General features: G+C 40.8%; 1 protein-coding gene across 3 annotated transcripts; it reads right to left on the bottom strand.

Annotated features, from left to right (window-relative positions):
• Window positions 1-14890: 14890 nt before the first annotated feature.
• On the bottom strand, window positions 14891-49668 carry WARS2 (tryptophanyl tRNA synthetase 2, mitochondrial). 3 transcript variants are annotated; one of them, XM_042452176.1, is made up of 7 exons: window positions 33854-33988; window positions 30084-30220; window positions 21587-21762; window positions 19054-19134; window positions 17361-17446; window positions 16942-17060; window positions 14891-15817 (listed from the first exon to the last, which is right to left on the bottom strand). In XM_042452176.1, exons 2-7 carry the CDS (start codon window positions 30100-30102, stop codon window positions 15369-15371), a joined length of 930 nt encoding a protein of 309 aa, XP_042308110.1. In that variant the 5' UTR covers window positions 30103-30220; window positions 33854-33988; the 3' UTR covers window positions 14891-15368. The 3 variants fall into 3 exon arrangements, with proteins under 3 accessions (XP_042308110.1, XP_042308108.1, XP_042308109.1); XM_042452174.1 differs by lacking the exons at window positions 21587-21762; window positions 30084-30220 and adding an exon at window positions 49613-49668 and having other exon boundaries at window positions 33854-34111; XM_042452175.1 differs by lacking the exons at window positions 30084-30220; window positions 33854-33988 and adding an exon at window positions 29469-30074.
• Window positions 49669-65887: the final 16219 nt, after the last annotated feature.

Raw genomic sequence — 65887 nt, 5'->3', positions numbered from 1 at the left:
CCTTGAAGGGGCATTTGAGAGTATTGTCATAAAAGTGCACAACATTTCTTTATGAGAAGCCTCACCTGCACCGACAGCCTTTTTATTGCAAAGGGATCTTGCCAGAGTGACCGGATGTCCTCCTCACTGCAAAGGAGGACTAGGCACTGCACAGTGGAGGACCTTCAAGAAAAATAGAGGACATGACCAAATAAAAGCTAAAACACCTCCCACTCCTATAAATGTAAATGCATGCTTTGCAGTCATGCTCAAAATGGAGGGCATTTTGGAATTACTCCTGGAGAGAAGGGTGAAATGTGGAACGTATCCTAGAAAAAAGAAGGACGTGTCTGGTCACCCTGAATGGAGGACATTATGGAAGACTGAAATGTAGGACAGGTCATGGAAAAGGAGGACATGTCTGGCCACCCTGGATGACCAACTGTGTGAAAGAAGTTGTAGCCTGAGCTTTTGTGAACTTCTCCTACTTCTTCAGACACATCTCCTTGCCTTCTTAGTTTTTTGTGGGGTTTTTGGGCTATGTTCCATGAAGAGTTTATTCCTAATGTTTCGCTGGCATCTATGGCTGGCATCTTCAGAGAATGCTGGCATGGAAGAGAGTGGGGTATATATACTGTTGGTTGAGAGGAAGTGATTTACATGTTAATCTGTGTATTGTTCTGTTGTTGAATGGCAAGGCCTACTAAGGGGTCATTCCCACTACCAAAAGCTCTGAATCCTGATTTGAGCTATGTGCCCCTATAGTTCCCACTGGAAATCGATTCTGATCCTCATTGGATCGGTTCCGGTGGGGATAATGCGGAGCAAAGGCCAAAAGCCCGGGTTAATTTGATAGCAGCTGTTTAGAGGTTCTTTGGGGTGGAATTGATTCTGATGTGATTCCTATAACATTTGCCTTCTGATACTCCGGATTAAAACACCATTTTAATTTTCTCCCTCACTTTCAGGAGGAACAAAGAGGACTGAGGAGGCACCTTCACAGGCGGCTTCTAGCTTGGAATTAATTTTCCCATCCCAAAGGGAGTAAGGAATCTAAATACATCAAGCCGGCCTGGCCTGGTTGGAGTGCTGGGTTCAGATTCTGGGAGACCAGAGTTCGAATCCCAGCTCAGCCACGGAAACCTAGCCACTGGGTGATTTGGGGCAAGAAGTCACACTCTTGCAGCCTCGGGGGCAGGCTGCCCATGACAACTGCCTCCTAAGGAACCTGTGACAGGTTTGCCTTAAGTCAGAAGAGAGTTGAGGGCACCCTTCCAACTGCCATGGCTCAGGGCTATGGAATTCTGCGAACTATGAGGTCAGCTCTGGTGCCGCAACAAACTACATTTCCCAGAACCTGTAGCCTTGTCCATGGTAGTGGTGTCAAACCGGATTATTGCTGCAGTGTGGATGCAGCCACAGAGCAGACCCTTTAAATAAACGTGGCTTAAATTAGTTAAACCTCATTGATTTCAGGCCTCCATCCAAACCGCTTTCTTTACTTGGTCCTTTTGGGCAAGAGTGACCAGACCTCCTTTTCCAGGCATGCACTACACTTCAACCTTCTGCCCAGCATGGCCATCTGTCAGGAGTGCTTTGATTGAGAGTTCCTTCATGGCAGAATAAGGTTGGACTGGATGGCCCCTGTGGTCTCCCTCGCATGAGTGTTGATTTTATGTTTTTAACTGTGGTTTTAACTTGTGTGGTAATAATAACATTTTAATTGTATTTTTTAAACTCTGCTGTGATCCCGCCTCGATCCAATTGGGAGAGGCGGGAAGATATAAATCATCATCATCATCATTATTATTGTTGTTGTTGTTTAAGCAGAGGCTGGATGGTAATCTGTTGGTGATGATTTGATTGAGAGTTCCTGCATGGCAGGAGGTTGGACTGGATGGCCCTTGGGGTCTCTTCCAACCCCATGATGCTATGCTTCTTTGACTCTAGATGCATTCCAAAAGACCATCCAGAAGCAGGGATTTACATTTGTATGAGTGTGTTCAACTTTCATTTGGTCATAGCCTACATTTTTCTGGAATGCCCTCCATTTTGCAAGGTGCCTTGTCCTCCATTCAGGGTGACCAGGGGTCCTCCTTTCCCACCTAGAACACATCCTCCATTGTCACCTTCTGTTCGGGAGGAATTCCAAAAAGCCCTCCATTTGGAGCATGGCTAAGAAGCAGGAATTTACAGTATACAAAAAAGTGTCCTTCAATCATAACTTTCTTAAATATCTTGAGAAATAAATAAGGAAAGAGAATTGATAAAGAGGCCTTCCTTTGAAACAAAAACAAAACAGTTTTTCTTCCAAAGGGTGAAGGGTTAATCTGAATTAAACTAGGTTCCTTTCTGCATTTTGGAGGAAAAAGGATGGTTCTCGGGCGCCCCCTGCCGGACTTGGGGGATCCTGCATCCCAAAGTCCCCAAACCTTTCAGGCATCACAAAATGGAGGACCTGCAAGAAAAATGGAGGACGTGATTAAATAAAAGCTAAGGTATCTATGTATCTATCCACTGAGATAAAAGCTAAGGTGTCTGTCTGTCTGTCTGTCTGTCTATCTATCTATCTACCAAGCAATCTATCCATCTATCATCAGCACTAAAACTTAATGTCACAGTGCTTCGTTCCCATACAAGTTTACTCCTGATTATCAGCCCTGCCCCCTTGGCAGTTTTCTTCATTTTAGCAGATGAAAAATATCATGTTGCTGTTGCTATTGTTAAACATGTAAGAGGTGGAAATCCTTTCCAATTCTATGCAGATCTCCTGATCTGTAGTTGATCCCAACCCAAGTCCTCTCTGCTCCCTTCTTAGAAAATTCTGCACTTTAGACTGAACCTCCCCCTGGTGGCCACCAGGAGCAACAGCTCTTCTTCTGCCAAGGTCCCTTGGCAAAACAGATCATGCCAGTGGTACAAAGCAGGCAGAGCAATCTTGCTAAAAGAAAATTCTCCTCTCTGCATCAGAAGGCAGCATTAGATAGATTAGAATGCTCTGCCAAAACTTGATCTGCATTGAAGCTTAATTATTATATAGGAGGCATCCCTTACACCAGGGGTAGGCAACCTACGGCCCGCGGGCCGGATGTGGCCCAGTGAGGCCTTGGGACCGGCCCCAGCCCGGTCCTGCCGCCGATTGCCGCTGGGGCCTTTGGCCTATCAGGAGGAGGGGGGCAAGGGGGGAATTGTCTATAGATGCCTCAGAAACATGCATTTATATTAACATTTTTTAAAAAATTGGCCCCCCAGTTATCTGAGGAACAGCAACCCGGCCCCCAGGTCAAAAAGTTTGCCTACCCCTGCCTTACACTAAGAGGTACCTGGCAAACCATGCCCTCCCTCCATCCACCATCCAGAGGGAGAGAAGGGCAAGCCAGCTCCATCAGGCCTTGCCTGAAAAAAGAAGGCCCTCCCTCCATCCACCATCATTCAGAGGGAGAGAAGGGCAGGCCAGCTCCATTGGGCCTAATGAGTAAAAAGAAGGGCCCTCCCTCCAGTCCATCTGCCATGGTCCAAGCCTCCAAGGGAGAGAAGATCAGCTGGACTTTCCCCCTTCCCCATTGCCATTCCCATTTCCTTTTGTGTCCTGTCTCTTTAGATTGTAAGCCTAAGGGCAGAGGTATAAATTATTATTATTATTATTATTATTATTATTATTATTATTATTATTATATTTTAATACATATTTATAGTGAGATCCCATCTGGTAAGCAGTAGGCGAACATAACTGCACAAAACGTGCAGGCCTTTCATGTCAACACACCAGCACAAAGCAAAGAAGCCCTATTGATCAGGAGCAAAAGGTAAGGAGGATGTTGTGCAAGTTAATTCCATGGAATTCATGGTCTCTGGACTCCCATGAAACTCAGCTATTACAAAAGGAAAGAAAAGAAAAGAAAAAAGAAAAGAGAGAACAACTTTCTCACACTTATGGCCACAGCACAGATACTTTTCACAGTATGTGGCCAGTGGACCAAGCTGAAATTGTAAACAGGTAGCTATATATTTTCAGAGGCTGGTGGCAAACTTTCAGTCTTCCTTTTTCAGTTTTAATGACTAGCAGATTTGTATGCAAAACCAGCTAAAGTTGGAGAAGTTGTACACATTTATATAACTTATACAACTAGAGGGATTATATATACAGTGCGTCCTCGCCTTACGCAGGGGATCCGTTCCGGATCCCTCCGCGTAAGGCGAATTCCGCCTATGCTCGAGCCCCATTGGAAACAATGGGGCTCGTGCGCGGGTGCGCGGGTGCGCGCGCGCCCATTCAATTGAATGGGACGTGCCGCCCCTTCCGCCCCGCGCACGCGCCGCGGCTTGAGCACATATGCTCAAGGCTGCGTATGTCACGCCTGCGTATGGCGCGGGCGCACTGTATATATTTATATATACAGAATCTGAATTTTCTTCAGTTCACTTTTTCTATTTCTATTTTGTATTTATTTTGAAAAACAAGTCAAGGGCAGAAGAGAAGTAAAAGTGAAAGATGATAGAAATAGAACCAGAGCCCTGAATGCAACTGTTCAATGACTTATAAACAGGGATAAGGAAAACTACTATAATAATCAATGCAAAGAAATAGAAGTTGCCAACAAAAAAGGAAGAACAAGAGACCTTTTTAACAAGATCTGAGAACTCAAAGAGAAATTCAAACCTAAAGTGGGGATGATATATGACCAACAAGGGAACAGAATCATGACCTGGAAGAAGTCAAAAGAAGATGGAGACAACATACCAAAGAGAGATATAAAAGAGATGAAAAGGCGACAGAATCATTTGAAGAAGAACCATATAGAACCCCCCTCCCTCCAATTTTAGAAAGTGAAGAAGAGGCAGAAATCAGAGCTGTGGAGAAATAAATCTCCAGGAACAACAACAACAACAACAACAACAACAATCCATCAATAGAGCTACTTCAGTTTACAAAAACAGACTTGCTCAAGTTATTATTGAAATCTGGCAAGAAATATGGAAAACAAACAAACCAATGGCCACAGACTTGAATGGATCAATATTCCAATCCCAAAGAAAGGGGACAAAAGAGATTGTAGCAATCACAGAACTATTACATTAATTTCCCAAGCAAGCAAAGTGATGTTCAAAATTGTATAACAAAGAATTTTATCATACACTCGTCCCTCCACGTTTGCGGCTTTGACTTTTGCTGCTTTGATTATTTGCAGGTTTTATTAATATGTTCTCTCTAGGCATATCTAGGTGCTCCAGTGGAACTCTATGCTCAACTTTAGCCAAAGGTCACACTGAAGGACCTAGAGATTCCTAGGGAGAATAATCCATGAGGCATTTGTAGCTCCTCCGGTGCAGTTCTATGGACAATGTTTGGCAGATGTTGGCCACAAAGTTGCACTGGAGGACCTAAAGATTCCTAGAGAGGTGTTCTGTCAGGTAAAAACATAGTGTTTTTGTTATTTGTGGTTTTTCCACATCCACGGATGTCCTGTGCCCCTAACCTCAGTGAACTTGAAGGGGCAAGTGTATATGGAAATAGAAATGCCAGATGTCCAAGCTGGGACAAGCAAATGAAGAGGAACTAGGGAACATACTGCAAACATATGTTGGATAATGGAATGTAACAAAGAATTTAAAAAGAAAATTAGCCTATGCTTTATAGTCTATAGGAAAGCCTTTGACTGCATAGTTTGTGAAAAGCAATGGATCACTCTTAGAGAAATGAGTGTGCCACAACATTTGACTGTACTGATCCAGTCTCCTTGACGCTAACTGATAGCTTTCAATCTGCTTGGAAACAGGCATCATAATATAAGAAAATCCAAACATGTGGGTTTACACCTAAGGCTCTGATAGCACTTGGCTTTAGGGAAGCCAGCGTTGCCGTTAAACAATGAATAATTGATATAGAACTACAAAACCACCTGAGCATAGCCGCCAAATATCCTGTCATAGGAATTACTATAAAACCTTTCACTTACTCCGATTATCTAACAAACTTAACAACTAGGTATAGGAAGGCTTTTACTCTGGCATGGTTACTGTTCTGCCATCTGGTGTATTGGAAGGGTAGTCCAAGAGAATCCCATACCATGAGAGTAGTTGCCCTTGTGCTAATGAGGCAGTAGACTCACTTCACCATGTTCTCTTTCACTCCCCATTCTATCAAGGCATGCATCTCACTTTCATTACCTCTATTCTCCAAATTATCCCAGGCAGGCCAGAAGCATTTTATCTTTCCTTTTTGCTTGCTGACCAGGATCCACAAACTACAATTAAGGTTGCTAAGTTTCGTGCATCTGCCATTATGACTTACAAGCAGATGACAAACCAGCAGTAAGGAATGAGGATAAAGAATTAGACAGTTAAGTAAATAACAAGGAGAGTGGATTATGTACGTTTCTAAATAATTCACCTAATCTGTATATAGGACTTTGCACTACTATTATAAAGAGGGAATTTTATATAGTTATTATAATTACTGTTTTTATGCTACTTTATTGTATGCATCTCATACATTGTATGATAAAACTGATTTATAAGCTGGTCTATGGCTATAATAAACTATTGAATTAAATTGAATTGATTGTACCGATGTATAACCTGTACAAGAAGCTACTGTCAAGAGAGAAGATGGAGAAACAAAGTAGTTTCCAATTGGCAAAGGGGTCAGGCAAAGCTGCATTTTATCAGCCTGGTTTTTTAGCTTGTATGGTGGTGCAGTGGTTAAATGCCTGCACTGCAGCCATTCACTCAAGACCACAAGGTTGCGAGTTCAAGACCAGCAAAAGGGCCCAAGCTGGACTCAGGCTTGCATCCTTCCGAGGAGGGAGCTAAAATGAGTACCCAGACTGTTGGGGGCAAATTAGCTTACTTGCTGTTCACCGCTATGATCTTTGGAATAGCGGTATATAAATAAAACATATTATTATTATGCCAAAAACATCCTATGTAAAGCAGGTTTATATCTGGGAGAAGGAGGAGCAAAAGCTGGCGAAAGGAACATCAATAATCTAAGATATGCTGATGACTCCATACTACTAACGGAAAACACTAAAAATTTGGAACAATTATTTAAGAAAGTCAAGGAAGAAATGCAAAGGCAGATCTACAGATGAATTTTTTTTAAAAAAAAAGACCACAGAGGGTTTAGATAACTTTAGGTAATGAAGACATCAAAACAACTGAAGATTTTTCAGACTTTGGCTCCATTATTAGTTAGACAAGAGAGAACCAGAAGGTTACGACTTGAAAGAACAGCTATGAACGACTAGATAAGATTCTGAAATGTAAGGATATATATCACTGAATACTAAAAGTAGGATAGTACAAGCCATCATATTTCCTATATCTCTATGTATGGGTATGAAAGCTGGGCCATGAAGAAAGTTGATATGAACAGAATAAACGCACGTGAGATGTTGTGCTGGAGAAAAGTTCTGCAGACACCATGGAGAGAAACAAATGGGTCCTACAGCAAATCAAGCTGGAACTCTCCCTAGAAGCCAAGATGACTAAACTGAGGTTGTCGTATTTGCTTTGCTGTGTTAAGATTTCAAGTCCATCTTGTTTATTTCCCATGGTCTGTGTATTAGTGTGGAGAAATCTAAGACCATGGATCGTTTAACTGATTCTTGTTGTTTTCTGCCCACTGTTGGTCTCTTGTACTATTGGACCAATTCCTCCTGTGTTATTGAGGAATTGTTGTCTCTAGTATTTGATGGAATACTGTTTCTCTCCCTTGTGTGACTCACTTTAAAGCCCTTCTAACCAGACTTGCAAGACTCCTAACAAATACATTTATTCCAACTGCTGTGAGGTGCAATTTGCATCTTGTCAGAAGATGTTCATGACAGTACAGACCATGGTATAAGCAGCAAATCTTTCTTGATTGTACCACCTGCAGAGACACTTGTTTCACTCCTTTCTCTTCTTGGGCCAAGCCCTTCAAGAGGAGTGAGTGATAAAATAGCAACCTGTGCCCCTAGGTCCTTTAGCTTCCTCTCCAGAGCCTTGCAGCCCCCCACAATATGTTGGGTCATATGTTTTCATATTTGTTACAGCATAGCTGGCATTTATCTCTCCCGACTGTGATTTTTCAAGACAGTGAGGGGGTTCATCAGTATGCATTCTTTGCATATGTTTTGGGGGAATTTTCTTATATTCAAATGCATCAAAATTTGTCTTCCACAGCAACCACAGTATCACCAGAGGTGAATGTTTCCTTACCTTTTGAAAAGGCTCCAGGAAGGATACGTTCCTTATGTCCATGAAGTGTATATAAAAGTCTTACTCCAAAGTATTCATAATCTTAAGGGTACCATCACTGGAAGGCATGAAGGATGGGAAGATTCTTAGTTAATGTCAACTTTTGTGAACTTGTTGCTGCTGCAACAATTTGAATGTCCCAGATCTTCACTGTTTTTCTCCAGATGCTCTCCACCTGGCTTCCAGCATTTAAGTCCTGGATCTCTTCACTGGTGTAAACATCCCTGACATATAATGCTATTCCTCCTGCTTTTCTGTTTGGCCTTTTTTGTCTTAAAAAGGTTATAACTCTCTATTACTACATTCCAATCATGAGACTCATCCCACCAGGTATCAGTGATGCCTATTACATTATGGCCCCATACAGACAGGTCACTTTGGAGGTATGCTCTTTAAATGACACACATGTCCTAAGGGGCCAGAAGCCATACCAAAGCCACATTCCGGTCCTAAGCACTGGAGCATGGCTTTGGCAGATCCTCTGGACTCTTAGGTCGCTTGCATCATTTAAATAGCATACCTCCAAAGTGACCCAAAGCAGATTTATTTTGGCAGTCTGTATGGGGCCTGTATTTACTTTGTTGTGCTAGGGGTTCAAATTCATCTTATTTCCCATGGTTTGTGCATTAGTGCAGAGATATCTAAGACCGTGAGTCTTCCCCACTTGCTGCCTTTGTAGAGGTTTTTTCCTCCCACTGTTGGGTCTATGCACTATTTGGCTTGTTCCCTCTATAACAGTTTGACCGGTATCACCAGTCTTTGATGTATTCCTGCCTTCCAAACTACTGTCTCCTTCCCCCACATAACTTAGCTTAAAGCCCTCCTGATGAAATTTTTGAGACTATTGCTAAAAATGTTTCTGCCAAATGGTGTGAGGTGCAACCCATCCCTTGCCAGATGTCCCCCACTCATGGAACCGCAGACCATGATCCAAGAATGCAAATAATTCTCAGTAGCACCATCTGCAGAGCCAGTTGTTCACATCTGCTATTTTTCTCCCTTTTTCTGGACAATGCTTCAACTGGAAGAAGAAATGAGTTGACAACCTGTGCATCCATCTTTTTCAGCGTCCTACTCAGAGCCTCATATTCCTTACTAATACTCTGAAGGCTGTGCCTTGCGGTATCATTGGTTCCCATATGGACCAAAAGGAAGGGGTATTAGTCAGTAGGCTTGACAAGTCTTGTCAGCCTCAATGTCACATCATGGATTTTTGTCCCAGGGAGACAACACACCTCTCGAGACATCTTGTGAGACACAGAAACCACTGATTCTTTACCCCTCAGCAAGGAGTCCACTACCACCACCACATGCTTCCTCCAAGGCTTAGCAGCAGCGATTCCCTGAGGTGGTACTCCCAGGGTTCCCTACATTTTCTCTGATGACTGCCCATGCTGGTGTTCCTCATCATTCCAGACAAGGGAGAGAGATTCAAATTAATTCTGTAGCTGCAAGCTTGCAGATGATCCGTGGCTTCCCTACTTTTGTGTGTGACATTCCTCCAACTGTCTACCTCCTGTGAATGTGAAGTGACCTCCACCCCAGAAACTTCCCCTGTGTGTTACCCATTCAGGCCCATCCATTCTGTTCTGTCAAAGAAAACCTCTTGGTCCCCAATATTCTGAAATGTACATACCTGGGCCTCCAGCTGCTGGACCGTCTCTTCCAAGAGGGTTACCAACTTGCACTTGGTGTAGCAGCAGTTACCCACATCAGTAGGCAAGACAAGAATCATAGAATCATAGTCAGAAGAGACCACAAGGGCTATCCAGTCCAATCCTCTGCCATGCAGGAAACCACAATCAAAGGATCCCTGACAAATGGCCATCCAGCCTCTGTTTAAAGACCTTCAAGGAAGGAGACTCCACCACTCTCCGAGGGAATGTGTTCCACTGTCTAACAGCTCTTACTGTGAGAGGTTCCTCCTAATGTTAAGGTGGAATCTCTTTCCTGGAACTTGCATCCATTGCTCCGGGTCCTAGTCTCTGGAGCAGCACAAAACAAGCTTGTTCTCTCCTCAATATGACATCCCTTCAAATATTTAAACAGGGCTATCATATCACCTCTTAACCTTCTCTTCTCCAGGTTAAACATCCCCAGCTCCCTAAGGCGTTGCTCATAGGGCATGGTTTCCAGACCCTTCACCATTTTAGTCGCCCTCCTTTGGACACGCTCCAGTTTCTCAACATTCTTTTTGAATTGTGGTGCCCAGAACTGGGCACAATATTCCAGGTGGGGCCTGACCAAAGCAGAATGGAGTGGCACTATTACTTCCCTTGATCACTATTACTTCTATTGATGCAGCCTAAAATCGCATTGGACTTTTTAGCTGCCGAATCACACTGTTGTCTCATGTTCAACTTGGACTCCTAGATCCCTTTCACATGTAGTCTCATTCAGCCAGGTGTCCCCCATCCTATATCTGTCCGTTTCATTTTTCCGCCTTACATTTCTCCTTGTTGAATTTCATTTTGTTAGCTTTCGTCCAGCTTTCTAGTCTATTAAGGTCATTTTGAATTTTGATCCTGTCCTCTGGGGTATTAGCTATTCCTCCTAATTTGGTGTCATATGCAAGTTTGATAAGTGTGCCCCAATTCTGTCATCTAAGTCATTGGTAAAGATGTTGAATAGCACTGGGTCCAGGACAGAGCCCTGTGGGACCCCACTGGACACTTCTCTCCAGGATGAAAAGGAGCCATTGGTGAACACCCTTTTCCTTTTCTGAGAAGACTGAGGCAAAGAAGGTGTTGAGTAATTCTGCCTTTTCTTTGTCCCCATTAGCATTTTGCCATCTTCTCCACACAGTGGCCCTACCATTTCCTTCTTCCTTTTGCTGCGGACATATCCAGAAAAGCCCTTTTTATTGTCCTTAAAATCTCTAGCAAGCCTGGGTTCGTTCTGCGCTTTAGCTTTTCTAACTTTACCTCTACACATGCTATTTGTTTGAATTCCCCTTTGGTGATTTCCCATTTTTCTATTTCTTATACATGTTCCGTTTCAAACTTAGCTCCGTTTAAAGTTCCTTAGTTATCCATCCTGGTTTCTTGAGACACCTCCCATTTTTCTTTCCCATTGGTATTGTTTGAATTTCTGCCTTCAGTATCTCCCTTTTGAGAAACTCCCATCCGTCTTGAATTCCCTTCTCTTTTAGTATTCCTGATCACCCCCAGTATTTCCCTGAGTTTATTGAAACCAGCTCTCCTAAAGTCTAAAATTTGTGTCTGACTGTGCCTGTCTTCTCCTTTCCACTGTATATGTGGTGGCAATACAAATATGTACAAAAATTTTGGGGGAAAAAGTGATAATAGAAATAGAAAGTATTATGAAGATAAAAATAAGTAGAAGTCATAGTATTACAGTGCACCTGTGTCATACGCGGGTGCGCTATACGCAGCTTTCAGCGTATGCTGAAAGCTGCACTGGAAAGGCTTCTCCCGCACCCCGGAAGAAGTGCGCCGGGTGTGTGCCATGGGAATGAGCCCCATCATTTTTAATGGGGCTTCAGTTTACGCGGTATTTCCCTTACGCAGCAGGGTCAGGAACGGATCCCCCAAGTAAGGGAAGGGCCAACTGTATTATCATTATATAACTCAGAGAAATGGAAAAAAATAAGAAAAAAATATGGTAATAAATTTGATTACAGCAGCAAGACTAATTATAAGCAAGATGTTGGAATACAAAAATAACTATAGAATTGGAGGACTGGTATAAAGAAATATGGAAATTAGTGATTAATGATAAATTGATATGTAAATTGAAAGTAAAAAAGGGAGTATGGAAAGGAAATGATATTGATGGAATTTGGAAAGAATTTATTGAGAAAGTATTGAGAAAAAAAGGTGGAAGATTACCTCCACGACAGGAACTGAGATTTTGGATGGAAAATAAGGGTGAAAATGGCTCTGAGGAAGGGGAGCACTGAGGGATATTAATGATATTTAGACAATTGTAAAATTATGTATTGTATAATAATCAATATTCAATATATGATCTTTACAATAAAAATTTATTCATTTTTTTTAAAAAAAAGACTGAGGCTATAGCTATATAGAGGATCCCTGGCTGCTAGCTCCTTCCCCAGGCATTTCTCTGACGCACTTTGTCTTAGTAAAAGCCTTTACTTGTATGTCATAAAATGTAACCCAAAGAGACTTTACAAATCTTAATCATGCAAGAGGTTTATGGAAAAAATATTTGTTTCTATTATCCTTTTTTACTGGAAGAATATATGCCTAATTCAACTGATGTTGTAACCTTTGGATGCAAGGGGTCATAGAGCTTTCTAATATTTCCCCTGCCCCCTGGAAAACAGCAGCTGTCAGTCTCAAGCACTGTATAATTTTAGGACAATCAATATATGTGTTATTTCTCTACAGAGAAATGTAGAGAAATTCTTGCCTCTCATAGAATCAAAGAGTAGGAAGGGGCCTCATGTTCCATGGAGACCAACCCTCTGGTCATTGCAGAAAGTCCAGCTACAGCAACCCCAGCAGGAAGCCATCCAGCCTGTTTGAAGGCATCCAGAGAAGGAGACCCCACCATGTCTCTAGGCATTTGGTTACACTGCCTAACCGCTCTTAATGTCAAGATGTTCAATAAAAACCTCTCTTGTAATCTCAGACCATTAGTCTTGGTCCTACTCTTTGGGGCAGTATAGGACAGATCTGTCCTCTCCTATCTGTGTCAGCCCTTCAGGTATTTAAAGAGTGCAATCTTGTCACCCTTAAGTCTTTTCTTCACAATGCTAAATATGCCCAGCCTTCAATCTTTCCTCATATATTTTGTTCTCCATATCTTTTATTATTGTTGTCGTTTCTCTGACCTGCTCCAACTTGTCTATATCCTTCTTAAAATGAGACACCTAGAACTGAACACACTACCTTAGATGAGGCTTGACCAACACAGAATATAGCGAGACTAACTATGCTTCTATTCTAGGCGGGAGTAACTATGACTCTCATGGTTACGGGATGATGCCACTAATGCTTACACTGCCTCCATGTGGCCCCAATGGAAAACGAGTGATACTGACAGTACATTTGGCCAAGTGTGTAATCACATCAACCCAAGTAACATCTATATAGGGCAACACATGCTCTATACAAAGCCCATGGTTCCTTGTAGCTACTACTTGGATGCATTCATCTCAGCTGGCGAGCTGGGGTAACATCTTTAAGTTACTGCTAGGGTTCCAAAATGGGCATACCCGAAATGGGTATGATTGTGACAAACCTCCGAAAGCGACTGGACTACCCACTGACGAGAGACAAGTGAGCGGACAAGGCAGAGAGAAGTAACTTACCGATTGTGACTGAGCGGACAAGGTACAGATAGACCCTTTAAAATGGATGTGACAAGCCACAGGATAGACGTCGAAGGTCTTTACCTTCGGACGTGGGAATCTTGTGATGATTACTACACTGTATCCCACATATAACATCTCTGTGGGATCAGGAGTCATGCAACGTCACCATAACATCAGACTACAGATGGGCTGCATGAGGCTTAGTCTACCTCAGATAACTCAAAAAAGGAACTGTCAGTTCTCCTAAATAGCCTAAATTTGCATTTGATGTCTTTGCTGCAGCATCACACTGTTGGTTCATATTCAATCTATGGTCAGCAGTAACACAGGCCTGCAAAAATGAGGGGCATAATTTTTTTCCCCAATGTATGCTGTTTTTATAGGAATTTGGCATTCTAAATCCAAAAATAACCTGAGTTATCTATCACATAAGTTCCTCTCCTTCTTGCTCCATCCTGTCCTTCTGTTCTGTTTGCAGTCATGATCAGAATGCCATATTTTTCCTTCCAAAGCAGAGGGGTGGGCAAAAAGGCATAAGATTGTGAACTGGCATAGCTGTGAAAAGTAGAGAAAGAGCCACAGGGTTATTGTTGCCACATGTGAAGTCAGTGAATGTGAAACACAACAACAATCCAGGAACTAGATTCCTATCAAACTTTTCTGGAACTACTCTTTTGGGCTTTGGCTTTTTGTCCACCTTTTATCATAAGAAAAAAAAAACAGCCTTTTTGTCACACATGAATATATATATTAACGTTACAAAGCAGATCCTTCTGCTAACCTAGGTCCAAAACACACTGGAGAAATAATCCAGTTTGAGACCACTTTAACTGCCCTGGTGCAGTGCTAGGGAATCCTGAGAATTGCAGTTTATTGTGGCACCAGAACCCTCTGATAGAGAAGACTAAACGTCTCACAAAACTACAGTTCTCAAAACTGAGCATTGAGCAAGGGCAGTTAAAGCGGTCTCAAACTGGATTATTTCTCCAGTTTGTTTTGGACTCTAGTTTTCCCCATCTTGCATCATTTCTCTCTTCCACAGTAAATGCTGCACTTCAGCTCAACAGGCAAACATGTCAGTAGAAAGGTGGAAGAGTGGAGTTAAGCAACAATGTGCGGCCTCTGTTTACATTTCATGGAGTGTAAGCAGCCACCATTCTCTAGTCTGGTATAGATACAGAAGTACAAAACACATAGGCAAAGGGCATACATAAAAAATCCTAACTTTCTCTGTCTAAATATCCAGATGCAGGGCTGATGTTTTCTCTGTTGCTGTGCCTTTATATTTTGGGTTACAAATGCATGGTATTTCCTACATACCAATGCTTTGTATCACAAAGGTGACTTGTCTTTTATACTATGGAATCTGCATTTTTAAATTTTAATTTCTTTTAGAACAGACTATTCAAGGAGTATTCTTACATACAGCAGTGGCCACAGAACTGCATTTGAGCAGAGAACTTTAGTACAAGTTTTCTTGGACTGCCAGAGATGTCAACCATAGCCAGCGCATAAGACTGTACCTGTGCTATAGACACCCTGATCAATAGCACAGGCTGACACAGGAATTATTTGTTCTTGAAACATGTCTCTCCCAGACAAAACAGGTCACAAAGGTTCCACAGTCAACTCAATTATGGAGCTGGAGTGAAGTTAAACTTTAACTTCAGTTTCTGCTGGGTATTGTCTTGTTCTCTTGCCTGCTGGTCTCTGCAATGCCAGAGGAGGAATGGTTTGGCTACCAGGCCTTATGGATCCATCCAAAAAAGGACAACAGTGGGGTTCAAGACACAGAAAGGACTAAAACAGTAACAGATGCATACTGCTTTCCCTCTCTGGATTAATGCAGTCCCGCCAGTCTTTTGATTTCCCAGTACACAGGGCCTGCAAGTTCTTTGGCTTTTTCTGCTCCGGTGCATAAAACTTTCTCCAAATAAGCTCTATCTTCTTTTAGCCTCTTGAACTCATTCCTGATTGGAGCAAATTTTTCAATGACCACATCTGCTACCACTGCCTTGTAATGAGCAGTATCAAGGCCAATACTCTGGTGTACCACTTCCTCAGTGCTGAGCCCCGTGACAGCAGAGTGGATGGCCACAAGATTGGAGACTCCAGGGCGGCGTTCTGGGTCATAAGTCACCTCAGAGGTGAAGTCTGTGACCGCCTTACGAAATTTCAGTTTTATCTCCTCAGGACTGTCTGTTATGCATACTGTGGCTAACTTTTGAGGGTCTGATTTTGACATTTTGGATGCAGGATCTCTGAGGGACCTCACCTTCTTCGAAGTGGCTAAAAGAAAGAGAGAGGTGAATTACACAAAAAAGCTTGATCTGGAGTGCCGTGACCAAGAAACTAGGCTATAAATCAGAAAGCTAATTGAACTCTCACCACAGTTTTTCTAGATGGTTTTAGACAAGCCATTCGCACCTCCCCACCCAGCAGAGATAGTACTACACACAAGAGAGATAATACTACACAACCTCCTTCCAAGGTTGCTGTAAGAATTACATGACAGTATGTGAATCATACTTGAAATCCTAATTCCTAGCATATAAATGCTTGGAATTAGGGTCATAACTATTATGTGCACTCCTCTCAAATACAGAGAAGTTGTGCAAGATATCTGGGACACTGGGTGAAATGCAGCCCAATGGGCTACATGTGCCCCCTGAAGCTACCAGTTTCCAAAACCCCACTTTCAAAAGATTTAGTTTGATTTGACAATTTTTACCCCAAAGCCATGCAGACTCCTTCAATGCATACCCACCCTACCAGCATCCCATGACACCTCCAAATACCTCTATTTTCTTCTGCTATTTCCATCAAATTGATTAATTAATCAATTAAATAAACTTTTAATAATAAGCATTTATAGCCCAATGCTGAGATTCCAGGTGGCTTACTGAAAATTAAAAAGCAGATTAAAAAATCAAACAAACCAGTTAAAATGAATTATTTTATAAAGCAATTATTGCAGTCAATTCCTGAAAACTTGCTGAACAGGAAAGTTTTCATTTGCTAGCAAAAGGAGAGCCTGCTAAGGGAAGGAGTTCCAGAGTCTGGGAGAAGCCATCAAGGAGGCCACAAAACATGCTTGGGGAGGCAATGGGATGAACAGCAAGGCCTCCTGCAAAAATCTCAGAGCTCAGGCTGGCTCATATATGGAGATACATTCATTCAGATATTATGGACCCAATCTTATAGTGATGCAAGATCACTTTCAGTCACTAACAATAACAACAGAGGAAAATAGAGTATCTGAGTTTGTTGTGGGAGAAAGTGTGGCCTGTGTCCAAGTCTGGGGTGGGAAAAATTGGCCCTGGCTTCCAGACAGTTGCCCACGTCTACTCTAGAAGTAGATTCTAGTAGATTTTATCTAGTAGTATCAAGTAGATTTTATAGTCCTTACTCACTTAAAATGGCTTTAGGCACTGGAAAAAAATCTCCATATTTCTTGTTAAAGCGGCGGGCTGTATCTTGGGTCAGCTCCAAATGAAGGACTTGATCTTCTCCAACAGGAACATGTGTTGACCTTCCATTAAAAAAGATATATATATACAGGTGTACATTCACATCTGTTTGTTCAAAACGATTTCAGTAGGACTGAAGACCAAATGTTAAATTGAACAAGTAGATTTGCTGCTAGTTTTTATAAACTTCAGGTTGTATCTATAATCAAGGGAGACATCATTCCTTTCCTCCCTATTCCCCCTTGACCACTCCAAAGGGTCCCCCAATTACACCATCAAGACTATACTGCCCCAAATCCTTCCATTTCCAGCAAATCATTCCCTTTTCTAAAGCAACTTCATGGGAATTATTTTATTCTTACTTGTAGAGAAGAATATCAGCGGCTTGAAGAACAGGATAAGTGAAGAGGCCAACTGATCCTTCACTCATCTGGGCAGCATTCTTTATCTATTTTCAGAAAGAAAGAAATCAAAGGACTTAGCTAATACTTTTGTTCTTTAATACAAAACAAAATAATCACAAATACAACTAAACTGTTCTTTTACAAATTTAAGATGTGAAATACTGCATTTATAATTTAAGAAATCATCCAAGCAAGCAAGCAAGGCAAAGATTATTTAAAACATGCATTTAGTCCAAGGGGTTCCCCTGCCATCCAGTCTGAAAACTTTCGCTATAGAATAAGGTCTTATATCAGTAACTGACTGGAGATAAGACCTCTTCCTTATTGGGAAAAGAAGGCAAGTCTGGGGACAGCATTGCTGAATGATTCAGTCTTGTTTGCCTATACTGTTGTGCTTATTTCTAAGTCCTGTCCTGTTCATGCCTGAGTATACATACAGAAGCTTCCCCCTGCTTTCTTGTGAGTAGACCGACAGAGGTTTGGTGTAGGGATGCAATTTGAAAGTGCTTCTGGGTGATTCAGCCCTAGTTACCTCTGAACAGACAAGCTGTTTTATTTGAAGCATATCATTCTACCTTTGGAAGTATACACAGTTGAAATGCAGCCCCTAACCATCTTTGCCAGCTTGGAATTTGTCCCTTGAAATGAAAGCCATTTCCCATCACATTTGCACACTTAAATTAAAGGTAGTGCATACAAAAAGAAAAGGCTAACAATCAATTTCCATGCAATAAAATTGTACAAATGCAAGAATTTGTACCTGAACATTTATCTTTAGTTGTATTCTATTTTATACATTGTATATACTCGATTATAAGTCGACCTCATGTATAAGTCATGGGTACATTTTGGTACCACAATGATGGATTTTGATATGACCCATGGATAAGTTGAGGATAAAACTTAGGGGCATGTTGCAAAGCATCTAAAGGATGAAGCAAAGGAAAACGATGCCAAAGAACTTACAAAATTTCAACTTTTTGTGTTCACCCTAAAGGTGGTGGTCATGGCTTCCAGGACAGATTACACTCTTGCCTTTGCCCAAGGGATAGCTCCGTTTAAAATAAGAATTAAAGTATAGTACTTACATTGACCCATGGATAAGTCAATTTAGGTTTTTGGCGTCAACTTTTTGACTAAACTTTCTAGCTGACTTGTGGTATATACAGTAACTTTTAGCCATTTAAAATCTTACCCATCACCCCAAACATAAGCATAATGACACCAACAGATGTTTGCACACCCTGGGTATAAAGCTCCACATGGGTACATGAAGATTCAGAGTAAGAAGTGTCATCTCACTGGGGTAAAGGGCCATTGTGAGAAAAAAAGCAGGGTTGTCTTTAAGGTCCGTCCTTTTATAAGGGCACCCTTTTATTTTACTTGGAGAGAGTGTCAAAGAGATTTCAACATGTGTTCAGGCCTTATTACCACAACAGAAGTAATTCAACCAGGAACAAGAAGTGGTGTGTATATGAGTCACCTCTAAATTAATCATAGCAAGATGATGTCAAGATAATATCTGGAACTTGTTTTGATGAAAGATGGAACTCCAAACACAGATGAACTCAAGGTTTGCCAGAGACTGTCCTTGGGTATGTGGAAATGAGGTGACAGACTCCTCCTGGCAGTTTAACCACAATATACATACCTTCCAATGAGGAAAATGTTGCAGACGCGGTACACTTGTGAAACACCCCAGAATCCAAGCAAGTTCAGTATGTTCCGGCACCTAAAATAAATCAGAATGTGAAATTATGTGCAGCGTGTCTTCATGCGAACACAGAACTAATAGCATAACCTACCTCCAAAAAGACAAAATGTATTAATGTAGGTTGTAGTAAACTTGTAGAATGTAGTAAATTTGTTTTCTGGTACTCCAGAGACTACGACACGGAGCAATAGATGCAAGCTACAGGACAAGAGATTTCACTTTAACATTAGGAAGAGCTTCCTGACAGTAAGAGCTGTTCAACAGTGGAACACACTTCCTCAGAGTGTGGGGGAGTCTCCTTCTTTGGAGGTCTTTAAACAGAAGCTGAATGGCCATCTGTTGGGGTGCTTTGTGTCTCTTCCAACTCTATGATTCTATGTTAAGTTCATTTTGAATTCTGATCCTGTCGTGTAGTGTAGTATGCAGTGGCCTGTCCTGATTCAAAATTTAGTGTCATCTGCAAATTTCATAAGCATGCCATCTATTCTGTCATCCAAGTCTTTGATAAAAATATTGAACAACACCAGGTCCAGAACAGAAGCTTGTGGCATTCCAGTAGTCAATTCTCTCCAGGATGATGAGCCATTGTTGAGTACCCTTTGGGTCTGGTTGGTCAACCAATTAGAAATCCACTTAACAGCTGTGTTGTCTAGCCCACATTTTACTAGCTTTTTTTGCAAGTATATCATAGGGGTTTTTGTCAAAGGCCTTACTGAAATCGAGATATGCTACATCTACAGCTTTCCCTTCATCAACCAAGCTGGTAATTTAATCAAAAAAAATAGATCAGATTAGTCTGGCATGACATCTTTCTCAGAAACCCATGCTGACTTTTTGCTATGGTCATAACAAAAAAAAAAGCCCTTTTTATTTTATTTTTTAAACTCTCCAGCAAGCCTGAGTTTGATTTGTGCTTTACCTTTTCTGACTTTGTACCGACATCAGCTGGCTATTTGAATTCGGTAGACCCTTCCCATTTCCCTTCCTCATTAGAACAGTTTAAAATTGTGGAATGCCACAAGCTTCTGTTCTAGACCTGGTGTTGTTCAATATCTTTATCAAAGATGTGGATGACAGAATAGATGGCATGCTTATTGATCTCACTTACTCCCATCCCTCATGTATCTCCTTCACTATTAATATTCCTGACCATGGGTTTGCTGCCATACTGACTAGAATGCTGATCCCAGGAAGTCCAAATCCCATTGGAATAATTTAATTATTCTCTCTTTAAGAAAACAAACCTACTAAGTTTTGGTCATACCACTCCAAACCACTACACAACCCACCAGATAATTCTCATCCAAGGGAATGGTAACATCATGCATTGTAGAAGCCCTCTACAACTGGTCAGAAAGACCAGAAAGACAAATGACTTACGTTTCATCACTCAGATGATGTTAAAAGTGGTCAGGAGAGGCCAGCAGAAGAGAGGCTTTAACTAAACAAGGAATGGCACAGAGTTCTGTGGTTATTAGAAGAGTGAAAATATTATAGATTTTCATGGCCTGTATATAACTTCATCAGATGATCAAGCCAGGTTTTCCCTTCTGTTTGCTCAGGCCCACAGTTTACAGTGAAGGGAATGGGTACCTGGTCTCTTACAATCAAGAGAAGCCATTCTCTGCCTTATAGGACAGTAAGGATGGAGCATAACATGGGGATGCATCTAGGGGTAATTGTCATTTTGGCATCAGTCAGATGAGGTAGGTACAGTGTGCCCCATTCTGACAGCTATATAAGTTTGCATTAAGGCTTTGGGGTACCAACCTAAGAGTTAGTCCAACAAACAAGAGATCAAGTAGTCAATACAAAGCCTCCAAAATCAGAAAATATCAGGATTTCTCATCAAGCTTAATAATCTGACATTACTGCCAAGGAAGGAAGTATGAATTAAGTATTAAATAAATAGCGGTTTAATTCTAAGTAAAGACTGTGCTAAAATGCACAACAAAATCAATATCATAAAACACCAGTGAGTTGAAAGTTAAAACATAAAGTGAAGGCAATCTGCACACCCAGCAAGAACATACAAAATTACTACTCTAAAAATGGCTACAGCCAACTGATAGCAAATAAAGAGCAATCATTGCACAAGACTGAAAATACTATAAAACAAATCCATAACCACTCAAGGAAAAGTAAGCTCCTTCTCTGATTGGGAAGGTGAGGTCAAGTAAAGATTAAACAAATTTGAAACAGTATAAGTAATAAATGATTTCAGATAAAGAAAATACAGTATTGTGAATGTAGTTGTGAATGTGTCCAAAATTAACATGGTTGACACTAGTTTATTTCAGATGATCCAGCTACAAACTATGCACTCTCTCTCCCATCCCATTTCCTTAGCATTCAACACAATTTGCAATGATTCCTGAAAGAGCAAACAATGGTTTCTGATGTGGCTTGCACAGGTAATGTATATACAGTTGCCCCTTGGAACTTGTGGGGGATCTGTTCCGGACTCAACTGTAAGTTTCAAAACTCCTACATATTCAAGTCCCACAGGCTTGAATTGGGTGCATGCCCCATTGAGGTTAATGGTGGTCATCCCTCTGCGGATTTTCAAGTCTGCAGATTTCAAGTCTGCAGACTTGGAGGGGCGACTGTAGTTCACTGAGTCACATTTCCCAACAAAAAGGGGGTCTGCAATAGAAAAGAAACAGACACTTAAACAAGGCAGGGAGGGAGAACACAAGCCCATGGTGTGCAGGACCCTTCTACCAACTGATTGCTAATAGTACAAAAACATCTTTTTTTAAGGGGAAAGGTCTTTTATTTTTCAGCCTGACCGAACAAGCAGTTACAGCACATTATTTCACAACTCTGCAGATTAAAATTTAATGGGCTTTCTGAAAATTAGTATTCCATTTCCAGTTTGGCAACTATTCATCGCGCATTGCAATCAGCACTAATAGTTTCCATTTTCTCTTTCTGTAAGATGTTGTCCCATATTTTTTTCCATAACCCATATTTTCCATATTTTTAAGTAGACTTTTAAATGCATGCATTTTCTCACTCTCAGTCAGCAAGAATCAACTTTTAAATGCATGCATTTGCTCACTCTCAGTCAGCTAGAATCTGACTTTTTATAATAGTGAAAAAGATGACAACTTGAACACTCTTACAAATCGAATGGAAAATTATCCAGTTCTAAGATCCAGACACAAGCATTATTATCCAGGTTACATTTGCAAGGATATAAGCGAGAGTTTTTGGTTGTGTAACCAATTCCATAGTTTCCAGCTACTTGCATTTTATCAATGGTTACAGAGCAGCAGTACAATTTTGTGTGTGTCTACTCAGATGTAAGTCACACTGGGTTTAATGGGCCTTACAGGCAAACAGTGTGCAACTGAAGCCTAAAGAAGTATCCTCACTGTAGAAATAAATCAGTTTTTAACCACTTTAATTGCCATGACTCTATTCTACAGAATCCTGGGATTTGTAGTTTGCCATGACATCAGAGCTCACTGACAGACCAGGCTGAATATCTCCCAAACTACAAATCTCAGAATTCCACAAGATGGAGCCATATGAGTTAAAGTGATATCAAACTGCTTTATGTCTGCAGTACTGAATAGATCTAAGTCTGCAATCCTATACACATTTACCTGGGAATAACTCCCAACTCAGTGTGACTTATACCTTAGTAAACTACAGGAATACATATGCAAAAGATGTTGCTAACAGCTAATTCTTCACTAGAAATTGAGACCGGTAAAGTGGCAATGATCTAATGAGTTGTAGCTCAAAACCTTTCATATGTCCTGATGGAAGAATCTGTTTTCAGTATAGATATTATCTTCCTCTGAAAATGTTTCCTGGAGCATTGCTAAAAATACTTGGAAGAACATGAGCATTTTAATTCCCCCTATTTAATGTTTCCCATAGGAAGCTAGCTATGTCCATTAGTTGATTTCCCCAAAGATGTGATCATCCAATATGTTCCATCTCCCAACAGAGCTCTTACTGGGCACCAATTCAATATCTGTTCTTCAGGTTCAGGATTCTGTTTCTTCTTTTCAAGGCAGTCTCTTTCCCATATCCACTTTATTTCACTTTCCCAGATATTCTCAGTTTCAAACTAGGAAAATGCTAGGCTAGATTAATATATATATTTTAATTTTGGATCCAAAGCTTCAACAGCAGTGACATAATTTAAAATATTTTCTCTGAAGTGTTTGTTTTACAGAATTTTAATTTTGTTTTTTATATTTTGTTTCTATACCCCCAGAAGAACAGTATCAGAAATCAGCAGAGTTGTGCCAAAACTAACCAAATAAGTATCAACAGGGATAAATGGGACCATTACTTTTCAACATTTTAATTAATGAGATGATGGAGTAGAGGCAATCCTTATCAAGTTGGTGGATGATACAAAACTGGGAGGGATAGCTAACGCATTAGTAGATGGGAACGAAATTCAAAACGACTTTGATAAACCAGAAATTTGGAAATTAATCAAATAAAATTCAACAGAAACGAATGCAAGATTCTACATTTAGGCCACAGAAAACAACATGCACAGGGGTAGGATAGGGGATATTTGGCTTGGCAGAACAAGCTGGACAGTGAGGAAAGCCGATAGGAAGAAAATAAACTTATTTGAGATGAGGTGCTGGAGAAGAGTGCTGAGAATACCATGGATGGCCAAGAAGACAAACAAATGGGTCCTAGAACAGATAATGCTTGAACCTACCCCTTGAAGCCAGGATGGTTAAGTTGGGACTACTGTACTTTGGGAGTACACATCATAAGAAGGTATGAATCAATGGAAAAGACAATGATGCTAGGAAAAGTAGAGGAAGTAGAAAGAGGAAAAACACATGCTAGATAGTTGGACTAAACCAAAGAGGCCATGGACTTGAGCCTGGAGGATCTGAGCAGAGCAGAGGAGGACAGGTTTTTTTTTGGAAATGCTTCTTCCACAGCGTCGCCACATGTAGTATTGTTGTTAACTTCCCTCAAGTTGACCTCAAGTTTGTTTTCTGCAGCTGCAGAGACTAGAACTTGGAAGCAATGGATTCAAACTACAGAAAAAGAGATTCTACCTCAACATTAATAGGAACTTCCTGACAGTAAGAGCTGTTTGACAGTGGTGGAGTCTCTTTCTTTGCTATTCATTTGTTAAAGCCCATGCCTTATGCTGGATCTCAGGCTTTTAGGACCTCTGCTGAGAAGCATCTTAAAGGTTTGCGCTGCTGCCTACTGCCCACCTCATTGGTAATTGTTATCTCATCACCTGTGATGCCTGAACCTCATTACAACGCAACTGAGCTTTTTCGTCTCATTTAGCCCTTTGTTACCCAGGAAGAAAGGTTGGATAATGTGACTCCTATGATCATAATCACAATTGTGGAATGACCTGCCGGAAGCGATCCATCTGACCACCACTTTAGATGCCTTTAAGAAGGCTGTCAAGACGGATCGCTTCCGGTGGGCCTTCCCAGACCCCCTTAAAAAAGGATAGCCCCATCTACTTCTAATGGCCCACTCCATTTGATTAGTGTAGAGCAAGCTTTTGATGCGTTTATTTTAATTGTTGAATTTTGTATTAATTTTACTGGTGGGAGGAATCAGGGTCTAATGTATTTTTATTGTATTTTATAATTTTATGTATGTTGTAATCCTGCCTTGATCCACAAGGAGAGGCAGGAGATATAAATAAACATTTATTATTATTATTATTATTATTATTATAATTATTATTACAATGGCTCCTTTTCATCCTGGAGAGAAGTGAGCAGTGGGGTCCCACAGGGTTTTGTCCTTGGCCCAGAGCTATTCAACAACTTTATCAATGACCTGGATGAAAGAATTGGGGGCATACTTATCAAATTTGCAGATGACACCAAACTAGGAAGAGTAGCTAATACCCCAGAGGACAGGATCAAAATTTAAAATGATCTTAATAGATTAGAAAGCTGGGCCAAAGCTAACAAAATGAATTTCAACACGGAGAAATGTAAGGTACTGGACTTAGGGAGGAAAAATGAAATGCACAGATATAGGATGGGGGACACCTGGCTGAATGAGACTACGTGTGAAAGGGATCTAAGAATCCAAGTAGACCACAAATTGAACATGAGTTAACAGTGCGATGTGTCAGCTAACAAGGCCAATGCGATTTTAGGCTATAGCAATACAAGTATAGTGTCTAGATCAAGGGAAGTCATAGTGCCACTCTATTCTTCTCTGGTCAGGCCCCACCTGAAATATTGTGTCCAGTTCTGGGCGCCACAATTTAAAAAGGATGTTGAGAAACTGGACCGTGTCCAAAGGAGGGCAACTAAAATGGTGAAGGGTCTGGAAACCATGGCCTATGAGGAACGACTTAGAGAGCTGGGGATGTTTAGCCTGGAGAAGAGAAGGTTAAGAGGTGATATGATAGCCCTGTTTAAATACTTGAAGGGATGTCACATTGAGGAGGTAGAAAGCTTGTTTTCTGCTGCTCCAGACACTAGGATCCGGAGCAATAGATGCAAGCTACAGGAGAAGAGATCCCACCTTAACATTAGGAGGAACTTCCTGACAGTAAGGGCTGTTTGACAGTGGAACACACTCCTTCCTTGGAATGTAGTGGAGTCTCCCTCCTTGGAGGTCTTTAAACAGAGGCTGGATGGCCATCTGTCAGGGATGCTTTGATTTAGATTTTCTGCATGGCAGGGGGTTGGACTGGATGGCTCCTGTGGTCTCTTTCAACTCTATGCTTCTATGATTGTATGATTCTACAACCCTAAATATAAATTGTCTTCCAAATAATTACATTTTGTTTACATATTAATCATGACCTTTCATAATAGTTTTTCCAAAACCTTTCTTGATCCAAAGGAGGTTTAGGTCCAGTACTGCCTTCATAGTGAATGGCTTCCAAGTACTCTCAACCATATCTTCTTTTATGTCCCTCTTGCTATTCTTAATTCGTATGTTAGTTTTCTGAGAACTATGGAACATATCCTATTTAACCACTTTTGTATTTTTTTACATGTTTCAACTATTTTTAGTCTTGCAATACTTAAAGTAAGTGCTATAAGAAAATTTTCATTTTCACTTTCAGAAACAGAAATAAGTAGTAATGACCCCCTGGAGTGGACTTTTTGGCCCAGAATTTGACTTATCCATCATAACAGGTCCTCCCATAATCTACATATTTTTGGCCACGCAGGATAGCCACATATCCTTATCCACATATGATTCCAATCATCTATTTTGCCATAATGTCTCAAACATAGCCTCAACACATCTTTATTATTCTTATGGAGTTTGAGTGGAAAGTAACACCACTTATGAATAATTTTAATACATTTCCTCTAATCTGAGCAGATACTGATTTCCCAAAGAGTAATTTCATGATACATTCAAAGTATAATAGGCTCAGTTTATTCACTTTGAATTTTAGTGAGCATTCAGGCTTAATTTGCTCTTAGACCATTTTGTTGGATATTTATTGATATCCACAGAAGGACAGGTTGCATACCTGTAACTGTAGTTCTTTGAGTGGTCACACAACTTGGTATTCTCAGCTTGCGCAGTGTACCTTTGGAACTTTCTAAAATCATTACATAAGCTTTTTGATAGTAGCTACACCCACCTTCAGTTCTATCCCCCCCCCCCCCGTTTCTGCTCATTTACATCAGTTACCAAGGATGCTGCATTGCAGCATCCAGAGGACCAACGATGCAGGACACATGATGAGGGAAGGATGGGCAGGTTTATGTGAGTTCAAAGATGACCACTAAAGAATTACAGTTATAGGTATGCAATCTGTCCTTCCTCTCCATGTTATCTGTGAATCACACAACTGGGAGACTAATAAACTACCCACACCAGGAGATGGGAATGTCATGCCATAAACACAAAGTGTTTATGCACATGAACACAATGCCATAAACACAACTCAAACAAAAACTTTTATTAAACAGAATGTAATACATTTTTACAAATGTAAGACAAGACTGTCCATCCAAAGCCTGAATCAGTTCTGGATCAAGCACCTGATCTGCAGCGTGATATAAAAGTCAATGATTGTGATCACACAGCAGCCCTGTGTTTGCAGGCCTGATATGATGTCTTGGGAGGTGTGTTATCTCCCTGGGGCAAAAATATGTGAGGCTGACAAGACTTGTCAAGCCTGCTGACCGTTATGCCTTCCTTTTGGTCCATGTGGGAACCAATGATACTGCAAGGCACAGCCTTCAGTGTATCATAAGGGATTATGAGGCTCTGGGTAACATAGATCTATGCATAATGCGCATAGTTCACTAGCCCTCCAAGCAGAAGTTATGGCCATGAGGAAAGCAGTCTTCCTGGTAAGTAGTCTAACATCAAACAAATTCAGTGGTTCAAAGGGCTTCTTAGACAGTTGGGACAACACTAGTTCAAGATTCAAAGCAGGAGTCACTGGTGGCATGAAAATTCTTATATCCCTTGAGAAGCCTCTTTACCAATGGGTCCTAGGAGCATGAAGAACAATCAACAAATTGGAAGTGAAAAGAGATGGTGAGAAGTAACATCGTAGTGATGACAGGGAGAGTCTGGAATCTGATAAGAATAATTCCAGAATGTGTAGACTTTGAGCTTTAGGAGCAAGCCCTCCTAAAACCAGAAATAGTCCATTTGTGTAAATGTACTTAATTTACATCACTACAGCCTCTGAACTGGTAGCCTATTAGCTGCTCCTATGACATAAATCCTCTACAAAATCAGTACACATTTTCCAGATCTGGGTGTTGAACCTGACCCTCATGAATGGTAAGGTCAGAACAGAGATGTAGATGGATACAAGTCCCTCCAGCCAAGTGTAGAAGAGGCATGAACCATGGTTGCCTCAACCAACACAGCATTACTAGAATGGCATTTGCTTCGCCCATTCATAGCTTGGATACCATGCTACCATCAGAAGGATGGAAAGACATACATTAGCACACCATTCCAGCTGAAGAGGAAGGTGTCACTGTGCAAACCTTATTTCCGGATCCTGGACCAGAAGTGACTGCATTGCTTGTTCATTGGACTAGCAAAGAGATCAACAGCTGACTCCATCTGCAAAAATCCCCCTGAATAGTGTCAGGATGGCACATCCATTTATAGCATTATTGGAGCACCTGCTCAGTTGGTCTACGATTATGTTTTCCTCCCCTGGGAGATGGATTGCCTGAAGAAAAAAAAGTTCTAGCAACACACCCATCCCAGATCCTGAATGTTAGTTGAAGCAGTTTCTGATTTCATTCCCACTTGCTTGTTTAGGCAATACATTACCATGGTGTTGTCAGTAATGATTTGGCTTGTGCTGCTCAGCAAGGATTCAAATACTCTTGAGAACTTCCTCTACAGCTAGCATTTTGAGGGTACTGATGTGCAGCAGAGCTTCTTCACTTGGCCATTTGCCTTTCAGTGAAAGCCTAGTTGCATGGATTCCACGGGGATACAACTGAAATAACAGCCGGCTGAAGTTGCGTTGGAAGGAAGGGCATGCCTGCTTGAACACTGGTGAGGTCAAGCCACTAGTCCAAAGAATGCTGGATAGATCTTGGCATTGTGTGTTTTGCATGGGGCGAAGCCAGCCAAAGATCAAAAACATTCAGGAACCATGACTTCAGTAGTTGAAACTGTAGTCTGGCCAATGAGGTAAGAGAAGTGGTAGACACCATGTGGCTAAGAAGGTCTTGCTTTTGTGCTTTTTTCCTAGACTTTCCTCAATAGCCATTCCACGTTTTGCTATTTCCTGCTAGTAAAATAATGTCATCTGCATATCTTAAATTGTTGAGGTTTCTTCCTCTGATTTTCTCACCTCCTCTCTTTGAACTGAATCCCACTGTCCTTAAGATATATACTGTACATATATTAAGGAGATAGGGTGGAAAATGCAAAGGCTGTCACAGACAAGAGGGGGCAGGTAAGGCCAGGCTGAATGGTTTTAAGTTATATGACAGAAGATTTCATTTGAACATTAGAAAGAACTTCTTGACAGTAAGAGTGGCTTGGCAATGGAACCTTGCTTAGAGAGGTAATGGGGTCTCCTTCTCTGTTGTCTTTAAAAATAAGCTGGAGTGCTCCCAGCTGGAAGTGCTTTAGCTGAAGATCCTGCAGTGAGCAAGGGTTTGGACTCAGTGGCCCATGGGGGCCCTTCCAACTCTGATTCTATATAGCTTTGTCTGACCCTTTTGCCAATGGCATTCTGTTTCTCCAAATTGTGTACTGACAGTAACCGCTTGTCTGGAGTATAGATTAAGTATCAGGACAACCAAATGTGTGGTATATCCATTTCTTTTAAAATAATCCAAACGTTTCCATTATTTATGTAATCAAAGGCTATGCTACAATATACTCAAGCAGATGTGGTTCCCCACCCTTTCTCTTTAGACTGAAGGATTGAGGGTCCTTTGCCATTTGCCAGCTAATCTGCTTCTGTCTCCAGGTCCCTTTATCACCTTGGCCACCCGGGTATCTAACTTGGGATCACGGTGAAATCCAGATTCCACTGAATTAACATCAACACTCCACTGAAGCACTGTTAAGTAATAGAATTTCAGAATATTAACAGTATATGGGAGAATGAGCAGGCTCTCTTTTAATCTTTTAGGCTATTTATTATATGCAATTATTTTTGTTGTTGTTGTGTTCCTTCAAGATATTTCTCCATGGAAAAGAGACATATTAACATCTGGCAATATTACTGTTATTACATTGAATAAATAAAATCATTTCAGCAGGCTTATCTATGGTTAACACACAGTGGAACACTATCATCTTAAACATATAGCCATTTATCTATCTCATCTGTTAAGGAACTATACATCTCTGCAAAGACATCTGCGAACACACAAGCTTCCAAAGGTTAATATCCTTAAGCGCTGCTATAGCTATCAGTATCTGTTACGTATCTATGAACATTCATGACTGGTATCCATTACAGTCATAATGTGAAATATGTTTATTGAGCATAACCTAGTTGTTGCTCTTACCAGCATTGTCTATCTTCATCAGCTTGTCTGGGTTATCAGCACAGCTCTTGTCATATGATGTAAGCAGACTACAGTCACTTGATTTCTCTCTCTTTTCAGCTTGTTTTACAGCTTTCCTAGCATATCAGTTGAGATATCTGGTCCAATGAGATTACCAATACTTAGTGCACTCATTATATAAACAATTAGTCTCTTCCCCAGAGCTGATATAGCATCACTTTTTCTCCAGTCATATTCTTGGAGGTCACATACCAGATCCACTGAACTTCCATCAGATTATATCAGCCATTGCTCTGTATGTGGCACCTGATGTGAGTTTATTACTGCTCAAGTTTTGCTTCTCATACATTTGTTTATGCTTGTGTTAGTGTTCTGCCTCTAGGCTCATAGTAACATGCAGACATTCCACATTACATAGAGCATTTTGCATTATATTTCATATGCCTTATATTTCTTATAAAACCGTTGTTTACATTTTGCAAATTTTTACCCAACCAGCATGTAGCCTGTATCAACTCCCTCATTTTTGCTAAATTTGAGGCATGGAAACATTAGTGCTCAAATATTTACAATGTAAGAGTCTCTATTTGAAAAAATCCTTTTGGAGCTATACTCTCCATCAGATGCAGTTGCCATCTGGAAATCTTTTGTTGCTGAAGGACTGTCTACTTCTCTTGGCTGTTTTTAACTCTCTTGGCTGATCTTGGGATTCTACAAATCTGACCAAATCATGGGCTTTGTGATTCCATAAGCTTGTGTTGAAGTTTCCTCTTCTAATGGTGTGAGCAGGATATCTGTGTCATCATGGACACTCAGATCAAACACGTTTCTCATTAATTCAGCTTATATCGTTAAATCTATTTGCTCAGACATGGTTCTATCTTTTCATGCTGTTCATCCGAATTATTGTTTAAACATAGCAATGGTGTGACCTTTCTGCTAGCTGCTGCAGGCCAAAATTGGGATAATTACACATAAACTATCCATAAAACTTAAACATGTGGGCCCATGGCAACACAACTATACTACACTGGATGTTGTTTTCATTTGTGTAAGAAAACTGGGAGGAAACAGTAGTGTGCTCATCCTAAAAATTAAGAAGTGTGGCATCCTTCACTGCAAGTAGCTAAAGTGGTCAGCTTGAGCCAAAAGTCGTTTATAATAGCAATTTTTTCTCATACTAGGCAAATAAACTTGAGGATAGGAAACAAAGGGGTTCTCCCTCGATACCTCATTGTAGGTCAAATATATGTCATCCTGTGGCTCAAATTCAGTCATTGTGAATCCATTTGTTCCTTAGAAAACATTAAATGCTGCAAAGTCACCAGTCCCTGCTCATAAGCTGCTACAGGATTGGGGAATGGGTTTGCAGCTCAGTTAGTTCTGTCCAAGCCCACTACTGCTGGAGGTCAGAAATGTTCATACATAGGGTCATTAGCTCTGGCATCTAGATGGCAAAGATGTTTACATACCAATCATGTATCTCTGTTAGTTTCAGCTCATGTTGATCTCTTTCCACTTGCCAGAAGGCAGGTTGCTTACCTGTAACTGTGTTCCTTTCAGTGGTCATCTCTGAATCCACACAAATGGGGTTTGCTGTGCCTGTGCAGAGCATATCTGGAAACATCTGGTATAGCTAAGCCTTAATTTTTGGTGGTAGCTTTGCCCACTCAATATATATCCATTTCCCATTCCAGCTCATTTACATCAGTGCCAAAGGACGCAGCATAGCAGCATCCCAAGGAGCAAGAGGCAGAATACACTATTTTTTCCCTCATAATTGTTGCACAGTACAACATCCCTGCGAAGATATACTGTATATACTCATGTATAAGTCTGGAAATTTAGGCCAAAAAATTGACCCAAAAACCCCTGAGTTGACTTATCCACGGGTCAATGTAAGTACTGTATCTTAACTCTTATTTAAAAGAAGGAAACATCCCCTGGTGAAAGGCAAGAATATAATCTGTCCTAGAAGCACTGACCCCCTCTACTCTCTCATCCATCCAGCTGTAAGAGTTTTGTCTGTTGGGATTTTCACAGAGTTATGTCTGCTGGGATTCTCTAAGCTCTTTGACATTGTTTTGCTTTGCTTCGTCCTTTAGATCCCTTGCAATGTCCCCCTAGGTTTTAACCTCGACTTATCCGCGGGTCATAGCAAACCCCATAATTTTGGCCCCAAAACTTGCCTTCGACTTATACATGAGGCCAACTTATAGTCGAGTATATACGGTACATGTGTACATTCTTTGACTGTATAATTGGGAATAGCAAGGATTAGGAGGAATCTGCTCCATTTTAGCTGAATTTCAGATTCCTAGAATCCAGAATTTTGACCAGACAATTTTGTTAGCTTATTTTTGTTAGTTCATTCTCTTTCTCAAACTTCTAGCTCTGGTTTAGAGGACTTGTCCTCTTTTTCTTTGTGCTGTTCCAGCCAGGAGTGTCAACACTCCCCAAGAATTGTCCGACAGGATCAAATGACAGGAAATTTTTGTCATCTCAACAATCTAACTTTTGGGAAGTGCTTTCCCTGCACATTACAGCTGCCCAAAACTGCCCCCCTTTCTCTGGAATATTATATTGTCTTTACTTCTGAAACTCTTTCTCTCAGCAATACCTCCTCTTAGCAATCCCAGAAGCTTCACATTGCTTAATTCTAAACCTGTGCAGCCTTGCAAGTTTGTTTATTTCAATTTAATCTGTCCTTAAAGCAACTGTGTTCTATTAGATATTTGTTTGTATTTTTCATGTACTCTTCTTGTCTAACTCTATTGGACCACAAGGACCAATCAGTCCAATCCCATTCTGTAATGCAAGAATTCACAGTCCAAGCTCTCCCTGTGACAGATGACCATCCAACCTGTGTTTAAAAACCTTCAAAGAAGGAGACTCCACCACACTCCAAGGCAGCGTCTCTCACTGTTGGACAGCTCTTACCGCCAGGAAGGTCTTCGTAATGTTGAAGTGGAATCTCTTTTCCTGTAGTTTGACCCATTGCTCCAGGTCCTAGTACCTGGAGCTGCAGAAAACAAGCTTGCTTCATCCTCAATATGATATCCCTTCAGATACTTAAACAGGGATATCATGTCACCTCTTAACCTTCTCTTCTCCAGGCTAAACATACTCAACTCCCTAAGTCACTCTTCACTGGGAGGTTCTCACTGCTACCTCTGGAAGAGCTGAGCTAAGTGGCACATCTTTCCCACCTCATACTGTAAAACTTCTGAGTTCACCCCACTGCCTCTGCTTCTGTATTTATATAGCCACTTTGAATCCCTTTCAGGAGAAAAACAGGCAATAGATCAATGCAATAAATAAACAAATGCATGTTTTCTGGTGCCACCATGGCCCAGCAGAATAGAAAGCTGTGCTTTGCCATGGGACTCAAAACAAACTCATGCACTAGGACCACAAACAGCCTGGTTATTCTTCCTGTTGGTATACCATTAAGCTGCAATAAGCATATTTTTCTTCTGATACAATGTAATTCAACACAGACACATAACTGGTACATCTTTTGATTATTCTAATTCACTAGACAAATATATTGACTCTTGTGACAAGTTGGTGATCACTCCTGAGGTCCATTCACCTCTCTGTTGACTACAGTAAAACCACACAAAGATTATCCAGAATTCTTTTTGAATTCTAATTCTAAAATAGAAAAAATAATAGCATAAAGAAATATATTCTGGTCCACTGAAGAAAGAAGGACATATCAAACCAATTTAAATACACCAAAGAAATGGGATGGGGGAAGTACTGACCTGAGACTGCTGGAAAAGGAAGCATTTCTGTGGATCCAGGCCACAAGCAAGGAGAACAGCTGCAATGTCTTGGATGTTTGTGCGTAAAACATCTGGTTCTCTTGGTACAGTGAGGGAATGGAGATCCACAATGCTATATAATACAGAGTTGCATTCTTCCTGCAGCTTCACCCAACTTGTGATGGCACCGAGGTAATTTCCAAGATGAGGTATTCCAGTTGGTTGAATACCGGAGAAAATCCTTTTCAAGCCTTTATTCTGGAATCAAACAAAATATTTAATATAATTTGTGTAGTAAACTGTTTGAAGATGAAAGCATAATTTTAGTTAAGTGAACCAAATTCTGTACTCAAAACACTTAGGAGTCACTAGGAAGAAATGGCATAACAATAGAACTGTTTCAGAATACAGAGACAAAATCTGCTTGAATTTTAACAAAAATGGAGTAAAAATATGGAAAATAAAACAATGGCCTATGGATTGGTAACATTCAATATCCATTCTAATTCCCAAGAAAGAGGATGATGATGGTGATAATGATGATTATTATTATGCAACCTCTCCTCAAGGTTTGAGGTGGGGTATACAAACACACACACACACACAGCTTCATATACTGTGACTTGGTTGAGAGGAAGTGATTTACATGTTAATCTCTGTGTTGGTCTGTTGTTGAATGGCAAGGCCTCAGGGTGTCTATTTAGTTACAGTAAAGATCCAGTCTGCTGGTCAACTCTTCCAGAACACGGCCACACAGCCCAAAAACCCCACAAAAAAACTATGGCCTGTTACAGACTGCCAAAATAAAGCTGCTTTGGGTCTCTTTGGAGGTATGCTATTTAAATGATGCATGGGTCCTAAGAGTCCGGAGGTCGCACCAAAGCCACACTCCATTCTTAAACACTGGAGTGCAGCTTTGGTGCAGCTTCCCGATTCTTGGGATGCATGCATCATTTAAACAGCATACCTCCAAAGAGACCCGAAGCAGCTTTATTTTGGCAGTCTGTAACAGGCCTATGTTATTATTCTGGTCTCCAAATATGCACAGTTACATTTAAAATGGCAAGCTACAAAGAACCCTTCTAGTCAATTTTGTACGTGACAATTTATATTTTACTGTAAAAACGACACGAGACTGGCGTGAAAAATAGACAGGATTTTGGCCATCTATATTTCTTAGTGGATGATCTGACCATCCATATTTCTCAATAAAATACCAGACATGTATTATTACTCACAGATTACAAGACTAACTGTGATTGCTTGTGAATGAAGGTAAACATGCATAGTATCAGGCTATCTGAAGTGGTTAATGAGCCAAAACTGTTAGAAAAACCAGCGTTAAAGTTCAAAAGAGAATGAAGTAAAGTCTTCAACACAAGGTAAATACTGGCATCGTCACTATTTCCACCTCTAGTTATTCCATTTATTTTTGCCAACCCTTTTATTTCATTGCCAAAATGTTGTTCAGATATTAACCACCTCCCTTATTCCCCAAGAGACAAGTATCCTTGTTGATACAAGAAGGAAACCTTAAATATAATTGTCCGAACAGAGTCAAAGTATTCGGTAAGGCTTTCAAAAACCCAGAACCAAAACAAAACCTTCACATATAAGCTGGTCTGAGGCTTGTTAAAAGAATCAGCTTAAATCATCAATCATAACTAAGTTCTGACAGTTTCATTTTTTAAAGAGACAAGAAAATTCCTGGGTGGTCCCTTTAACTTTACTGTCCACATTAAATCGTTAACCAAAACTCCCATTCAAATTAAATGTTTCTTCCTCAAAAACATTTTGGCTGCAAAAAAATCCACAAAATCTCCACTTATCATTGTGGCTCAAAGATAGCTAGGAGTTTAAACCTTTCCAGAAAATGATGGGTTGTTGTATCCTAATGTTTGCACCTTTCTGTACATGAAGTTCCATCTCTCTCATTCGAATGCTCTCCATCACTGTGGACTGCAGGCAAGGAAGCATGCGCACACCGTGACTCCGAGGCTGCATCTGCAATGCATAAATTATCCCAGAATCCCACAGCATTGTGCCATGCAGTTACAGTGGTGTCAAACTGGAATATTTCTGCGATGTGGATGCAGCCCAAGCCAGGAAGGAATTTTTTACCATGCTACAGAAATTGGAGAATTCAACTCAGGTGTGCCATTTTTACAATAATCTGGAATTTCACACACCCAGTGGACTGGTTTGTACTTTTTCTTTTGAAAAAAGAAGTAAAATATCATGTAATATTGCAAATGCTTTTGAAACTCCACTCCTTTCCAAAAGTAGCTTGCTGTGTTACACTATGGCTTGTTGTTGGAAGAGCTGTGGTTCAATATATAGATATGGAGACTGCAGCCAGAAAATTAAATCCCAGACATCTCCTGTTAAAAAGATTCACAGGTAAAACAGCCGCAGCTAGTCAAAGGAGATAACAATGAACCAGATGGAGTTATGTTCTGATTCAATATACACCAACTTCATTTATTATCACACACATGCACATTTGATTTCTCCGACCAGAAAAATATTGTTCCAAATATTTTAATAGCAATCCAAGTATCAGAAGGAGGAGGGGGGCATAGTTTCACTGAAGATGTGACTCAATTACACTACAGCAGTTTGTGAATTAAAGGTACACTGTGAATAAACTTTAATTTGAAAAAGTAAAAAATGTTCACCACATGAAGTGCACAACCAAAAACTCAATATACTGTGATCCATTACAGAGACCTCAACAATAAAATATAGGTTAACAGTCTGGAGAGATTTCAGAGAGAAACAAGTGAAACAGTTAAATGCTCGGGAACAAGTGGTTTGTGAAGGCAAAGATTCAAAGAATTACATGTGTATAGCTATGCCAAATTGGCTTTTTTCATCGTAGTATCAGAGACTGACAGTATCTCAGCAACCCAGGATGTCAAGATTTAATCTGTTACATTTCAAGCATTCCCATATACCCTAGAATCAAGTGGATTTTATATATATATCATGTTGTGAAGGTGCTTCTAATTCTGAGCTTCTAATCAGAATTCTATTTGCTCCATCATCTTCTCCAAATTACAATGTTTATTAGCCTCATTTGGCCCTTTTGCATCCAAAACACATTTTCTCTATCCCTCCTTCCATCCATCCACTTACTAAAAGACAGAGCAGAGAAACCTCCTAAATGCAACTTGTTGTAGCATATGTTGAGTCGGTATTTCCAGTACATCTGCAGGAAAGGTGTCCCTTCTCTTTCCCCTGTAACCTCCCCCCAATCCCCCAATATCCTTTACAAAAAGTCTAAGTTCAAACTGGATGCTGGAGAGGGAAACCACAGATGTTCCAACACCGCAGAACTCCAATGAAGACTCCCTATCCATTGTAAAAAATGCCAACTTTCATTTTAAGTACAAACGATTATCAAAATGTTACATCAGTTGATAATTTGAATAATGCCTCTAAAAAGCAGCAGTTTTCATATATGCTAATCAAACAAAAGGGAAAATCGGAATTACACTAATTTAATAATATTGCAATGGTATATCTGTCTATCCAAAGGATACTACAGGTTTGCTGAATGTGATTACCTGCAGGTAGTGTAGAAGTATGGATTACAATATGTATATGTAGAATGGCAACCTAACAGGCCAGCACAAGAATTTTATATTATTTATTATTATATATTATTTAAATAATTGTATATTATTAATTGTATATTATTTATATTATTAATTGAAAACAATAAAAATATTTGAATATGCATTTCAAAACAAAAGTACTGTACTGAATTAGCTTCCAGTATACAGGTTATCTAGTGACACAACAAAGGGAAATACATTTTAACACTGACTTATGAACTGTTAATCTTGGCAGAACTGTCAACATATTTAAAAAGATGGTGGTATTTTAAAATACTATAGTAGTTAAAACTGGCATATCTGTTATAGCATATATATATATATAGAGAGAGAAATACAATGATGTGTATAGCAGATATGAGATGACATATCTAATTTAATAATATTGCAATGGTATATCTGTCTATCCAAAGGATACTACAGGTTTGCTGAATGTGATTACCTGCAGTAACTGCAATACTTTCAGTACAGAGGAAAGAACAATGAGATTAAAGAGGTGATAAAGTAAAATAATGGGGAAAGTGGGAGACATACACAGTAATTATTAATTTTCAAATAATTTTCGGCTAATATAAAATTCTTGTGCTGGCCTATGACTGTAATAACGATGCAAACTAATATATTCTAGTGTCATAATACATATCAATAAAAATATTATGCTACATGCAGAAAAAGTGATGTAAACAATTGGACTAATAATTAATAGTTTCAGTAAACAGATGGGATGACTGTTGTGATAACAAAGTTCATCCTCATGAAGATTAATTCCCAGATTCATATTCTATCATATTTTTTATGGTTTTGATATCATTAAAAATAAACCAAAATTAGTGAAGTAACAAACACCTTCCGTAAAATGTAGAAACTTTAAATTGCAGCAGTAAAACCCACATGGAAAGCTGGCCTTCTACAAGGATATAAAGCTCAGTGTTTGTTCGCCCTGCAAGAGCCAGAAGGCAGCCTAGCAGGGAGCTCAGCCTGCTATCATGAAATCATGGGGCTGGAATGTGCCTCCCTGAAATGTTGAGGTCAGGATATTAGAGCTGCATGCTTAAAAGATGTGGGTTTGCTAAAGGATTTAGAGAGAGAGAAAGAGCAAAAAGTTCCTGGTGGGGAGAAATACACACAATGAGGAAGACTCAAGACTACAGCCGTTCAGGACTTGCCATTTTTGTCCCATGAAAATGAAAGCTGAGAATGACACTTACCATACATACCTGGCCATCAGTGGACCTCATATATAAGTCAAAGGCAGGTTTTGGGACCAAAATTATTAATTTGATATGACCCGTGGATAAGCCAAGGATAAAACTTAGGGGCATGTAACAAAAGATCTAAAGGAAAAAGTCAAGGAAAACAATCCTAACGAACTTACAAAATTCTAACTTAGTGTTCACACTAAAGGATGGATGGATGGATGAGAGAATAAAGAGGGGTGAGTGCTTCCAGAACAGATTAAACTCTTGCCTTTCACCAGGGGATTGTTCCTTTTTTTTATACAAGAGTTTAATTACTGTACTTACATTGACCCGTGGATATGCTGACCCAACCTTATACATGAGTATATACAATAAATCCATTTGCTTCTTGAATACAGTGGTCCCTCCAGATTCACAGGGGATACATTCCAGCCCCCCCTCCGTGAATCTGAAATTTCACAAATATTCAAGTCCCATTGTCCCCAATGGTATCCCCTTCCTTACTGGCATCTTCCTCCCGGCACCGGGACCTGTAATCAGAGCCCAGGCCGCCAGGGCCTATAATCGGCCATGGCAGCCATCACCACTCTCTTTTCCAGCAGCGCCTAGGGCCCGGCATGCACACGTCCCATCCCCTCTGCTGCAGCCAATTGACATATCGCGTGCCCAGTGGCTGCGGTGGAGGGGGCCAGGACATGTGCATGCTGGACCCTGAGCATTTCTGGGAAAGTGAGTCCTGATGACAGCCAGGGCCAATTACAGGCCCCGGTGCTGGAGGGAAGATGCCAGTAAGGAAAGGAAAGAGAGAGGGAGCTATGGGCTTCACAAATGATCGAAACCACGAGTGCCAAGGCAGTAAAAATTGGGAAGGACAAACGTACTTAATACAAGCCAACTCTCTCGTTTTAATCTGCGAATCGTCATGAGCTCTAGAATCCTACCATACCCCTTTTAAATACTTTTGTATAAGGAGGCTTGGGTTTAAAGTAGCTATACCTTTGAATGGCATGCTCCAGTTTTGGGCTTGGCTAAGTTAAATATAGGTTCTACAACTGAGTATATGCTGTATATATGTGAGGTCAGAGAACGCAGAGCTGATAGCTCTGGCCACAGAATTCAACTCCCTGAGTGTGTCTTTCAATGTTTTAAGCAGCAGACAGCTATACACATCTACTTTTTCGCCTGTTGCCCCTAGATTGTGGAATGACCTGCCTGCTAGGAGAGATTCAAGAGAATATGCTGAATTTAAAAGAGTATTAAAAACCTATCTCTTCTGGCAGGCCTACCCAGTTGATTTTAAAGTATACATTTTAAATTAGTATATTTTAATTTATGCTGGATGATTTAAATGTGCCCACTGTTTTAATAGTATTTAAATGATTTTATGTGTTTTAATCTTTGTTATATACCGCCTTGAACCTTGGCGAGAGGCGGGTAAAAATAAACTGTTGTTGTTGTCTACAGTGTGCTTTTAGGACTATCTCCTCCATTTCTCCTGCAAATATTGTTATAAACTGTGGCCTTGCTAGGTCATAGAAACAATTTCCACTAATTATGTAATAGGCCAAAATAAAAGTATTTTCATCTCCACAGGAACCCTGCTGCGAGGTTGACTAGGCTAGTACTTTTCTAGAAGAGGTCCAATTAGCATCAGGGATGAATATATATTTTAACTTCTATTGCATCCTGTTTGTGTTTCAGGTGATTTTACTAGATTATCATTGGTCAAACTTAACGTGTGAAGCACAGAAGTGTGGCACAAGTGTCAGTGTTCTTATTTTCTCACTGCAAGGTAGGGAAATTTTTCCAGTTCCAGTTCTGGTCAAAATGCCGTTAAAGCACAAAACCAGGAATAAAAAACAAACAAAGGACAACTTAACTCATTTTGTGAGTGTGCCTTCAGGTCACCTGTTCACATATGGCAACTCCTTGATGTTCATAGGGTTTCATACTGTTCATATTCGGCTAATTTCTTTGTGTCTTTCACATCCTGCCAAAATTAAAATAAAATCTGTGGGTGCTCAAGTCCCATTAAATACAATGGCAGAGTGAAATGGCATCCCTTACATAAAACAGAAAAAAAACAAGGTTGCTTTTATTATTGTTGAGTATTTTCAAGTATTTTCAAGCCATGGATGGTTATGAATCCATGGATAAAAAAATCTGTGGATACAGAGGACTGTACACCAAAAATACACAGGAAAAGCAACATGCAAATTAAATAAATAGTTTGGATCTAATTTGGTAATCACAATTAAGATGCAATTACAGTGTCCAGGACAAATGAAGTGAACATGGTCTGCCTTTGCAGCCTTTCTCTGAAAGAGACATGCTGATCAAAATCTAGCATGTCACTGAATTGATCTGGGGTTTTTTTTGGAGCAGCAGGCTCTGCAACAGAGAGCAGGTAAGGAAAGCTAATCCTAAATACAGGTGGTGTGTGTGTGTGTGTGTAGGGGAACATGGAGAGAATGAAGGAGCACAGGAAGAGAAGAATGAATGCATGTGACAAGGAAGATTGATGGTTTCCCTCTCTAGTTTTCCCCACTGCGAAGGCACACAGGGGGTGGGAAAGGGGACGAAGATGCTGCTGGGCTAGGGACAAAGCCAGCGGCTTCCCGAAACCATTTCAGCCCTGATTAATGAGGCAGCAGCAACTCAGGAAACAGAGAGGGATCACACTTAGACTTCCTCCTTATTTTTACTTAATTATAATTTGATCCACAGAATTCCACATGGTTTTCATTGTTGGCTAGTTATGGATTTTTAAACCATTCCCAAAATATAACAGCAAAAGCACACAAGGAGGTGAGAGAAAGAAAAAAGAGTTCTTTCCAGGGCCTTACCTTGAATAGAAGGATGTGAGGTCTGGTAATTGATTAGGAAAAATGGCTGAGAAATATACAAGAATAGAACATACCAAGAATTTAAAGCCTTCTACATGCCCTTCACTAACAATTCTGCAGGAAAAGCTCAGTATTAAATCAAGAAGTTTGGTATGCAGACACTCCACCCCTTCTCTACCTTTTCAACTGATATATATTCTGGTTTCATATGTTGCATCCATATCAAGAAAAATATTATGTTATGTGCAGACAAATGGATGCAAACAATTGGACTAAAACGTTCTGCTACAATGTGGAGGGGGGGAACTTATCCATTTTATAAAAGAAAACATCCTCACTGTCATTTGAAACACGGATTGTAAGTCATACACAGATAGCAATTGCTTGGGTACTGGACACCCCTTTGCATAAGACAGTTTTGGTTAAAATTCTGTTCAATGAAAAGGCCAAGTTTAATGCTGAAACTTGTATTTATCTACCTGAGACTAAATCTCACTGTACTCAATGAAACTTGCTTTCAGATAGATCTGTATAGAGTCTATAAATGAAATTAAACCTGTAGATAAAGTGCATGCATTAGAACTACAACTCACAAATATAATGGTATTTCAAAATATTTATTTTATACAATTCTGCTTCATACTTTGAAAAGCTACTTCAATTGATAGAGGTTTCATCTGCATTGAAGAAATAATACAGTCTGACAGTGCTTTAACAGACATGAGTGCTATGGAATCCTGGGATTTGTAGTTTTGTGATATATTTAGCCTTCTCTGTCAGAGAGCTCTGGTATACATGCAGCCAGAGACTGCAAAGATTTAAGACATTTGAACATACAACACTAACAGGTATGGGACCCACCTTTAACTCTAACTTATACCAGAGAGTTCGCATCATAGGCTTTATCCCATGGCCATCTTTCTTTTTGTTCTCAGTATTTTACTAATTCCTCCTATATTGCTTTTCTTTCAGAGTCTCTTAAGAACACTCTAAAGAAACAAACAAGAAGGAAATAGTGGTAGTGCTACTTGGAAGATGCTCTTAGGCAGGAGTATAACAGTTTGTAGGTCACCAATGCACTCAAGGGGAATCTACGAGAGAAGATGGAGCAAAAATGGCATGTACAAAAGAGTCTTTTGAGAGATGGTTGAGAGGATCTAGCCACAAGCAAATACACACAATATACGTATGATATCTGTATATGGCAGGCAGGCAGGCAGGTCCGACGTTACTAAACTTATCAGTTTCAGACTGCTAGACATGACTAACATTTCTTGTAACACTTGCTGAAGGGGTAGCCAAAAACAATATCCTGTGACACCTAAAAACAAATATATTTATTAAACCTTTATGGTAAATAGGATTCTTTGATGTTTCTTTTTTGTTTTGTATAGAAATTTTGTTCACTTCCCCCCTTTAAATATAGTTGGCCCTCCATATCCATTGATTCTTTATCCACCGATTCAAGCATCCGTGGCTTGAAAATATTTTAAATATATATAAATTCCCAAAAACAAACCTTGAATTAGCCATTTTATATAAGGGACACCATTTTACTACCCCAGTGAATATAACAGGACTTGCACATCCACAAACTGAGCATCCACAGATCCACAGCAGATCCTGAAACCAAACCCCAGCGGATACTAAGGGCCCACTGTACAATACAGGTTCATGTGCATTCAGCTGCAAAAGAAACATGTGTCAATGTGTCCTGATATGAATTCATACCATAGTTGAGAAATGTTGTACATGAAAGCAGACTGATCCTGCAATCACTTTGGAAACTTCAGCAGCAATTTGTCAAGCCACTGCAACCACAAAAATTGCTATCTGCTGCAATCACACGTTGTATGAATATATGCATGAGGATGGTTGTAACAACTCATGTGCAAGAAGGACCCACATCTTTGAAGGATAGACCTCTCTTTTCCCCCAGCTCCCTGGCTGAAAAGAAGCAGCTAAAAGGGGTGAGAAACTGTGCTTTGCCTGATTGTTTGCAAACCAATTCAAGGCCAAGCAGAACCTGTATCTAACATTACCTATGACTTATCCAGATGTGGGAACTCAGGTAGTATTTCAGATTTCTAAAGATTTCTAGTCTTCTGATGGTGGTTTTAAATTTTAATTGTGAGTTATCTTTTATTATATTGGAAAATCTGTAGTTCACAATATCGTAACAACTCAGCCAGCTTTGTACAATCATCTGCTCCCCAATGTAGAGAAACAGTGATGTCTTTATGCAGCAGCGCCAGCTCAAAGCTTTTACTCTTGCTCTGCGATGGCAAGACAGGAATGAAATGTGTATGAGAAAGTAGAATGCAAATGACATTTTCATCCAGAAGGGAAAATGGCAGCCAGGCCACATAATGAGCACCCATCCCACCGAAACAAACCCTGACAGGCTGCACTGGTTTTTCTGTCCAAATACAGTTCAAGTGGCATGCAAGGGTTTCCATCCCTACTTTCCCCAAACAGTTTATCTGGTCAAAGTGACAGAGGCATAGAGAAGGCTTTACACAATTCTCTCTGCCTTCCCTAGTCAGGCTTCCACTTCTTTAAACACAGTCTAGATAGAATTATAGCACTCCTGAAAGAAGCCTATCAGGCACTCACCTATTTCATTTCTTCCTAATATGAATCTTGTTAACTGTTTTTTTTTTATTCTTGTTTCTCTCCAACATTATTATTCCAATTGCCTATGATTAGCTTGACGTCTTGTGTTGGTATCTTGTCAATTTCTTTCTGTACTTATTTGCAGAATCTCTCGATTCTTTCTTCCTCTGCCTTGGTAGCTGGTGCACACATTTGAACTATGATGATATTTATAAACTTTTCTTGAAGCCTTACTGAAATGATTAGGTCTGACTTTGCATTGTACAGTACTGTATTCTTTGATTGCTTTTGCTACATCTCTCCTTGCCACCCCTTTTCTTCATGTCTTTTCATTTCCTGAGTAGAACACTGTTTAGTGATCTGTTCCTGTCCATTTTAGCTCTCTCACCCGTAGTATTGCTATGTTTACACATTCTATTTTGCTTTTTTACTATGTCTAGTATCCCTTGGCTCATGCTTTTCATATTCCATATTCCCATAACGTTCCTATAAATGTGTGGTGCTGGTTCAGATAGCATTTGCATTGTTTAACATGTCTGCTGCTTGTCTTCTCATCCTGGAGTTTTCTATACTCTTGTCTCATCGGTGCTCACTATGGCACCGATCATGAACGCCTTATCTCAAAAAGTAAAGTAAAGCTGAAAAAGAAAATAAAACCAATCAAAATATGACCTGAATACCTCAACAGAATTTACTGACAATGTAAGAAATAAATTCATGCTATTGAGTATAATCAACCAAGAACCAGAAGAACTGTGGTGAGAAGCCAAGGACATAATAAAGGATGAATGCAGAAAGACACTATCAGTGGACAAAAAGAAAGAGAAGAAACAATGGATAATAAACACTTTAAGCAGTAAATGTCCAGATAGTCCAGATAATATTAGCCCCTGGGACCTCATTTTCTCTTTAGCTCTACTAGGACTAGGAATGCAATCATTCTGTCTAAATAATATTGATGCTTCCAGGTCTTTCCCCAGCACCCTCCATCAGTCCCCTGTACTATGGACTATGCCAGTGAATCCTGGAGTACCTTTTCTTTTTCAACATTATGACAACTCTAGAGTGAAGATGGGAATTCAAGTGCTATACATCTGATTTTTAAAGGCAGAAGAGCAGAAACCCAAATATTTTCAATGCTGTGTCATGGTATACCATTGAAAAACACTAATCTAAGAACTGGATGGAAAAGTTTAAAGATAATTCAGTCAGACCAACTGCTTTAATTCAACAATTTACTAAACTGATGATAAATCAATAGGATACAGCTAAGCTAAAAAGAACAACATCAGGCTTTAGAGTATTGTTTCATTTCCAAACGGGGAGATAAACCACTACCAAAGACTGATAATATAAGAAGATAATACACAATTTTGCCCCACTATTTATGCCTAAAGGAATTTATTTAGATGACACTAAATTCAGAGGGGTAGCTAATACCCCAGAGGACAGTATCAAAATTCAAACTGACCTCAACAGAACAGAAAGCTGGGTCAGAACTAAATAAATTTCAACAGGCAGAAATGTAAAATGCAACACTTACGCAGAAAAAATTAAATGCATAGATATAGGAAGGCTGACACCAGGCTTGGCAACAGTACATGTGAAAGGGATCTAGGAGTCTTAGCTGTGTATATGTGTGCTGTGTACCTTCAAAAAGAGGTGACATGATAGCCATGTTTAAATATTTGAGACGATGTCATGTTGAGGTTGGAGCAAGCTTGTTTTCTCCTGCTCCAGAGACTAGGACATGGAGCAATGCAATGAAAATACAGGGAAGAGATTCCACCTTAATATTAGGAAGAACTTCTGACAGTAAGAGCTGTTCAACATTGGAAGATGCTGCCTCGGAGGGTGGAGGATGCTGCTTCTTTGAGGTTTTTAAACAAAAGCTGGATGGCCATCTATCGAGGGTGCTTTGATTGTGAGTACCTACATGGCAGAAAGGGGTTGGACTGGATGGCTCTTAAGGTCTCTTCCAACTCCATGATTGTATAAATATACAGTGGGGTCCCCTCTAGGGTTTGACCCAAGGATCCACTGTGGAGACCTTAAATCCATGGATACTCAAGTCCCATTATATACAAAGGCATTGTAAAATGGTGTCCCTTATATAAAATGGGAAAATCAAGGTTTGCTTTTTGGAATTTTTTTCAAACCATGGGTGACTGAATGTGTGAGTGCAGAATCCATGGGTATGGAGGGCCGAGAGTATGTGCACCAATTACCCAATGAGAAGAAAAAGGAAAGCAGGCAAAGTGGACACACACTTGCTCTTGCATGCGCTAGACTTCCACTTCCTCACTAAATTATGTGTCAATAACTTTCTAAAAGGAAAGGCAGAGATAGCTGAAAAATACATCAGATGCTACTCCTGGAAAACTGTTTCCCACACGTCACACAAAGCCAAATGAGTCCAATCATGCTACATTAAGGATCTTTTCAAGTTGTCTCCTCCCACTGGGTCTCACCCCAATCTCAGGGCCTGAACAGACAGGCCAAAATAAAGCTGCTTTGGATCACTTTGGAGGTATGCTGTTTAAAAAACACATGCCTATTAAGAGGCCAGAAGCTGCGTCAAAGCTACACTGCAGTCCTTAGGACTGGAGGGTGGCTTTGGCGTGGCTTCTCACCTCTTAGGATGCATGCATCATTCAAACTGCATACCTCCAAAGTGACCCAAAGCAGCTTTATTTTGGCCTGTCTGTTTGGGCAGTCACTATCTCTTCAGCATTTTAAAAGGATGCATGTGAATTCCACAGTCTGTTTCTGCCAAAACGCAGGTATTTGGTAACATTGGCTCCACCCTCCCCTTAGAGTGTCACCTGGTGCGGACAGGACCCTCCACATACCTCTTATATGGGAGCTGGGGAGGCAGGCTTATCTGCTTTTTCTTTTTTCGGTGGCTACTGCCACACTGCTTTGACACTGCTTCATGAATCCATCCTACGGAATCCTGGGATTTGTAGTTTCTTGCAGCACTAGCACTTTCTGTCAGAGAAGGCTAAATATCTCACAAAACTGTAATTCCTAGAATTCCAAAGCATGGAGCCCTGGCAGTTAAAGTGGTGTCAAACTGCACTAATTCTGCAGTGCAGATGCAGCCTTAGTTCTACTATTCACTTCTACCGAAGACAGATGCTGTTTGCCTTTCCAACTGTAGTCAGGCACACAGCTAGAGCAGAATCCTGCTCTTTCTCAGCTGAAACTATGCACTATTTACTGTAGGCAAGCTGCTACAGCAACCTGACAGCAAAAGTCTCTGCTCCTGCTGCCCTCCATCATCATTCTCCAATGTCAATCCTGGTACAAGAGAAGAAAAGCGAAACTTCCAGCTAGACAAGAGTCCAGCTAGACAGGAGTCCAACTAGACAAGCTGAGCAATGATTAACAAGGCTTTGCAAAAAAAAGGAGTTTCTTCCTTGTGAACTGAGGTGTCCCTGCATGTTTTTTTACTCCTAGCCTGACAGTAATCCTGGGAAACAAGTGAAGCTGAGAAACAGTGAGAATCTTTCACGGTGAATCAAAGACTTCCATTCAGGTTTTCCCAAGTTTAAAGTCCAACATGCTTAAGTCTCACATTACAACACACTAGTTTTGTATCCAATAATTATCAAGAAAAACACTTAAATGTATTCTTAGGCCACGTGTTTTGAACGTCATCAGAGAAAAAAAGAAGAACCTAGTTGACAGGGGAGGAGAATTCAGGGACAAGTAATTAAGCCATCATGATTCTGGCGATAGATTTCAGAAACATTGCCCTGTTAAGTCTGGAAAATCAGTATGCAAAAGAATCTTGTAGCTCCTTTGAGACTATGGCCTGTTCCAGACTGCCAAAACAAAGCTGCTTCAGGTCTCTTTGGAGGTATGCTGTTTAAATGATGCATGCATCCTAAGAATCTGGAAGCTGCACCAAAGTTGCACTCTGGTGCTTAGGAATGGAGTGTGGCTTTGGCACGACCTCCAGACTCTTAGGACTCATGCATCATTTAAACAGCATACCTCCAAAGAGACCCGAAGCAGCTTTATTTTGGCAGTCTGGAACAGGCCTAACTGAAAGAAAGAAGTTGGTAGCTTGAGTTTTTCTAGGCTTGAGCCTCTTTCCTCAGATGCTACAAGATCCTTGTTGGATACTGCTTTTCCAGACTAAGGGCTATGTCTTCTAATTTTAGCAATGGATAGAGCATTTCATTTAATAAGGATTATTCAATTATTGTGATTTGTTGCTGTTTCTTTGCTGTAATAGTTCTAAAAGGCCACATGTGCCTGTCTTTCAGAGCCAGTTTCATGCTCCCAACTCCTCTCTTTCAGTTTGCCTCAAAGGTGCTACAAAGACAGCAATAGCAAGTATATTTCTATCCCGCTTATCAGTGCACTTAAGCACTCCCTAAGCAGTTTCCAAATTGTAAGCTAACTGTCCCCAACAATCTGGGTACTCATTTTAGCAACCTTGGAAGGATGGAAGCCTGAGTCGAGCTTGAGCCCTTTCGCTGGTATTGAACTCGCAACCTTATGGTTTGTGAGTGGCTGCAGTATAGGCATTTAACCACTGCGCCACCAGGGCTCCTTTTCACTTCATATAAATGTGTCTCCCGCTGCTTTTACATTAAATGGAAGTGAGTCCAGCGGCAGTCTTGAAAACACACCCCCTACTCACTGGGTGACCTTGGGTGAGTCACACTCTCTCGGCCTCAGAGGAAGGCCATGGCAAACCCTCCCTGGACAGATGTTGCCAAGAAAACCCCATGACAGGGTTGCTGTGGCAACACTAAAGGAACCCTATCATGGAATTTTCTTCACAAGGAGGTTTCTTCAGAGGAAGTTCCAGCATGGTTTGAGCGTTGGTCTCTGGGAGACCAGGGTTCGAATCCTGGCTCAGCCATGTAAACCCACTGGGTGACCTTGGGCAAGTCACACACCCTCAGCCTCATGGAATGCAATGGCAAACCTCCTTTGCCAAGAAAACCCTACAGTGGTGTCATCTTACGGTCGCTGTAAGTAGCCAGTGACTCAAAAACACACAACAACTACCACAACCGCAGTGGCTTTGCAGCAGCTTACATCACATTTAAATCGAAGACCAAGCCATGCGGTTGGCTAGAATATCAGTATGGAAAGGGGACCTTCCATTATGGAAAGGGGACCTTGCAGCACCTTTGAAGTCCTGAACACACTGCAGAAATAACCCAGTTTGAAACCGCTTGAACAGCCCTGGCTCAGTGCTAGGGAATCCTGGGAACTGTAGTTTTTTGTGGCACCAGAGAACTCTCTGACAGAAGGCTCAATGTCTCACAAAACTACAATTCCTAGAATCCCTTAGCACTGAGCTAGGGCAGTTCAAGCGGTCTCATGAAAAACCCCATTATTATTCTCTCCTTCCTTCCTTCTTTATGGAGAGAAGGAAACCAAAGGCCTTCCGCCTCCAAAAGGTCCGCATCGCCCCCCGTTCCCCCGAAAAAGGTACGGAACCCGGAGCACCTGCAAGAAATGAAGGCCCCGCATTGAGGTCCTGGGCGCCGCCATCTTGAAAGGGAGCGGGGGCAGTCACGTGATCAGGGCGCATGCACAGCAAAGCCCTCGGGCCGCCCGCGAGCCTCAGCCGCTTCTCCCGATTGGACGTCTTTACTCTTTGCCTGCCGCGGCTCAAGGCGATGGGATTCTGGGAGTTGTAGTTTTGTAGGCCATTTAGCCTCCTCTCTGTCAGAAAGCTCTTTTGGCCCGACAAACTATAAATCCCAGAATCCTTTGGCATTGAAATATGCTACTTAAAGCGGTCTCGAACTGAACTGTTCTCTGTAGCGTGGACGCAGCCTCAGTTGGAGCCTTTACAAGTTTACAACCCCTTTGCTTATAATTACTGGTGTCTTTTTTGTTATTGCTGTTATTAAGTGTTGTTGATTTATTGTTTTAAGTACTGTTTTAATTATAGTGTGCTGATTTATGGGTCCAAAATACGCTGCAGAAATAATCCACTTTGAGATTGCTTTGCTTGCCCTGGCTCAGCACTAGAGAATCCTGGGAATTGTAGTTTCTTGTAGCACCAGAGCTCTCTGACAGAGAAGACTAAATGCCTCACAAAACTACAGTTCCCAGAATTCCCTAAAATAGAGCCAGGGCAGTTAAAGCGGTCTCAAACTGGGTTATTTTTGAAATGCGTTTTGGACCATGGCGATTCTAAAGGGAACCTATCATGGGGTTCTCCTGGCAAGACTTGTTCAGAGGAGGTTTGCCATTACTGTATTGCCTTCTTTCCCTGAGGAGGCTGAGAGAGTGTGACTTGCCCAAGGTCCCCCAGTGGGTTTCATTGCCAAGCCAGGATTTGAACTTCAGTCTGACACTCCACTAAATCACTCTGGCTGTGCAAGGCTGCATCCATGCGCCCCACAACAAACTCCAACTCCCAGAATTCCATAGCCTTGAGCCGGGGCAGTTAAAGCGGTGCCAAACTGGGTTATTTCTCCAGTGTGGATGCAACCCTAGAAACTTTCCCTATATATGGGGCCTGTATTCTCCACACTTCCATCTAAGCAAGGAATGGAAGGTCTGCAGGAGGCCTTCAAAGTCTCATGCAGCCACAGGCACTACAGCTACCAAAAGCCAAGCACATTTCTATGCCGCTTATCAGTGCACTTAAGCACTACCTAAGCAATTAACAAAGTGTAAGCTCATTGCACCCAACAATCTGGGTACTCATTTTAGTGACCTCAGAAGGATGCAAGCCTGAGTCGAGCTTGAGCCTTTTCTCTGGTATTGAACTCGCAACCTTATGGTTTGTGAGTGAGAGGCTGCATTACAGGCATTTAACCACTGCGCCACCAGGGCTCTTCCATATAAGAAACTTCTGGCAAGTTAAAACAATAGACCAGTGACAATGGCAAGGAGGATTCTGGTACCAGGGACGTAGCCAAGGGGAGGGGGCGTTCTTGGGGTCCGGACCCCCCCTTCCTTTAGAAAAATGAATGGTGCGTGCTGCTGCGCCGCTGTGCCCAAGCCCCATTATTATGGTAGCACTTAGTCTGGACCCCCCCTTCCTAAAATCCTGGCTACGTCCCTGCTGGTACTTTAAAAAAAGGAAAGGAATTGTTATGACATTCATTTGCTTATTATTCTTGTGTGCTTTCAAGATGTTTCTAGCTTATGGCGGTTTTCAAGTGTGGGTGAACACACCAGAGGCAGCTCCTGCATACCACTCTATTCTGCTTTGGTCATGACTCACCTGGAATAATACTGCCTCTAGTTCTGAGCACTGCCATTGAAAAAGGAGTTTGAAAAGCTGGAACATATCCAGAGGTGGGCAACCAAAATGGTGGAAGTTCTGGAAATCATAAAGCCCTATGAGGAGAGACATAAGGAGCTGGGTATGTTTAGCCTGGAGAAGAGACGGTTAAGAGGCGATATGATAAGATAAAGGTTTCCCCTTGACATGAACGTCTAGTTTTAAGGGTGATACTCATCTCTGTTACTAAGCTGAAGAGCCAGCATTGTCCGATGATAATTCTGGTGGACATGTGACCAGCATGACTGCACTGAATGCTGTTACCTTCCCACTAAGAAGTTGTACCTATCAGTCTACTTGCAGTTGTATGCTTTCCGGTAGGTTGGCAGAATCTGGGACTAAAGACAGGAGCTCACCTCATAATAAAGCACTCGGGCCTCAAACTGCCAGCCTTCTGTTCTTCAGAACTGGCATCTTAACTGCTAAGCCATGATATCCCTTGGTGATATGATACCCCTGTTTAAATATTTGAAGGGGTGTCATATTGAGGAGGGAAAAAAAGAAAGAAACTGGGAGGTGATACCCTAAACGAAGAAACAAATGGAAAAACACTGAGTTTAGGGGAGAATGAAGCTAAAAAAACTATAATTTTATTAGAACAATATGTAAAATACTAAAATGAGAGCTAAAACCTGCTGTGAGGCTTATTCTGGCTTGTAAGCCACACTTAGTAAGATAATGGGCAGAACTGGGCTTGAAAACTGCAATTCCCAAAATAATACAAAATTATAACAATTCCTCTGCGTCTCACACCTTGTATAGAAATGAGTACACACAATATTATTATAATTACAGAGTGCACAGACAGAGGCTTGGATGGAAAGGGATATACAGTATGCCCAAAACAGATAAAAGTGTACAAAAGATTCAAAAAAAGACCAGACGCGTTTCGACAATTGTCTTCATCAGTGGTCCAAAGAATTAAGCCACCTTGTAAGGTAGAGCATGTGGGAACCACCTGTCCTTTTGGTAAGTGGAAGGTCAACTCAGACCTTGAGCCGTGCCTAGGCTGGGGTGTCCCACAAGTACTTGTCAGCTCAGGTAAGAAAGAATACTACAGTACTACTACTACTACTAATAATAATAACAATAATGGCAGCAACAGCAACTGGAGCGCTCCCTGATGCATCTCTATAACCCTGGCAATTGATTGTGGGGGTACTCCTGGGCATGATGTGGCTTCCCTTGAGCATCTGGTAGAGGGGGAGGCTCTGCCCCCAGTATAAAACTGGCTCTTCTTCCTGTTCAAGGCAGACAGAATACATTTGGGAGCAAGGCTGCAGCCAATCAATGCCCAGAGGTATGGCATTACACGGGAGGAGAGGTTTCTCCCCAATGAGGTAGAAGGAGCAGGGATAACTACCATGAAATTATATGTTCTACCCATTTGCTAATTGGATCTCAATTCATATATAATCTCCATATGTAATCTGCTGATTTTAAACCCATACGTAAAGAAATGAATATGTAATTGCTGAGGAAAATCAAAGATGAATGTGCAAAGGTAGCCTTAATGCTGAACATAAAGTAAACAAAAATAATGACCATAAAAGAAATACATAAATTCATCCTAGACAATGAGGAAATCAAAATAGTTAAAGAGTTCCCATACCTCGGAACAGACGTTGATCTGAAAGGAGACTGCAATCAGGAAATCAGAAGACTAGGGATCAGAAGGGCAGCCATGAAACAGCTAGACAAAATCTTAAAGTGAAAAGTTGCAACACTGAACACTACCGTAGTCCAAGCCATCATATTCTCCATCACCATGTACAGATGTGAAAGCTGGACAGTGAAGAAAGTGGATAGGAAGAAAATCAGCTCATTTGAGATGTGATGCTGGAGAAGAGTGCTGAGAAAGAGTGTTGAGCTCTTTATGGCCTTTATTTTGGAGAGTGCTTACAACTCCACTGATTTCTTTTAATGGCTCCTGAAGAAGGCCTTTTCTCATTAAAGCCAAAATGTATTGGGCATTTTAAAAGAAAAAATACTGAATAAACAATTGACCATCTCAGAGCATGTGATGCTTCTCTCCTCACAGTTTTCTGTCTTCGGATACCGTGGACAGCCAAAAAGACAAACGAGTACAGATAAAGCGTGGAATCTCCCTGGGTGCCAAGGTGATCAAATTGAGGCAGTCGTACTTTGGCCACATCATGAGAAGGCAGAGATCACTAGAAAAGATAATAATACTAGAAAGGTAATGGGTAGGAAAAAGAGAGGAAGACCACATGCCAGATGGATAGTCTCAATCAGGGGAGCTATGGGCCCAAACCTGCAGGGCTTGAGCAGAGCTAGGGAGGACAGGAGGGCTTGGAGATGTCTCACCCACAGAATGGATGATGTGTTCTTCTAGACTGTAGATAGTTGTGGTTTGAGTGTAACTTGACTCAGTTAATAGTGATCAATGCTGGGAGTTCAACAACTTCCTGAGGGTTGCACAATTCCCAGTTTGGCAGCATGCAGGTCATCTCACTGGTTTTATATTCTGTATTGTTCTCTGGTGCTGAATGTACGTCTGCACTCTATACTCTTGAACATACAAAATAACTGAAAAACACAAAATGTATTCCAAAGGCACAAATCACTTCCTTTTAAAAAATATAATTTATGTGTTAATAATATACTATGTATGCATTTATACTGAGATTTTAAGAAGACAGAAAAAAAATTATCTCAAATACACAGGGAGGAAGGAAGATACTCAAAAATTCTGCATACATTCAACTACCAGTCCCAGTATTCTGCAAAATGCCGCCATGACATTTGAAGTGATAATGAATTGCTATAATTGTATAGTATTGATATGCCACAGTCAACTGCAGTGGTGTGTATAGTGTTTGCCTTCAAGTTGTTTCCAACTTATGACGACCCCAAGGTGAACCTATAACAAGGGTTTTTTGACAATTTTCCCCCAGGAAGTTTGCCATCCCCATCTTTTGATGCTGAAAGTGTGTGACTTGTCCAAGGTCACCTAGTGAGTTTCCATGGCCGAACAGGGATTCGAACCCTGGTCTCCAGAGTCATAGTCTAATGCTCAAAAGACTACACCACGCTGGCTTTCTCAAGTGCAGTATAATACAGTATACTTTTGGGGGACAGTCTTCACATTTTCTAACATCGACAGCAATCATTAACTTAATGACAACTTAATGAGTTAAAACATTTCCTCTATCCAAATTAACATAAACAGATTAGATTTTCAGGTTCACTAACAATTAATTAAATGTGTCAACCTTTTCCTGCTAAATTCTTTGCCACTCATTTAATATTGGAGTCATTAAGGGAACCTGCCGCCAAACATGACAAAAATATAGTTCTCTGAAGTCTGTTGAAGAAGGTATGCTGTGCATTGCTGTTTGTAGGTGCTTAGACTAAGAAGATTGTTAGACATTCTTTCTGATCAGATATGATCTTAATGTAATAAACTATTAATTTAAAGCAGTTGGCTTTATAATTTAATTACAGATTGGCCATAATACTGATATGAGATATGTGCTGCTTCTCATACCCTGGATATAATCATTCACACTGTTTTGGATACTCTGGAAACTTTCACAAAAGTAAATTAGGTCAATTTTAACTAATTTAATTGGTTTTATGGTGGTTTATTTTCACAACATGACAATCAATCATTCTTCAAGCCCAGTGTAAGCTCTTTCTTTTACTTTATGTACCGTACTTGATTTTGAATATACCACTAGCAAAATGTAGGTATGATTTTGCTGAGTTTAGCTTCCACAGAATGGGCCTAGCAGTTGGAAAGGTCTCTAATTACCACTGGCTGAGTTACTCTGATTGAAGGGCACTTCCACTGATTTCCATTGACTGAACAAATAATAACTTATAATAATTTCTGTCTACCACTGGCTGAGCTGTTCTTCAATGAGATGGGACTAGATTGATGGGGAATGCACTCTTCCATCACTAAGGGTGCATCTGCACTGTAGAGATAATGCAGTTTCTATCCTATGGAGTCCTGGGGTTTATAATTTTACAAAGTCTTTTCTGCTCAAGAGGGCTGGTGCCTCGTGGAACTACAAATCTCAGGATTCTGTAGGATGGAGCCATGGCAGTTAAAGTGGTGTCAAATTACACTATTTCTACAGTGCAGAAATACACTCTAAGGCCTGTTACACACAGGCCAAAATAAAGCTGCTTCGAGTCACTTTGGAGGTATGGTATTTCAATGAGGCAAGAGTCCTAAGAGTCCAAAGCCACATCAAAGCTGCACTCCAGTCCTTAGAACTGGAGCATGGTTTTTTGGACTCTTAGGACGCATGCATCATTGAAATACCATACCTCCAAAGTGACTCGAAGCAGCTTTATTTTGGCCTATCTGTAACAGGCCTAAATCTGCTAAGGCAGCAGTGGTCATAATATGGATGAGGCACATAACCATTATGCATTTTGACATATGGGACCTGCAGTGTTATGATGCCTAGAAAGCTCTTGGTGAAAGCTCTCAAGCATCTAGAAAAAGAGCCCTTTGGTACTGGTCACTCTGAGAGCAGGGACCTAGAGGAGAGGGAAAGTCTTCCTCTTCTTTTCCTTCATCATCAGACCTTCCCTTGTTGTGTCGTGGAATATGAAATAGAGCTTGGTCTGAGCTGGTTACTAGTTCACAAGGTTTTATTGCTATACAGTCAGCTTTCTGCATCCACATATTCTTTATACATGGAATCAACCACCTGAAGCTTGAAAATATTTTAAAAAACATAAATTCCAAAAAGCAAACCTTGATTTTGCCATTTTATATAAGGGGCATCATTTCACTATGCCACTGAATTTAATTAGACTTGAGCATCCACTGATTTTGGTATCTACAGGGGTGTGTGAGTGTCCTGAAACCAACTCCCAGTGGATACCAAGGGCCCACAATGATGACAATGACGATGATACCCCATTGCATATAATGGGACTAAAGCATTCACAGATACCAAGGGCCCCCTGTATAATGGTTTTGGGTATTACTGTGTGAGCCTGGGAATGCAGGAGTGATTTGCATGTGTATTGTTCTGTGCTGATGGCAGGCCTCAGGCTGGGAGGCTAATGCAAATGAGGATTAGTGTCTGCTAATTGGTGATCATTATCTGCTGGGAGAGCCCCTAACTCTGAATGGTTTCCCATTTGCATTTGCTGAGTCCTTATTTTGCTATTCCTCAGGACTGGTAGCCAAATTTTGTTCACTTGAAGGGTTTCTTCTTTCCGGTTGAAATTATCCAGATGTTTGTGGATTTCAATGGCTTTCCTGTGCATCCTGACATGGTAGTGGTTGGCATGGTCCAAAACTTCGGTGTTTTCAAACAGTATTTTATGCCCAGGATGGTTTGTGGCATGTTCTGCTACTGCTGATTTTTCTGGCTGGCCCAGTCTGCAGTGTCTGCAGGGATTTGATACAATTTGACATCTTGTATCTTCAATGCTCATTTTGATGAGAAGTGGATTATGGGTATTGTGATTTGTTTATAACTCAGTATATTTACAGACACTTTAGCCACTGAAGAAGACTTTAGGTCGAAATGCGTCTGGCTGGTGACCACGTCACAGAACGTCTGCTTAAGAAACATACTGGAGCATTTTTCAAGGACTACTAAGCCTTTAGCACAGGCTTGTTCCTTCCAGGACTTGCACAGTTGCAGAAACTGGTAATTATTATTTCCAATGAGTACTGGACTTTGATTTCTATTGCATGCATATTATGTTTCTATGGAAAGTTGAATGTTCATGGTATATGATTGTTTTATTGCACATACATTTTTGATACCCTTGCCATAGTTTGTATTACTTTTTACAAATACCTAACTCCTTTTTTTCATTCTTCTTGAAACAATGTTAAGTACAATAACTTTTTGCTGTTGTTGGTGTTTCCCAACTGAAAACAACCTGACAGGCACTTCACATTGGAGTTTGGCTTGGGGGGGGGGGTTGATGATCATATGCTCATCAGGGATGGGCAAACTGCAGCTCATGGGCCAGATGCAGCCCTTGGGACCTCAAAGTGTAACCCCTGAAGTCCCCAGACCTTCATGCCAAATTGAGGGGTGGGGTAAACCTGGAAACAAGCCAAATCCACCCCATAGCAGTCATAAAGGAGCCCTGGTGGCGCAGTGGTTAAATGCCTGTACTGCAGCCATTCACTCAAAACCACAAGGTTGCGAGTTCAAGACCAGCAAAAGGGCCCAAGCTCAACTCAGGCTTGCATCCTTCTGAGGTCGCTAAAATGAGTACCCAGACTGTTGGGGGCTACTTGCTAATTAGCTTACTTGCTGTTCACCGCTATGATCTTTGGAATAGTGGTATATAAATAAAACAAATTATTATTATTATTATTATTATTATTATTATTATTATTATTATTATAAATGTGGTGTATTACTTCTTCTGCTTGCATAGAGCCCACAACCCCACAATCGCAAAAAAGCAGAACATCAGCAAAAATGGTGACCAAAAGTGACCTGACACCACTCCCAGCACACGGAAACATGATTGTGTGGACCTGGAGGGGGGGGTGTCAATGGACGGGAAATGACCCCCCACCCCATCCATACTTTTTCAACAGTGTTTTACACAGTTAAATTTCAAAGCTACAGATAAATTAAATGCATATGCTGTTGAAAAAATATTTACAATTACACAACAAAATTTCACAAGTTAGCTGTTGCCAGAAGGGAAACAAAGTCATGCCATTCTGATGAAGCCAGTGTGCTGTTGCTGTACTTACCCTGCTCAGATATATTTTCCATCTGCATTTTTGGAGGGAGGCAGGGAGGAGTAAGGAAGGACATCTTTCCTACGTGCTGTTGTTTTATCATCCATTATGCTTTTTCCTGCTCTTTCTATTCATTTCAAGCCTATGTTTCCTGTCATATGTAGATTGAAAACAGAGCATTTCTCGGTGAAAGTTCTCTATTGCAAACATCTGTGACTGAGCAAGGATTAAGTTTCCATGTCCAGGAACATCAAGGGCTTTTCTTTCTTCCCCAGATGCACACCTTCAGTCTGAGGCAACTGAGAACTCAGACAATGTAGTGGTAACAAAACTGATAAGAACTCTGTTAAAAACATCTGTATTTGTCATCGGCAACCTTGTTGTTCTGTAACATCACCATCAAATTTTTGTTTTCCCAAATGCAACAATTTTACAGATATGAGTGTATCTCCATGGAAAAAAGGGGGTTGAGCACACACCCCCCCGCAGTTAGAATAAATAAATTACCTGTGCCTATATGCAGAATTCACTTATGCATTATCAAAATACATTCATACTTTTCCCCACATATTTAAAAACAGCCACATTTACATTCAAATTATGTCCTTGCAGACAGTGCCACAGAAAAAGTGGGAGACCTTTTTTGGGCATTTGTCTAAGATGATTAGCTATTATAGCTAATGATCTAGAATGATCAGCTAAAGAGTCATCAGTGGAAGCTAATAATGGGATGATTCTCTTGACAGTCGGCAATTACGTCCTGGAATTTGAAAATACCCAGATGTTTGCGAAAGACACACTCTCCACCTACTATCAGGATGTAGAACAACAGTGTGAAACCATTGCATGGTACAAACATGGAGAAGCAGGGGAAACTATGGGTTGACTCAAGCCCCTTGGATACAGAATAGTTAGTATTAGTTAACAGCTCTGTTAACCGCCTCCTAGGTGGTATTCTTTTGTGCCTTCACTGTATTCTGTGGATGTTTGGGAAACAGGCAGAAGTACTAAAACACATGTGCACATCTAGACAGATCAAATGTTTGGGGATGTGGCAGTATTCATTGATATATTTACTGCTTTTATTTCCAAGATCCAAACATTTCTCTTGTCATGGTGCAGATGTCCTCAGAGGGACATCTTGGCAGGTTGTCTGTGCTGACAAAGAGGCTCTCTAGAGCAGGGAGAAGGTGAGTGAGATCTCAAGGAGTGTTGACACAATTCACCAGTCCTGAAGCAGGCACATCACAACATCTAACATAGAGATGTGCACAAGGATGTCAGACTAACTGGATGATAATTGTTGGGATCCTCCCCCCCCTTTTTTTTTTGAAGATGGGGACAACGTTTGCCCTCCTCCAGTGGCAATAATCTTTGAAAACTCCTGGAGAACAGGAGAAATCCCAGCAGACCGGAGGAGGGCAAACGTTGTCCCTATCTTCAAAAAGGGGAAAAAAGAGGATCCCACCAATTATCGTCCAGTTAGTCTGATATCTATACCAGGAAAAATTCTAGAGCAGATCATTAAACAGAGTCTGTGAACATCTAGAAAGCAATGCCATAATCACAAAAAGTCAACATGAGTTTCAGAGAAAGAAGTCATACCAGACAAATCTGATATCTTTCTTTGATAAAATTAGCTTGGTAGATGAAGGTAGATGAAGGGAATGCTGCGGATAGAGTATATCTTGATTTCAGTAAGGCTTTTGACAAGGTTTCCCATGACATTCTTGCAAACAAGCTTGTAAAATGTGGTTTAGACAAGGTAACTGTTACGTGGATTTGTAACTGGTTGACTGGCTGAATCCAAAGGGTGCTCAGCAATGGCTCTTTTTCATCCTGGAGAGAAGTGATCAGTGGGGTCCAACAGGGCTCTGTCCTGGGCCCAGTGCTATTCAACATCTTTATCAATGACTTGGATGACAGAATTGGGGGCATACTCATCAAATTTGCAGATGACACCAAATTAGGAGGAATAGCTAATACTCCAGAGGACAGGATCAAAATTCAAAATGACCTTAATAGACTAGAAAGCTGGGCCAAAGCTAACAAAATGAAATTCAAGACTGAGAAATGAAAGGTACTGCACTTAGGGTGGAAAAATGAAATGCACAGATATAGGGTGGGGAACACCTGGCTGAACGAGACAACATGTGAAAGGGATCTAGGAGTCCAAGTAGACCACAAACTGAACATGAGTCAGCAGTGTGATGCAGCAACTAAAAAGGCCAATGCAATTTTAGGCTGCATCAATAAAATTATAGTGTCTAGATCAAGAGAAGTAATAGTGCCACTATATTCTGCTTTGGTCAGGCCCCACCTGGAATATTGTGTCCACTTCTGGGTACCACGATTCAAAAAGGACATTGAGAAACTGGAGAGTGTCCAAAGGAGGGCGACTAAAATGGTGAAGGGTCTGGAAACCATGTCCTATGAGGAACGACTCAGGGAGCTGTGGATGTTTAGCCTGGAGAAAAGAAAGTTAAGAGGTGATATGATAGCCCTGTTTAAAAATTTGAAGGGATGTCATATTGAGCAGGGAGCAAGCTTGTTTTCTGCTGCTCCAGACACTAGGACCTGGAGCAATGGATGCAAGCTGCAGGAAAAGAGATTCCACGTCAAATTTTAGGAGGAAGTTCCCGACACTAAGGGCTGTTTGACAGTGAAACACACTCCCTCGGAGTGTGGTGGAGTCTCCTTCTTTGGAGGTCTCTAAGCAGAGGCTGGATGGCCATCTGTCAGGGATGCTTTGATTGAGAGTTCCTGCATGGCAGGGGGTTGGACTGGATGGCCCTTGTGGTCTCTTCCAACTCTGTTATTCTATGATTCTATGATTCTGTGACTGTAGGGGGAAGTGCTCATTTCCATTTCTAAGTCAAAGAGCCAGCATTGTCCGAGGACTGCTCTGGTGGTCATGTGGCCAGCATGACCACACTGAACGCTGTTACCTTTGCACTTAAGTGGTACCTATTTATCTACTTGCATTTGCATGCTTTCAGACTGCTAGGTTGACAGAAGCTGGGACTAGTGATGGGAGCTCACCCCATCATGCAGCACCCGGGCCTCGAACTGCCAACCTTCTGATCTTCCAGTCATCAGAATTGGCAGCTTTAATATCTCTGAAGATGTTATTTCTTCAGAGATATTAAACAACTACATAGTTTGGTGAGATCCAATGCTGCCAGCACATTTTACATTTATTGACCAGTCTATACAGATTGCTAGTGACTGGTGCTTGGCCATAATTATAACAATATATAAAAAAGGGTCCAAGCCTGATCTCTCTAATTACTGTCCTATTAGTCTTCACAGCGTAGTGAGTAAATTGTATGCCAGGCACTTGTGCTGGAAGCCTGAGAGTCAGCGTGGTTTTGCGGTTTGAGTGCTGGAGTCTGGAGACCATGATTCAATTCTCGCTTGGCCATGGAAACCCACTGAGTGATCCTGGGCAAGTCACACTCTCTCAGCCTCTGAGGATGGCAATGGCAAACTTCCTCTGAACAAATCTTGCCAAGAAAACCCCAGAATAGGCTTGCTTAAGGATCGACATAAGTCAGAAATGACTTGAAGGCACACAGCAACACAGGGCTGGCTCTAGTATTTGGCCATCCTAGGCGAGAAATATTTTGGTACCCCCTGTCACCCCTCGTAATTATTTTCACCCCTTGCACCAAGGGTAAGGGGTGGGCGGCGAGAGGAGAGAGAGCTGTTGACCTTAAGGTTACATTCAAAGTGCATGTGGAAGATGGATGATGTACCATGTGACTGTACCACGGACACGGAGGGGGGGTGCACATTTACATTTTGGCCATTGTACAAAGAAACTGTCATATGGTGGCTTGCTTTCATGTCACTTGCTGTAATGAGTTTTCATTTTAATATTGTTTAATTATGCAAAAAAATTATACAAAAAAAAAGCCGGCAAGCTGCCCCTAAATTTTGCTGCCCTAAGCGGTTGCCTAGTTCGCCTATATGGATGAGCTGGCCCTGCAACAACAACAACAACAACGGATCTCCATAAATCAGAAATTACTTGAAGGCATACAACACACACACACACACACACACACACACACACACGCGAAGGCTTTGGGACTGACCACATTACTGTTGAACAGTATTGGACCCTATACCATCTAGCAGAGAAATACAGCTCAGGGGCACATGGAAACACTGTGTGCTGCCTTTATTAACTCAGCATTTGACAGTCTTCCCCAAGACCTGCTTTGGACCAAACTGGAAGCTTCTTCAACAGACCATAGATAACACTCTGGAATGTCTACTGAAAGTGATTCAACAGCTGAATACGCTGTCCAGATCCAAAATAATATTGAAGACCAGTCTCTTCCGGCAGGCTTACCCAGATGGTTTGAAATTATGAATTTCAAATGATGAATTTTAAATGTGGATTGTTATCACATGGGACCTGGAAAATGGGAAAGGAGCAGAAGGGAAAGGGGGGGGAAACATTTATTATCGCACAGGAGGACACCGCCGATGCCGCTGGGAGTCCCCAATCAGTTCCCCAACCGTTCCAGAGCAGCTGATTTTGAGGAACTGTTCAAAATTGTTCTTGAAAATCAGCTGCTGTGGAATGGCTGGGGAACGGATTAGGGACTCCAGGCAGCATTGATGGTGTTCTCCCATGTGGTAACATACGTTTCCCCCCTTTCTGTTGCGTTACCTTCCGTTCCGCTCCGTTCCCGTTCCCCAAGTCCCGTGCGATAAACTTAATAGACCAAATTATTTCAGTGTCCTCTAAAGGAAGAAATGCATCTTGCTCTTGCATTGGAGAGAGTTCATTTGCTTGTCCTCATTCAGTGCACAGAAATTAGAATAATCTGATACCATATATAATATTTAGAAATGATATGGTGAATAAATGAACACCTTGTCTTACAGATTTTATTTGTCATGCTAAAATGAAACATGCCATAATTTTTTATTCCTTTCCCCCCAAATTTTTCTGTTTTTCCTCTCCCTGGGCCTTCCCATCTGTAGTGTGTATGCAGTTGTCTTTTTTGTATTTCAGGGTTGTTTTTTTTTTTAAAGGTTTATTTTCTACTATGTTCTACTTTCATCCTTTTAGGCTAATCTGTGATCATAATAAAGCTGACTGATTGACATTCTCAGCATTTAATATTTTTTTTAATTGTGAGTATAAAATATATAACACATTTATGAACAAACCAATTATAGACATTCAAACTTACAAAAACATTTAAAATAAAAAAGGAAGGGAAAAGGAAAATGGAATTAAAATAATATATGACATTTAAAAAAATAACTTCCTATCCTTTACTGTGATTATTTGTGGGTAATTAATACATCAATTATGTGACTTTCATCTGATTGTTTCTGCTATTCATACATTTTCATATTACTTCTTTCTGTTGTTACACCTTTACACACATTTCATTGACAATTCTATTGTTCCGTATGAATATATTAGGATTTTCCCAGTCTCACTCCCCCTCCCTCTTATTCATTTTGGATTATTTTTATCCTACTGTTTCAATTCACCCTTTGAACCAAGTTACTATAATATTATAAAGATTTTTCTTTTCTTATGCTGAAAAGGCTATTATACTATTTTTCCCCATTCTTTTTGCTAAGTATTCAGTCACTGGGAACCAATCATTGTTGAATTTTGTAATATTCTCATTTCTCAAACAACATGTAAGTTTGTCCATCTCCATAAATTCAGACATTTTCATTATCCATTCTTGTATTGTTGGGGCTTTTGAGTTCTTCCATTTCTTTGCTAGAGTTGACCTCGCTGCGGTTATCAAATAGAATAAAGTCTTACCCGCTCTTGTTTCAAGCTCTGCACTGGTCATTCCCAGCAAATACAAAGTTGGATCCATGTTATATTTGATATCGATAATTTTCTGAATTTCCGTATGGATTTTTAGCCAAAATTTATTTTGCCTGCTCACAGTCCCAACACATATGCATTAATGTTCCTGTCTTGTCAAGACAGCTCCAGCATTTATTATTATTGTTTTTGTAAATTTTTGACAGTTTTTTGGGGGCAAGACACCAACGGTATTGAATTTTATAATAGTTCTCCTTAATATCATAACGTAAAGTATGTTTTATTCTTGTTAAGAATAAAACAAGAACAAGAATAAGACATTCTCAACATTTTCAAACTGCATGTTGTAAGTCCTTCTCTTCCTCCTCCAAATGATCATAAATAGCATTATAATTACTATGGTAATTATTAATTTGTAAATGAGAAAGGATTCTCTAACCTCACTGTAAAAACAAAGTGATCACTGAGACAGTGAGAGGAACTGGTTAAAAGCTTGGGAAATGTTCTGTTTCCTTGGAAAAGCTTCTTTAGTTGGTGTACAATTCCCACATGTTGTTAAAAGCAGTGCTTACAAAAGTATTAAAACAGAGCTGCAGTTGCCTGTTTAGGATTTGTTCCTCGAAGAAGAACTTTGAGGGGGAAAAAAATTCAGTTGACTACAACTGTCATGTGCTGTTGAAAACAGTGCTCAGAAACATCCTAAAAGTTAGGAAACATTTCAATTTTTTTGGTTGTTGTTATTTAGTACAGACCTTGGGAAACTTCGGCCTCTTAAGACTGCCAAAATAAAGCTGCTTCGGGTCTCTTTGGAGGTATGCTATTTACATGATGCATGGGTCCTAAGAGTCCGGAGGTCGCGCCAAAACCACACTCCATTCCTAAGCACTGGAGTGCATCTTTAGTGCAGCTTCCGGATTCTTAGGATGCATGCATCATTTAAACAGCATACCTCCAGAGACCCAAAGCAGCTTTATTTTGGCAGTCTGTAACAGGATTTCCAATCAGAAGATTTTTTTCCCCTCAGAAACTTTCTGTTTTTTATTTTAATACATATTCTGAGAAACAGTGGCTGATGCTGAATGTATCATGTTTCTGTCATCATGAGGACCTGCCTCCTATTATTTGAGTCGGAGACCTCTACTAGGTCTCAGGTTTGGACACTGAAATCTCAGAGCCTGGGATGCTTCTGGTCAGGCAACCTTAATCATGTAGCAGAGAGGCCTGTGGTGTCTCATGTCCGGTAGGTTGTATGTGTGGGACACATCAAGAGAAACCTTTCTCCTTTCCATGCAATGGAGTCCATGCAATGAATAAGGTGATATGTGCTATCATATAAGCATGGCATCTACTACTGATGGAATTCAGGAGTGTAACAATAGATAGTAAAAGCATAGTAAGTAGGAGTTTCCATTCTGGTAAAAGGAGGGTGGATTTTGTTTTCCCCATTTCAGTGATACAAGTACATTGGATTTCATCTAAATTATGCTGATGTTTGCTGGTGTAAGATGGTCGTCAACAAGCCCAAAACAAAGGCTTGGCCAGTCCATCTGTTACTGTTGGAAAGAAAAGGAAACTGTCATGCCCTACTTCCAGAACATGAACCTGGACTTTGACTCAGAGACTGAAGCTGTGGACACACTAGGACTAGCTGCTGAACTAGAGGAAAGGAGGAGGTTCCAGAGCCAGACGTCTTGGAAACAGACCAAAGGGCAGGACCAGCTCTGACAAAGAATCCTGCTACCCATACAGACCTAGAAGACCACTTATCCCTCCTTACCTTCACCAAGTGGAGATGACAAAGGAAGGGCCCAAGTGTAAGATTTATAGGAAGCAGCTGCTGATTATGAATTTCCACCCCTGTCTTCCAGGAGCTGTCATAGAATCATAGGGTTGGAAGAGACCACAAAGGCCATCCAGTCCAACCCCTGCCATGCAGGTATCCCCTAT

This window comes from Sceloporus undulatus, chromosome 2 (genome assembly GCF_019175285.1).
Source record: "Sceloporus undulatus isolate JIND9_A2432 ecotype Alabama chromosome 2, SceUnd_v1.1, whole genome shotgun sequence".
Taxonomy (NCBI): Eukaryota; Metazoa; Chordata; class Lepidosauria; order Squamata; family Phrynosomatidae; genus Sceloporus; species Sceloporus undulatus.
This window is presented reverse-complemented; position numbering and strand designations above follow the sequence as displayed.

Excerpts from the sequence above, each read along its gene's own strand:
- WARS2 (XM_042452174.1), bottom strand. The coding sequence starts at position 49,657 with ATGGCGGCGCCCAGGACCTCAATGCGGGGCCTTCATTTCTTGCAG. Across the intron at positions 34,112-49,612 it reads GGGGCCTTCATTTCTTGCAG|AATAAAGGCTTGAAAAGGAT; the intron begins GTGCTCCGGGTT and ends GTTTGATTCCAG. Across the intron at positions 15,818-16,941 it reads AGTGCCTAAAGCCATTTTAA|CCACTTCGAAGAAGGTGAGG; the intron begins GTGAGTAAGGAC and ends TCTTTCTTTTAG.